Source organism: Myxine glutinosa, chromosome 7, assembly GCF_964187855.1.
Source record: "Myxine glutinosa chromosome 7, kmMyxGlut1.1, whole genome shotgun sequence".
Lineage (NCBI taxonomy): Eukaryota > Metazoa > Chordata > Myxini > Myxiniformes > Myxinidae > Myxine > Myxine glutinosa.
Window position 1 is genome coordinate 66,917,258 of NC_136267.1, and position 72,089 is coordinate 66,989,346.

The window sequence follows — 72,089 nt, forward strand, 5'->3', positions numbered from 1 at the left end:
AAGTCCAAACCGTTCAAGCACTTTGAAGAGGTACCGATGATCGACGTGGTCAAAGGCCTTCTCCTGATCAAGGAGAAGAAGTCCCAAATCTGTGGGGTTTTCTTTGCACAGTTCAATCATGTCTCTTACGAGGGAGATGTTGTCATAGATGGAGCGTTTGGGTACACAATAGCATTGGTCTTCTTTCAACAATGAGGAGAGATGAGGAGTAAGTCGCGATGCCAGGGCTTTCGAGAATAACTTATAGTCTGTGCATAGCAAAGAGATTGGGCGCCAGTTTTGAATATAGAGGAAGTCTCCTTTCTTTGGAATGAGGGTGAGAATAGCCCGTCGGCAACTCTGAGGGAGCTCTCCAAGCTGGCAGCTTGCGTTCAAGGTGTTGAGGAGTTCGGGACCCAGTAGATGCCAGAATTTCTTATAAAATTCAGTTGTAAGTCTGGCCAATCCAGGCGCTTTCCCAACAGCAAGGCTGTGCAGAGCGGCGCCAAGTTCGTCCAAGGTAATGGGCCCCTCCAGGTGGGAACGTCCACCCTCACACAACACTGGCAGGCCTATGGAGATAGAGGCGACACTGACAGGATTTATTTGCTCCATCGAGTATATTTTAGAGAAATATTCCTTTGTGAAAAGTTTGATAACTGATTGGTTGAAGGTGATGGATGAGTCTGCCAAACGCAGTTGAGAGAGATGTTTTTTCGGAAGGCGTTTCTCTAAAGAAAAAAAATACTTAGTTGGTATATCTGTCTCGTTAGGGTGCTCCACCCTCATCCAAACTAAGGCACCACGTGCATTCCTCTTAGTTATTTCTTTCAATAAAGACTGTTTTTCGGTTAAGGCTCTTTGCACATTATTATTTTGTCCTGTGACCCTCTGAAGATGTAAAATCTCTGATTGCAATAATTTCCTCGCTTCATAATCAGCACTTTTTGAGAAGCTCTGGTATTGTTGGCAGAAACCTTTGATTTGGGTTTTTACTAAATCCCACCACACCAGTGGGTTAACAGGACAGCTTAACTTCCGTTCCAAGAGATCTGTCCAGAAAGATTCAAAAGCCTGAATAAAATTGAAGTCTTCTATTAAACTATTGTTGAATTTCCAGTGAGAACTCCCTGGACACGGTTTAGAGAGTTGAACGAATGCTCAAGCTAGGGAGTGATTGAAAAACTGGAAGGCACGATGTCAGATTTGCAAACTCCATGTAACTGGTGAGAATTTACATAAATGCGATCAAGCCTCGCAAGTGAGATGTGGTTGATTGTCTGGTTGATTTGTTTGTGAAATAAACGTTAGCTCTTTCACGAGCCTCGATTCAGTATACAAAAAAAATAAAAAAATAAAAATAATTTGCGCCACAATTAGCGGCATGTCCAAACCCGCTGGCACCGTGGGCTCGGCTCTCGCCGCCACGTGCGAGTCGCCGCCATTTTCTTCGCCAGCTACCGCACCCTCTTCGGCTTCCTCCACTACCAACTGTCCCTCCTGGTCCTGAGTCATCAATTCTTCCCCTTCTACCCCCACCGGCATTCGACCGCCTTGGCCAGCCATGGTACGAATACAATTTGGCTTTTAACAACTAAATTTCGTTCGCTCGTAATTTCGAGTGCGTGACGTGCACTCCAGGTCCAATCCCACTCCTGACTGCCAAATTGTTGCAGTTTTGCGAAGCCCGTTCCCTTACCAAGGGGAGATTAAGCCCCTTGTTCTCCTTGGGTCTTCGAACCGCGAGACTGAGTCGCCACTTCCTGTCAGATGTGGGAAAGGGTCTCGGGACAATTTTCGCACGTACCTAAGTACCCACGCCGCCGCGGAAGCGGGGATCGAGTCTCGCACGAACCACGCGTAATTGAGTACACCCGAGCGGATGGCGTACCATGTGGTCCGTGCTGTTACATTGCTATTGGAACCCGATCAGAGCGATATAATTCGTACCACGCTAAGTCAATGATGGAAGGGACGAAACTGTCGAATCAAAGGAAGAACAGGTTTAATTATTATTTACACAATGTACACTGGTAGAAGAAGAAGAAGAAGAGACACAGGGCAGTCTTAAGCAGTCTTAACTTATTTTCCCAGACAATGGGCCCACTCACACACACAGGGAGATGAAGGAAGAAATGTTCATGCGCCGAACGCGCTGGCTTTAGTCATCCAGGAACAGCTCACCTGGCGTGGCCCTCTGGCGGTCACAGCAAGTATCCCGGCGAAGGCAGGCAGGCAGGCGGGAGATTCCTCGCGGCGCGTGTATTGGCAAAGGCAGGCAGGCGGGAAAATACGCACGTCCGTGGCCCGGCACGGCTGTCTTTCACAGCGCGATTAATACAACTGCGCACTTTCACTCTCGTAACTGACACAGCGCAACTCGTCTGCACCCCTCGTGGATCTGACTCCAGCTCAACTGAGAACTCAACTTAGGCGGGGATCTGCCTCCAGCTCAACTCACATCTGAGCGCTCCGAACTCATAACTCGCTGGCTTGCCATGCGCACATCTCATAACTGAGGTGGGGGCTCTGGGCACAGGGTTATATTGCCCCCGCCCTAGCCCGCATCGAATGTTCCAAACCCCGCCTTTTGCCGCAGTGGTAAGTCACTCCCCTCGAGCCCTGATTGGCGGCTCGTGCTTACCGGTCACTCCCACTCCTCCTGCCCCGCCTTCCTTCGGCCTTGATCGACTTGTTCAGGCCGGCCTTGTGGTATTTCGCGCCAAAACCCAAAGCATCGAGGCATCGTAAAGGACCTAACTCTCCTTGTCCTACTCAATGCAAAACTAAACACAGGAAAGTTCTACGCTTACATTTACTATGAAATAACTGAGCTTTAAACGAGGCTACATGTTGTAGTGTAACTAAACTATGAGGGGAAATTAACCTTTATTATAAGAACACAAAACCGCAACAATATTTTTTGTAAATATTTGAAATGCATGGTTGTTTAAGGGCATGTTAAGGAGAATAGGCAGGTAGATTCGGCTCATTTCCCACAGCCCTCCTGATATATTTCATAGGCTAATTAAGTGTGAGATAGTAAGTGCTAAGACTGGAATGGTAGTGCCTGCAGTGAACCTAGCAGGGGCTACGGTTCCAGGGGGGGCGGAGGTTGTGTTATGGATTTTGGGTAGGGCATATATAGATTCAGGTAGATTTGCATAGGTAGGTGCTTTGACTGTCATGATAGGGAATCTCACCTGTAATTTCTGTTTCGGCGGTTTGTTCGGATTAAGGGTATCTTTGTGGTTATACGAGTGTTCGGGAATGTTAAAGGACTCAGGAGGCTCCGATATGACCAAACAGCTTTTACAAAAGCAAAGCTTTATTAGCTAATAATTCACTTGTTTCAAATAATAACAATGACTACAATAACTCAACGAATTTGGCTAATTCAAGTCGTTGGTTCTTCTTCTTTGGTCGGTCTTCTGCGCTGTCCTCGTTCCGTACTCGTTCGTTCCGTTGGGCAGAGATTCTGATGACAAGTGTGTTGACTCAAAGTATGTTCTCGTTTATATGGGCACCGCCGCGCTAATCCTCTCTCTGCTAAATGCTCCGAGGTCATCCACGCTCGCCCCCCTGCTGGGGAGTTCCTTCACCCTCTTTGCATCCCGATGTCCAAAACAATAGTACGGGCTTGGGAATATGTGTTAGCCTGGGGTCGTGATAAGGTGAACAAAAGAACTCCCAGGTTCCATGTTCTGAGATACATTCCTGACTTTCTTACGAACCACCTGGACTACCTGCTCCGTTACTAGTCCCAACCAATGAGTTACACTTCCACACGAGGATGGCTTTGTGATAAGTAGTTGTAGGGATTATGCTAATTCCCCGGTGTGTCGTTCCCTCTGTGATCATCCATTTGTCCCATATGGCAACGCCCATAGACGTAGATTAGAAATCCATTCCCATTAGCGCACACATTCATTAATCCCCCTCCACCACAATAACAATGGAACTGACAGGAAGAACAGTCAGGAAGCAGCTGCGCATTGCGCACCATGGCGATGGAACATTGCTCAGGCAGGCAATAGCCATGCCCAGAAGGACTCGTGATTGACTGGGGGGGGGGGGGGGCAAGCAAGAAGCAGGCCGCCGATTGGCGGAGTAGGAAGAGACGAGCTGATTGGCGAACAAACGAATGCCATGAGAGAGAAGTTACGCGGCCATTGGTGGAGGGTTGAGCCTGTAATGTTGGCCGAGAGGGATTGGAAGAGAGAGAGAGAGAGATGACGTCAGGAACGATTGACAAAAAGTGACGTAGACTGACATTTTCTCTCTCTCATCCCTGCTCGTGGAGATAGACGTTGGTGCCTGGACCTCGCTCGTTCTTGCCCTCACAATTCCTCTGTCCCGACCTCTTGCCCTCATACCTTCATTCACCTCGACTCTCTCCTTTGCGACCCGAATGTTGAGTGCATCGCAGCTTCATGCCGAATCCGGGAAGAGATTGCCCGGGTTGTGGAGGCAGGTTGCACGCCCGCTCACTCGCTTGGCGCGAGATGTTTTATCGAGGCCTGGTGAACGGTGGTGCATCGAGGTCTTTATTCCCGCCAACCAGAGCCGCGGTCAGATGACTGCGCTCGGAGCCTGATCATCCCGGACGATCCCTGACACTGCCAGACAGAGCTAAGCCGCACCACAGAACACAACGGTTTATTTGATTAATTCTTCCCCTGTGCTTGTATTTGAAGTGAGGTGTGTGGGATCCCAAATTAGGATCATATATTATTTACCGTCGCGTTCTTATTCTCGGGGTCCGGCAATAAAGCCGTATTTATTTTTGTACATAAATTCCGTTTCGTGTGATTTATAAATTTGCAGGGTGAAGCCTGTGTGCGGCAGCCGTCCAGGTGAGTCAGTATTCTTCATTCCGTCTCGCGTATCATTCGCCATCAATTGGATAACGCCTCAAAGTAAGCTCGATTAGCCATCCGTGGATGCTCTGTCTTAATACAGCCATCCACAGTACAATATATTCAGGCAACATTCACTTCCTGTAAGCCTAATCCACACCACATGGAATTGTTGAAGTCTGCATGGACTTCTGAGTTTATTGAAATGTCCCTCTCCAATTGAGTAAGTGAGTTATCACTTGCATCCTGTTCGAACCTGTTCTTACTCTTCTCATTGCAGGAAAGCAAGGGAACTGGGTGTTGCTTTATAATACAAATTGTGATGCACAGCAGTATTATAATATTTTGAATATGGAATGCTAATAAAGTGAAAAAACATATACTTAGTGATAACTCCTTGAGTAATCTGCATTATGAATTATAGATACTAGCAATGGTACCCGCCCTAAGGGCGGGGCTTCAATTGTGAAGCCCAAATGAAAAGGTAAAATATCAGAAATTGAAGGCTTTTTTTATTTTAAACGATTCATATAAACATCCGTTAAATCATATCACATGCAAATCATCAAAATCGAAACAGTATCTTACTATAATTCACCAAATGCCCCACATTCCACACATCCACACAATCACGTGTATGGATGTTACGTGTGTGTGCCGTGCACGTGCCGTGTGTGTGGATGCTACATACGGGTGGGAGGCCAGAAGCAAACAGGCAATGCAGATACCGCGAATGCTAAAGCATGAAACCAATAAATTCCACATTCCTGTAGCACCTTCAGTCGCACATCAGACATGGATGGACAGCAAGTTCGTGAAGGGCTTCCATGAAAAACGTACCCATTCGCAAACAAACGGGTATGTTCACGTATAGAAACATCGATCGTGGGACCGTGGCAAATCTGCATATGGCGATCCGCGAAGTTCACGTTCAGAAAGTATAAACCATCACGGCATGTCGTCATTCACTTGAACTCAATATCTATTTTTTAATTCCAAACAACATAACTCCAATTAATCACAAAATAAACTTTTAACAACATTGTTAATGTTTCCTTCATTGTAAAAACTCCCAAATCAACAGTTAAAAGGATTTGGAGCCGATAGGTGTTACGGCCTTGGCAAGATCGATGGAGACAGCGATCTGTTAGCGTATTGACCGCCCAAATAGCTATGTGGAATTCTCTCATGTAGAGATTAAATGTCTTTGAACTTTTCCCGAGGTCATTATTTACTTTTAATGATGTTTATATAGGAATGATGTTTAATGATGTTTATATTGGTTTTGGGTCGTCCTTTCCGCATATCTCGTCGGATTGTAAGTTGGATACACGGCCGTGACGTGATGGCGGCTAGGGGGATGGAATTCTCTCAAGCAGGGATTCAACGCCCACAATGGTACCCGCCGCCCTGCGGGCGGGGCTTCAATTGTGAGGCCCAAATGAAAAGGTAAAATATCAGAAATTGAAGGCTTTTTTTATTTTAAACGATTCATATAAACATCCGTTAAATCATATCACATGCAAATTATCAAAATCTAAACAGTATCTTACTATAATTCACCAAATGCCCCCCCATTCCACACATCCACACAATCACGTGTATGGATGTTACGTGTGTGTGCCATGCACGTGCCGTGTGTGTAGATGTTACGTAAGGGTGGGAGGCCAGAAGCAAACAGGCAATGCAGATACCGCGAATGCTAAAGCATGAAACCAATAAATTCCACATTCCTGTAGCACCTTCAGTCGCACGTCAGACATGGATGGACAGCAAGTTCGTGAAGGGCTTCCATGAAAAACGTACCCATTCCCAAACAAACGGGTACGTTCACGTATAGAAACATCGATCGTGGGACCGTGGCGAATCTGCATATGGCGATCCGCGAAGTTCACGTTCAGAAACTATAAACCATCACGGCATGTTGTCATTCACTTGAACTCAATATCTATTTTTTAATTCCAAAAAACATAACTCCAATTAATCACAAAATAAACTTTTAACAACATTGTTAATGTTTCCTTCATTGTAAAAACTACCAAATCAACAGTTAAAAGGATTTGGAGCCGATAGGTGTTACGGCCTTGGCAAGATCGATGGAGACATCGATCTGTTAGCGTATACACCGCCCAAATAGCTATGTGGATTTCTCTCATGTAGAGATTAAATGTCTTTGAACTTTTCCCGAGGTCATTATTTACTTTTAATGATGTTTACATACGGATGATGTTTAATGATGTTTATATTGGTTTTGGGTGGTCCTTTCCGCATATCTTGTGGGATTGTAAGTTGGATAGACGGCCGTGACGTGATGGCGGCTAGGGGGATGGAATTCTCTCAAGCAGGGATTCAACGCCCACAACGGTACCCGCTGCCCTGTGGGCGGGGCTTCAATTGTGAGGCCCCAATGGAAAGGTAACATATCAGAAATTGGAGGCTGTTTTTATTTTAAACGATTCATATAAACATCCGTTAAATCATATCACATGCAAATCATCAAAATCTAAACAGTATCTTCCTATAATTCACCAAATGTCCCACAGTGATCGATACACTATGATCGTGATGATCGTGATCGTGAATCGTGATCGATAATCGTGTTCACAATCGCTATGTCGTATATACTCCTGATACGTGTTTCCTTCACTTGAAATGGGTTAGAATTCTCCCAAGCAGGGATTCAACCCGTGTCCTTATAAAAGGTCTTTGTCTGAGGTCACCGAGTCCGATCAAGTCTGTGCAGCGATCGGTGCAGCCATTTGAGCGGCACCCGGGAAAACAACATCGTCACAATGGAAACATCGTCACAATGAACATTATGCAAACGCAAATGTTATGCGGGAGTCCAAACCTGAGAATTCTGGAGACTAAAGCTGAAATTGGGAAAACTAAATAGCCTATTTTACTCCTGGAGATCCCAGGATTATCCACCCAAAATATCTTTGCGATCGGTTCAGCAGTTTTTACGGTACCTTCGAACAGACAGACAGACAGACAGACGGATGGGCGGACATTTGGTGAATTATAGTAAGATTGTGTGAGGCTGTAGTTTGAAATACTAAGGAATTTTCAAAATGTATATTGCAAATAAAGGTCAGAATACATTAGTGATAAATCTTTGAGTAATCTGCGCTATAAATTATAGAAATTATGTGCTGTGCTTCGATATACTTAAAGGAATAAAGCTTACATTGATAATCTGTGCAAAGATGAAATACAGTATTTCTTTAAAACCATGAAAACGGTTTTTCCAGACAGAGTGGAATGTCAGGACTCTTTTTTTCCTAAAATGCCTATCTTTATAGCTTATGTTTAAATGTAAACCAGATGCTTTTCCGTGCCTGCTTGTCTCGAATCCCTGACCCCTTGTTCGAACTCTCATCATTCAGTCGAATGCCCCAAAGCACAGAATAATTGATTTTGCCCCCCCCCCCACCCCCAAACACGATATAAGACGAGATGCAAACTGAATTGGGGAAAAGACCTACTGGATATGTTGTATGGAGTCCTGTTTGAGTATGCCGGCATAGTTCAGTTAAACTGTGTTGTAATCCTTATTATATTCAAGTGAGTCTTCTCCATTGAATTAAATCTTTGACATTGTTGTTGAGGTGTGGACATTCTATTTAGTGTACACCCAACCAAGGCAGAATGAAGTACTTGAACGAGTGAATTGCGTCATTTAGTGATTAAGGGGTCAGTTTAGGGAGATTGGCTATAATTTAAAAATTTTTCCACATAGAACCATGGTTGACCCCTTAAAATGCAGCATTTTCCACTGGAAAGTTTTAAAAATAGGATTGGGGTGGGGGAGGGGGAGAAGGTTGGTCTTTGTGAAATACTTCTAAAATGGCCCCAAACTTGAAAAAATGACCCAAGTGAAAGTAAAACAAGTTATTGTGGTAACGAAAACCTATCACGGACGGACGGATGGACATGGACAGACAACCGGATGGACAACCTGAAAACATAATGCCTCCGGCGACTTCGTCGTCAGAGGCATAAAAACCACTTATTTTGGGATCAGAAATGTAAAAAGGTTAGGAGCAGACCCCCAAAGGTGATCTTATCACAATTATCTTTACATTTGTACTTGAAGACATGTCTAGGCATCATTTCAGTGAAATGTAGATACTGTGGGTCCATTTTTCACATTACTGGAGCAGAAAACGTGATTTTTCATAGTTTCGCTTGATGTGTGCCAAAAATGACACCATATTTGGCAATAGCACGGTAACGTCATGGAGTCAAACACCAGCCGTTTTGTTTATAGTGGCCCAAGGTATGCTTTATCATAACAACACACACCAGATAAATCAGTCTTTGTTGTAAATAAACTCCCGAAGCTGGGGTTTTAATAACCTACAGTCACGTGAAAAAGTAAGTACATCCCATGTAAAGTTTTGTCTTTTTCAACATATTTCAACATACAGCTATTTGATCTTCATTTCAACAATATTGATAGATAAAGGTGATATAATATAACAAATATCATGAAACATTTACATTTTGTAGTCCATTGTATAATTTAAATAAACATAAATGCAAATTTCGCATGTGGAAAAAGTAAGTACACCCCGATATTTAGCACTACTTCAAATACCTAAAATTAGAATCAGGTGCACCAGCTCAGGTGCAAATGATTAGAACATTGTCAGAGAGGATCTTGGAGAAACCTGTCTTATTTAAACCTCAGACATTTAGTTTGGTTTGCTCTTTGTTGTTGAAGTGTGTGGCGTCACCATGCATAGATCAAAAGAGCTCTCTGAGGCCTTCAGAAAGAAGGTTATAGATGCCTACGAGTCTGGGAAGGGATTTAAAAAGATCTCCAAACAATTTGAAATCAATCATTCGACTGTCCAGAAGATCATCTACAAGTGGAGAAGATTCCAAACAACTGCAAACTTGTTCAGGCCAGGCCGTCCCAGCAAGTTCAGCCCGAGAGCAGACCGCAAGATGCTGAAAGAAGTCTCAAAGAACCCCAGAATGTCATCACGGGACCTACAGGTAGCTCTTGCTACTGTTGATGTCAAAGTGCACGAGTCTACCATTAGAAAGAGGCTGCACAAATTTGATCTGCATGGGAGGTGTGCCAGGAGGAAACCTTTGCTGTCCAGAAAGAACATCAGGGCAAGACTAAAGTTTGCCAATGAACACCTCGGCAAAGACCAGCACTTCTGAAACAATGTGCTCTGGACAGATGAGTCAAAGGTAGAGCTATTTGGCCACAGTACCAGAAGACATGTTTGGCAAAAACCAAAGACAGCATTTGACCACAAGAACCTGATATGAACTGTAAAGCATGGTGGTGGAAATATTATGGTTTGGGGCAGCTTTGCTGCATCAGGGCCTGGGCAGCTCACCATCATAGAATCCACTATGAAATCTTCATTGTACCAGAGGGTGCTTGAGGATAATGTGAGGCCATCTGTTGGAAAGTTGAAGCTCAACCGAGGGTGGACCTTGCAACATGACAATGACCCTAAACATACCAGTAAATCCACCAAGGAATGGCTGAAAAGAAAGAAATGGAGGGTTCTCGCATGGCCAAGTCAAAGCCCGGATCTAAATGCCATCGAGATGTTGTGGGGGGATTTGAAACGAGCTGTGCATGCAAGAAACCCCTCAAACATCGCACAGCTGAAAGAATTCTGCATGGAGGAGTGGGCAAATATTTCTCCCAGTCGATGTCAGAGACTGGTAAACAGTTATAAGAAATGCCGACTTGAGGTTGTTTCTGCCAAAGGGGGCAATACTACCTATTAGAGCCAAGGGTGTACTTACTTTTTCCACATGCGAAATTTGCATTTATGTTTATTTAAATTATTCAATGGATTACAAAATGTAAATGTTTCATGGCATTTGTTATATTATATCACCTTTATCTTTCAATATTGTTGAAATGAAGATCAAATAGCTGTATGTTGAAATATGTTGAAAAAGTCAAAACTTTACATGGGGTGTACTTACTTTTTCACGTGTCTGTACATTCACCTTTGGTGGTGGAAGTAATAAAGGGCTCTGAAATCATAGCCTCACTTAAATACTTACGGTCTCAATACTTTCCCTAAAACTAATTTATAATGTAGTAGTTAGTACACTTAAAAAGATTTGCAGCCACAATATGCCTGTTTACCACTTCTGTATTTATTTTGCAAACAATTTCAGGAACAACGGCATTTCAACTTGAAATTAAGTTGCATGAAATCCGAACCACAACTTACACAAAATGTATTCCCTGTTTCCTCACCGGAATATTTTTGAAACCACAATATCAAAATGTTTTCTATCCTCCTCAGTTTATCACTGCACATTATTACACAGCAACACTCGTCTTTCCTCACCTTGTATTCCATCACAGTAACACGCTGAAGGCTGCGAATGTTTAATTGTCATTCCACTGTTAGAGATTCATGAGCAGTGAATAATCATATAATTTTTTCCTGACATGCCTTCAAGGTCTTATGCCTACCTGGGGCCAAAGGCTTGAGGGTGTTCGGTGAATGCTGGAACACAGGATTCCTTTACCGAGTGAACCGAAGACAATGTGACTGTTACGTTTTCATAATCTTCAATGTTATCTGAGGCTGTTTAGCGCTTGGTTCTTCTATTATGGATTCTTGATGCCTTTTGTTAAAGTACGAATAATTTTACTCGTAGGAAATGTGGTGTATTTGAAGAGCTGTGTAAAATATTATGTGCACGGGAGGATGAGGTGTAGAGATTGGATTTGAAAAGGGGAACGGAAGTTGGAAAGTATGGAAGAGGAGAATGGAAAGAAAGTGGAGAAAGATGATGTGTAAGAGGTGAGGACGGAGGTGGAATGTATAATAATAATAATAATAATAATAATATGAAGGATGATAATAATAATAATAATATGATGATGATGATGATGATCATGATTATAATGATGATGATGGTGATGAAACGAAATGAGTGAGAGCACAGCAGGGAGACAGAGTGCACCCCACCATAGAATAATTTGAGATGTTTGTTTGTTTGTTTGACTTCTATGCACATATGAATTGCTGGAGGTAATGAGTTGAAAACTGATGGTTGTAATCAGGGTGTGCCAAGGAAGGTTTTAAGGGGTAAAAAGAATAAATAAAATGAATAGTCTCAGAGGGGGACAAATATGCAAATTCTCGATGTAAATGTGAATCATATAAGACGCTCCTGGTGCGAGGGGATATAAGACGTCACAATAAAATTCACAAATTCTCGGCATCAAAACCAGACATTGTACAAGTGGGGGAATTATCACACTATGATGTCATACTGTTTTCATACTGTCATACTTCATCTTTCTATTCTCTGTGTAATAATCTGGATAAGTATGCTGCCTCGTGTTCTGACCTTCATTCCTTCATCTTTCTATTCTCTGTGTAATAGACTGGATAAGTCTGCTGCCTCATATTCTGACCTCCATTCCTTCATCTTTCTATTCTCTGTGTGATAGACTGGATAAGTCTGCTGCCTCGTGTTCTGACCTCCATTCCTTCATCTTTCTATTCTCTCTGTAATAAACTGGATAAGTCTGCTGCCTCGTATTCCGACCTTCTTTCCTTCATCTTTCTGTTCTCTGTGTAATAGACTGGATAAGTCTGCTGCCTCGTATTCCGACCTCCATTCCTTCATCTTTCTATTCTCTCTGTAATAAACTGGATAAGTCTGCTGCCTCGTATTCCGACCTTCATTCCTTCATCTTTCTATTCTCTGTGTAATAAACTGGATAAGTTTGCTGCCTCGTATTCTGACCTCCAATCCTTCATCTTTCTGTTCTCTGTGTAATAGACTGGATAAGTCTGCTGCCTCGTGTTCTGACCTCCATTCCTTCATCTTTCTATTCTCTCTGTAATAAACTGGATAAGTCTGCTGCCTCGTATTCCGACCTTCATTCCTTCATCTTTCTATTATCTGTATAATAACCTTGATAAGTATGCTGCCTCGTATTTCCGACCTTCATTCCTTCATCTTTCTATTATCTGTGTAATACACTGGATGAGTCTGCTGCCTCATATTTCCGACCTTCATTCCTTCATCTTTATATGCTCTGTGGAATAAACTGGATGAGTCTGCTGCCTCGTGTTCTGACCTCCATTCCTTCATCTTTCTATTATCTGTGTAATAGCCTGGATGAGTCTGTCACCTCGTGTTCTGACCTCCATTCCTTCATCTTTCTATTCTCTCTGTAATAAACTGGATAAGTCTGCTGCCTCGTGTTCTGACCTTCATTTCTTCATCTTTCTATTCTCTGTGTGATAAACTGGTTAAGTCTGCTGCCTCGTGTTCTGACCTTCATTCCTTCATCTTTCTATTATCTGTGTAATACACTGGATGAGTCTGCTGCCTCGTATTCTGACCTTTATTCCTTCATCTTTCTATTCTCTATGTAATAAACTACATAATTTTGCTGCCTGACATTCCGACTTTCATTCCTTCATCTTTCTATTCTCTGTGTAATAAGAAGGATAAGTCTGCTGCCTCGTGTTCTGACCTTCATTCCTTCATCTTTCTATTCTCTGTGTAAGAGACTGGATGAGTCTGCTGCCTGACATTCTGACCTTCATTCCTTCATCTTTCTATTCTCTGTGTAATATAAAGGACAAGTCTGTTGCCACGTATTCTGACCTCCATTCCTTCATCTTTCTTTCCATTCTCTGTGTAATAAACAAGACAAGTCTGCTGCCTCATGTTCTGACCTTCATTCCTTCATCTATCTATTCCCTGTGTAATAAACTGTAGATGTCTGCTGTCTCATGTTCTGACCTTCATTTCTTCATCTTTCTATTCTCTGTGTAATAGACTGGATAAGTCTGCTGCCTCGTATTCCGACCTCCATTCCTTCATCTTTCTATTCTCTCTGTAATAAACTGGATAAGTCTGCTGCCTCGTAATCCGACCTTCATTCCTTCATCTTTCTATTATCTGTGTAATACACTGGATGAGTCTGCTGCCTCGTGTTCTGACCTTCATTCCTTCATCTTTCTATTCTCTCTGTAATAAACTGGATAAGTCTGCTGCCTCGTAATCCGACCTTCATTCCTTCATCTATCTATTCCCTGTGTAATAAACAAGACAAGTCTGCTGCCTCATGTTCTGACCTTCATTCCTTCATCTATCTATTCCCTGTGTAATAAACTGTAGATGTCTGCTGTCTCATGTTCTGACCTTCATTTCTTCATCTTTCTATTCTCTGTGTAATAGACTGGATAAGTCTGCTGCCTCGTATTCCGACCTTCATTCCTTCATCTTTATATGCTCTGTGGAATAAACTGGATGAGTCTGTCACCTCGTGTTCTGACCTCCATTCCTTCATCTTTCTATTCTCTCTGTAATAAACTGGATAAGTCTGCTGCCTCGTGTTCTGACCTTCATTTCTTCATCTTTCTATTCTCTGTGTGATAAACTGGTTAAGTCTGCTGCCTCGTGTTCTGACCTTCATTCCTTCATCTTTCTATTATCTGTGTAATACACTGGATGAGTCTTCTGCCTCGTATTCTGACCTTTATTCCTTCATCTTTCTATTCTCTATGTAATAAACTGCATAATTTTGCTGCCTGACATTCCGACTTTCATTCCTTCATCTTTCTATTCTCTGTGTAATAAGAAGGATAAGTCTTCTGCCTCGTGTTCTGACCTTCATTCCTTCATCTTTCTATTCTCTGTGTAAGAGACTGGATGAGTCTGCTGCCTGACATTCTGACCTTCATTCCTTCATCTTTCTATTCTCTGTGTAATATAAAGGACAAGTCTGTTGCCTCGTATTCTGACCTCCATTCCTTCATCTTTCTTTCCATTCTCTGTGTAATAAACCAGACAAGTCTGCTGCCTCATGTTCTGACCTTCATTCCTTCATCTATCTATTCCCTGTGTAATAAACTGTAGATGTCTGCTGTCTCATGTTCTGACCTTCATTTCTTCATCTTTCTATTCTCTATGTGATAAACTGGTTAAGTCTGCTGCCTCGTGTTCTGACCTTCATTCCTTCATCTTTCTATTCTCTGTGTAATACACTGGATGCGTCTGCTGCCTCATATTCTGACCTTTATTCCTTCATCTTTCTATTATTTGTGTAATAGCCTGGATAAGTCTGCTGCCTCGTGTTCTGACCTCCATTCCTTCATCTTTCTATTCTCTGTGTAATAAACTGGATAAGTATGCTGCCTCGTATTCTGACCTTCATTCCTTCATCTTTCTATTATCTATGTAATAGACTGGATAAGTCTGCTGCCTCGTATTCTGACCTTCATTCCTTCATCTTTCTATTATCTGTGTAATCAACTGGATAAGTCTACTGCCTCGTATTCTGACCTTCATCTTTCTATTCCTTCTGTAATAGACTGGATGGGTCTGCTGCTTTGTGCTCTGACCTCCATTTCTTCATCTTTCTATTCTCTGTGTAATAAATTGGACAAGTCTTCCATCTCATATTCTGACTTTCATTCCTTCATCTCTCTGTTCTCTGTGTGATAGACTGGATAAGTCTGCTGCCTTGTGTTCTGACCTCCATTCCTTCATCTTTCTATTCCCTGTGTTATAAACCAGATAAGTCTGCTGCCTCGTGTTCTGACCTCCATTCCTTCATCTTTCTATTCCCTGTGTTATAAACCGGATAAGTCTGCTGCCTCGTGTTCTGACCTCCATTCCTTCATCTTTCAATTCTTTGTGTAATAAACTGGATAAGTCTGCTGCCCCATGTTCTGATCTTCATTCCTTCATCTTTCTGTTCTCTGTGTGATCGACTGGATAAGTCTGCTGCCTCATGTTCTGATCTTCATTCCTTCATCTTTCTGTTCTCTGTGTGATAGACTGGATAGGTCTGCTGCCTTGTGTTCTGACCTTCATTCCTTCATCTTTCTATGCTCTGTGCAATAAACTGGATAAGTCTGCTGCCTCGTGTTCTGACCTCCATTCCTTCATCTTTCAATTCTTTGTGTAATAAACTGGATAAGTCTGCTGCCCCATGTTCTGATCTTCATTCCTTCATCTTTCTGTTCTCTGTGTGATCGACTGGATAGGTCTGCTGAGTCGTGTTCTGACCTCCATTCCTTCATCTTTCTATTCCCTGTGTTATAAACCGGATAAGTCTGCTGCCTCATGTTCTGTCCTCCATTCCTTCATCTTTCTATTATTTGTGTAATAGACTGGATAAGTCTACTGCCTCGTGTTCTGACCTTCATTCCTTCATCTTTCTATTCCTTCTGCAATAGACTGGATGGGTCTGCTCCTTTGTGCTCTGACCTCCATTTCTTCATCTTTCTATTCTCTGTGTAATAAATTGGACAAGTCTTCCATCTCATATTCTGACTTTCATTCCTTCATCTTTCTGTTCTCTGTGTGATAGACTGGATAATTCTGCTGCCTTGTGTTCTGACCTTCATTCCTTCATCTTTCTATTCTCTGTGCAATAAACTGGATAAGTCTGCTGCCTCATATTCTGACATTCATTCCTTCATCTTTCTGTTCCCTGTGTGATAGACTGGATAATTCTGCTGCCTTGTGTTCTGACATTCATTCCTTCATTTATCTATTCTCTGTGTAATAGACTGGATAAGTCTGCTGCCTCGTGTTCTGACCTCCATTCCTTCATCTTTCTATTCTTTGTGTAATAAACTGGATAAGTCTGCTGCCTCATGTTCTGATCTTCATGTCTTCATCTTTCTATTGTTTGTGTGATAGACTGGATAAGTCTGCTGCCTCGTGTTCTGTCCTCCATTCCTTCATCTTTATATGCTCTGTGTGATAAACTGGATAAGTCTGCTGCCTCGTGTTCTGTCCTTCATTCCTTCATCTTTCTATTATCTGTGTAACAGACTGGATAAGTCTGCTGCCTCGTGTTCTGACCTCCATTCCTTCATCTTTCTATTCTCTGTGTGATAAACTGCATACGTCTGCTGCCTCGTGTTCTGACCTCCATTCCTTCATCTTTCTATTCTCGGTGAGATAAACTGGACAAGTCTGCTGCCTCGTGTTCTGTCCTCCATACCTTCATCTTTCTATTCCCTGTGTGATAAACTGGATAAGTCTGCTGCCCCGTGTTCTGACCTCCATTCCTTCATCTTTCTATTCCCTGTGTTATAAACCGGATAAGTCTGCTGCCTCGTGTTCTGACCTCCATTCCTTCATCTTTCTATTCGCTGTGTTATAAACCAGATAAGTCTGCTGCCTCGTGTTCTGACCTTCATTCCTTCATCTTTCTGTTCTCTGTGAAATAAACTGGATAAGTCTGCAGCCTCGTGTTCTGACCTCCATTCCTTCATCTTTCTATTCTCTGTGTAATAAACCGGATAAGTCTGCTGCCTCGTGTTCTGACCTCCATTCCTTCATCTTTCTATTCGCTGTGTTATAAACCAGATAAGTCTGCTGCCTCGTGTTCTGACCTTCATTCCTTCATCTTTCTATTCTCTGTGTGATAAACTGGATAAGTCTGCTGCCTCGTGTTCTGTCCTTCATTCCTTCATCTTTACATTCTCTGTGTGATAAACTGGATAAGTCTGCTGCCTCGTGTTCTGACCTCCATTCCTTCATCTTTCTATTCTCTGTGTGATAAACTGGATAAGTCTGCTGCCTTGTGTTCTGACCTCCATTCCTTCATCTTTCTATTCCCTGTGTAATAAACTGGAGGAGTCTGCTGCCTCATGTTCTGACCTTCATTCCTTCATCTTTCTATTCTCTGTGTGATAAACTGGATAGGTCTGCTGCCTGGTGTTTTGTCCTTCATTCCTTCATCTTTCTATTCCCTGTCTTATAAACCGGATAAGTCTGCTGCCTCGTGTTCTGACCTTCATTCCTTCATCTTTCTATGCCCTGTCTTATAAACCGGATAAGTCTGCTGCCTCGTGTTCTGACCTTCATTCCTTCATCTTTCTATTCCCTGTCTTATAAACCGGATAAGTCTGCTGCCTCGTGTTCTGACCTCCATTCCTTCATCTTTCTATTTTCTGTGTGATAAACTGGATAAGTCTGCTGCCTCGTGTTCTGACCTCCATTCCTTCATCTTTATATGCTCTGTGTGATAAACTGGATAAGTCTGCTGCCTCGTGTTCTGACCTCCATTCCTTCATCTTTCTATTCTCTGTGTGATAAACTGGATAAGTCTGCTGCCTCGTGTTCTGACCTCCATTCCTTCATCTTTCTATTCTCTGTGTGATAAACTGGATAAGTCTGCTGCCTCGTGTTCTGTCCTCCATTCCTTCATCTTTCTATTCTCTGTCTGATAAACTGGATAAGTCTGCTGCCTCGTGTTCTGACCTCCATTCCTTCATCTTTCTATTCTCTGTGTGATAAACTGGATAAGTCTGCTGCCTCGTGTTCTGACCTCCATTCCTTCATCTTTCTATTCTCTGTGTGATAAACTGGATAAGTCTGCTGCCTCATATTCTGACCTCCATTACTTCACCTTTATATGCTCTCTGTAATAAACTGGATAAGTCTGCTGCCTCGTGTTCTGACCTCCATTCCTTCATCTTTCTATTCTCTGTGTGATAAACTGGATAAGTCTGCTGCCTCGTGTTCTGACCTCCATTCCTTCATCTTTCTATTCTCTGTGTGATAAACTGGATAAGTCTGCTGCCTCGTGTTCTGTCCTCCATTCCTTCATCTTTCTATTCTCTGTGTGATAAACTGGATAAGTCTGCTGCCTCGTGTTCTGACCTCCATTCCTTCATCTTTCTATTCTCTGTGTGATAAACTGGATAAGTCTGCTGCCTCGTGTTCTGACCTCCATTCCTTCATCTTTCTATTCTCTGTGTGATAAACTGGATAAGTCTGCTGCCTCATATTCTGACCTCCATTACTTCACCTTTATATGCTCTCTGTAATAAACTGGATAAGTCTGCTGCCTCGTGTTCTGACCTCCATTACTTCACCTTTATATGCTCTCTGTAATAAACTGGTTAGTCTGCTGCCTCGTGTTCTGACCTCCATTCCTCAATCTTTATATTCTCTTTGTGATAAACTGGATAAGTCTACTGCCTCATACGCAGATCTCCATTCCTTCATCTTTCTCTTCTCTTTGTAATTCACAGGGGGAGTGGGTAGTGGGTGAAGGGAGTCGATAGGGGATGAGGGGGATTGGGTGAGGGGTGAAGTGAGTGGATAGGGGGAGTGGGTAGGGGATGAAGGGGAGAGGGTAACGAGTGAAGGGGGAGTGGGTAGGGTGTGAGGAGGAGTGGGTAAGGTGTAAGGTGTGAGGAGAGTGGGTCGGCATGAAGGAGGAGTGGGTAGGTGGTGAGGGGAGTCGGTAAGGGATGAGGCGGAGTGGGTAGGGGATGAGGAGGAGTGGGTAAGGGATGAGGGGGAGTGGGTAGGGTGTGAGGGGGAGTGGTTAGGGTGTGAGGGGGAGTGTGTAGGGTGTGAGGGGAAGTGGGTATGGTGTGAGGGGCAGTGGGTAGGGTGTGAGGGGGAGTGGGTAGGGTGTGAGGAGGAGTGGGTAGGGGGTGAAGGGGGAGTGGGTAGGGCGTGAAGGGGGAGTGGGTAGGGGGTGAAGGGGAAGTGGTTAGGGGGTGAAGGGGGAGTGGGTAGGGGGTGAAGGGGGAATGGGTAGGGGGTGAAGGGGGAGTGGGTGGGGGAGTGGGTAGAGGGAGTGGTTAGGGGGGGGGAGTGGGTAGGGGGTGAAGGGGGAATGGGTAGGGGGTGAAGGGGGAGTGGGTGGGGGAGTGGGTAGAGGGAGTGGTTAGGGGGGGAGTGGGTAGGGGGGGAGTGGGTAGGGGGGAGTGGGTAGGGAGGAGTGGGTAGGGGGGTGGGTATGGGGGGAGTGGGTAAGGGATGAGGGGGAGTGGGTAAGGGATGAGGGGGAGTGGGTAAGGGATGAGGGGGAGTGGGTAAGGGATGAGGGGGAGTGGGTCGAGAGTGAGGGGAGTGGGTGGGTGGTGGGATCCTCACATTTCCATTTTTTTGTGCAAGTTATTCATAAAGGCTGTTCAAAATGTTCTTTACTACAGTTATAAGTACACTACTGAACACGAATTAGAGGTAATTGCAGTATTCAAAGGTGAAAGAAAAAACACCTCATGATTCAGGAGGAAGCACAACATGGGTTAATGATATGCCATTGTTGTCATCTTTTTAAATGACCGATTGCATTGCGCAGAGTGGATTTCAGGCGGAAATATTGAAATAATTATAGTCCCAAAGGGTCAGCGATGCAACATGGGCTGACAGCTGTCCGAGACCTACGCACACTCGCCCTCCAAGCTGTCTAGCCTGGGTTCGAATCCCGTCCCAGCTATAAACTCTCATCCTGTTGTTGCACAGGCTGGGAGATTCATCAATGTGTGTGTGTGTGTGAGTCTCTCTCTCTCGGATGGACGTTAATGATCATATGTTGGCCTTCACGAAGATTGGGTGACCTATCGCCAGCACCTTAAACAAATTACAAATTCTTGCCCTTACCAGCAGAGGGCGCTGCATCAGGGGCACAGCTGCATCCTCAGCCAATGACGCTACCCCACAGCTTTGTGCTTGCTGCAGACCAACGAAGAAGAAGTGATGCAACAACAAAGGGAAACATTTGGTCGTGTTTCAGATCTGGCTCCTGTGGTGACAGATGTGCAGAAGTGCTCCTGTACAAATGTGCATTCTGTTAAACTGTCACGTGTTGTACATGGGGATAATTTGTCAATAGATAAGGGAATGTGTGGGCCTGAAGAAGGTCCAAAATGCATTTTGCTTCATGAGGCAGTTTTGGAGTATGGGTGTAAGACAAGGCCAGAGTTTATAACGCCAGAATTTAACTTAAAATGAAGACGTGGTGAGCTCAGAAATAAATTGTGATGACGATGTGGTGTTGAACAATCATTTCTCAGTTCTTTGAGGCCTATATATATCCAAGGCTATCTTTGTGTTCATTCGTTAAGTGTCCCAAGGCCTAATGAACATCTGAAAAAGGTTTTGAGTAGTTGAACATGATGTAATCCAGATAGTACAAATCATAGGCAAGTTGGCGCTCATGCTGCAGAAGTCGTGAAAAGTATTGCCGGCTTATATCAAATGATCCTTTGTCTTTGCTCAAATGCATTGCCTCTGTCCTCACGGCTTCCGTGACATCATGTTCTTTTGGAGGAAACCTCAAGGTGGGTGGGATACCGAGAGCAGCAAGAAAAGCATCTGCTTCAGATGCCAAAGCTTCAAAATGCCCAATGAAGTCGTATGTAATGTAGCATGGGTGACAAAGGCGCGCCGCTGGCTCCCAGTGTACATCGGGGGCTAGTGGCCGGTGCGGATCCAATAGGAATCGAAGAAACTCTCGGAAAGTGACACCAGTACCGGAATGGAGTGCTGAACGGCTGGCATTGTTCCGGTAGCGAGCTAGGATTGCGCGACCATATAGTGGGCCATAATAAGGATTCGGCCGCTGCAACTTGTCACGAAAAGCTGATACGAGACGTTCCAATGGCTCTCTAACAAATAACACCTAAGGAGAGAGGGAGTGAGAGAGAGAGAGAGCGAGAGAGAGAGAGAGCATGTACTGTGCTTTTGCCAAGTTTGAACAAAATCGAACCATGCATGTTCAATAAATGTTTGGGGACACGTTTAAGTAACAAAATGTCTGCCAGTCGGCCATCTTGGATCTGATGTAGAAAAAAAAAAGACATACATCTGTAAGCCATCATTCATTGGTTCTTTGGTTCAGGTCAGTCTCTTCATTGCCACTAATAACATATAAGCCAGTGCTACCTGCCGCATGCTCGGGTAGTGGCGACTAAACTGACTACCCTCATTCGCTTGCCAATGGCGAGGGTGACTGTGACATCCTGCAGGACTTAAAACAATACCTGTCAAAGGGCGGATGAGCTCCCTTCGGGAACCAACGGCCATCCAGTTAGGAGATGGTGTCTCCAAAACAAACACCCATCTGGTTGGACCTGTTTTTTAGGTAGTAGGTTGGAGAAAGCAACCGCTCAGGGTAGTACTACCGTTCTGACTTAGGAGCTTTAAAGTGGTGCCCGGAACCATCGCACACTCTCCGTGTCAGGATTGCTGAACTTACTTTCTGTCTCTCTCATACAATCGCTACCGTCAATCCCTTTCTTGTCAAAGTGACCCTTTTTCAATTCATTTTACCAACATTTGGGGTCTTTCTTCAAATGTTTCCTCCGTTGCACATCATCTAGCAAGTACCTCTCCTAATGCCCTGTCCTAATACCTCTCCAAGTACCTCTCCTAATGTAATCTTACTTCTCTCAGAGACCCTATTGTCACATGATGTTCTTGTTAACTCCTTTAATATTTCAAACTACAACCTTCACTCACAATTCTGCTTCAAAGGAGGAGTGTGTATCTACTCCAATATCAACACACCTGCTGTACACCTTGTGGACCTCGAATTCCCAAACTTTGATGTAATCTGGCTTCAGATTTGTCTCCCGACCATCACTATTTTTCTCTGTTTCACTTCCTGCTCTCCCAATTCCACAAACTTTATGGCTTTCTTTGACTATCTTAATTCCTGCCATGAGGCCATGACATCCCAACACCCTCAAGCAGAATTCCTCTATTTAGGAGACTTCAATGTACACCACAGGGAGTGGTTGAAATCATCCCACACTGATGTTGGGGGAGTTGAAGCTCTTATATTTTCCATTCTAAATGATTTGGAACAAATTATCACCCACCCTACCCATATCCCAGATTGTCATGACCACTCTTCCAATACTTTGGATTTGTTCTTTACCTTCAATCCGTTGTGTTAAAGCTACACATTTTCACCTCCAATTGGTTCTTCTCACCACAATCTTGTGTGCATCACTTTACTTACCACCACTCCGTCTCCTCCGACTAAACACCAGAATTGGAATTTCAATAGCGCTGACTGGACTGGTTTACAAAACCTTTTTTCTGATTTTCCCTGGGAAGACGACTTCCTTTCCTCGGGCGATGCCTCTATAGGCTATGAGCCAGACCCCCCAAATTGACCGGTCGGTACCATACAGATGGAGTAAGGCTCATTGTGATTTTTAGCAAGATATATGTCCCTAGATATGAAAAAAAAAGTGATAGCAGTGTATAACTCTCGGCCATCTCTGTGTTATCACTGCACATAGGATTTTTATGTGAAAAAATAAAAAATGTTTTTTCACATAAAACCGCTTTTTTGCGCGCAAAAAAAATATTTTGCTATTTTCGGAGAAAAACAAATATTTCGCCCTTTTTCGGGAAAAATAAAATAAAATGCCCTTTTTGGTCGAAAATGTCTGGCAATGCTAAAAAAGATTAGGGAATTTTTCGAAATTTTTAACTGCGATCGAAATGTTTAACTGCGATCGAAATTTTTAACTGCGATCATTCTCAAAAACAAAACGTTGCGTCCACTTGCGTGCGTTGCGTCCCCAGCGTGTACAGCAGTGAGGCGGTGTACTACAGTGAGAGAGTGTACACAAAGTGTGAACAAGTCTCCTATCAAGATGAGTGCTGCTCTTCGTGACAAGTGGCTGAAGGAATTCAACGCTGGCGGCGATGGGGCCACCTTCAAGTACGTGTCGAGTGACACGGCTTTCTGTCGAGCTTGTGAAAAGACTTTCCGGGCGAAGCAGAAGTCTGAGCTGGCCCAACATGTCCGAGGAGACCGCCACAAGAACAACTTGGCCTTGAAGAAGAAGAGGACGGTCACGCAAGCCACCATGGAGGACTTTGGTGGCGGAAAGAGGCACAAGTGCGACGTCGCGGCTCAGGAGCTGTGCCAGGCCATGCTGGCCGCTGGCATCCCATGGTCGAAATTGGAAAACCCTGCCCTCCGGTCGTTCCTAGAGAAGCACATCACTCTCCAGATCCCCGATGAAAGCTGGATTCGAAAGCACTACCTCGACAAGTGCTACGACGAGGCCTTGGCGGGGTTCCGTGCCGACCTCGGACAGCAGCCCATGTGGCTGTCCGTCGACGAGACGACCGATTCGGCAGGTCGATATGTGGCCAACATCATCGTGGGACGCTTGTCCAAGGAGGGGTACTTTCGTCCCCACCTCGTCCAGTGCATGTTTCTGGAGAAGACCAACTCTGGGGAGATCGTGCGCGCAGTCAACGACACGCTGCGCTATCTTTGGCCTGATTTCAAGCCGGAGTGCCTCAAGGTCCTCGTCAGCGACGCCGCGGCCTATATGATCAAGGCCGGCCATGCCCTAAAGGAACTCTTCCCGGACTTGCTGCATGTGACTTGCGTTGCCCACGCGCTCCACCGTGTCTGCGAGACAGTCCGAGAAATGTTCAAGGACGTCAACGACCTGATTGCCACGACGAAGAAGGTGTTCGTCAAAGCCCCGTCGCATGTTGTCCTTTGGAAGGAGCAGCAGCCCAATCTTTATCTCCCCCCCCGGAGCCCATTCTGACTCGGTGGGGGACGTGGATCGACGCCGCGGTGTTTTACGCCGAGCACTTCGAGGCCGTCAAGGACATTGTGGACCAGCTGAACGATGACGACGCGATGGCAATCCGGAGTGCCAAGGACCTGTTCGGAAAGGCGGACATCAAGCTCAGTTTGGTCTTCTTAAATGCCCACATGTTGTTCATCCCGAAGATCCTTAAGCAGCTGGAGGAGGCCGGCATGGAGCTGGCCAAGGCCTTCCAGCTCCTTGATCAGGCCAAGGAGGAGCTCGAAAAGATCCGAGGCTGCCGTAAGGAGATCCTGCTCACCAAGTTCAAGGCGGTGCTGCAGCGCAATCCCGACATTGGTGTGCTGAGGACAGTGGCTTTGATCCTGGATGGAGATCAGCACGATCTGAGGTTGGTGTGCCGGCTGGAGTCAAGCTTGCCGACATCCCCCTCTTGAGGTACTGCCCCATCGTCAGCGTCGACGTGGAAAGGTCCTTCTCCGTCTACAGAAACGTCCTCACCGACCGCCGCCACCGCCTCACCAAGGAGAACATTACCAAGATAATGATTTCAAACACCTACTTTAACCGTTCCTAAAAGGGTCTTGTCAATTTCTTCTAGTCCTCTACTTATCAAACAATGCGGTTGCAATAAAGGTACCTGAACGTCATTTTGTACCTGTTTACTAGCCCAGAGTGCTTAATGTTGTGCAGGAAAAAGCTTACCATTTTTTGTTCTTTTTTTGACTGATTTCTGAAAAACTTGGTAATAATAAAAAATGAATAAAACGGGGGAAAAAAATATTTCGGGATTTTTTCACATAAAAAAAAAAAAATTCCGCTTTTCAAAACATAAAAGGCCTATTTTCTTAACATAAAAATCCGTAGTCTAGTTATCACCCGAAATATTATTATACGCCCGCTTCGCTTCGCCAAAAAATGTGATATTTGCTAATATTGGAATAAATATGTTTTTAAGGACCACAGAGTGCCAATAATTTGCATACTGGATGCCAACTAATATAGTAATAGAAATATAGAACATTTGTGGGGGTTATTTATCAGATTTTTGATATAATGACAAAAGATATGTTAAATTTAGTGAAAAAGTGGTCGAAATCGCTTCGAGTTCAGAATTCACATTGTACATTTTTGTCAATATTTCAAAAATGAAAACTCCCAGAGTAACATTTGACCCCTCAAAATCTTCGCAAGGAACCACTGCATTGGAATATATCATTACTTTGTAATATGGTGGTTGTTTGGGGCACATATTTTGGTAAAGTTCAAAATATGTTCAACCATACCCCCTAATTTTGATATTATAGGAGCTAAAGGGTTAAACATTACTGTATTTGCATCTGTATTACCCAACTAAATTGTTATTTCCTTTTGTCATTCCAGGTAATGTGGTGGTGGTGGTGTTAGTGCTTGCCCAGTATTGCTAGTACAATCGCAATGGAAGAACAAACCAGAGATGAGGCCGAAGTGCCAACTGGAAGACATTGTATCATTCACAAGGAATCACTGAGTATTGATCCAAATGAACAACTTACCAGTCCACAAAGTTTTGAATCATGGAAAACCCTAATAAATGCTGCTCAAGTAAGAGATCACTCCCCTATACTTGACATCGCTAAATCGGTGACAGACAAGGAGATTCCAGTGATCTTCTACCATAGGAAATGTAGAAGCATTTTCACGATGAAGAGAGATCTGGAAGCCCTTAAACGTAAAACAGATTCAAGCTCAACAGAGGAAGCTGTTGCTGGGTGTTCCAATGCTAAGCGACCGGCAAGACGATCCTCATCAGAATCACGCATCTATGACTACACATGCATTTTCTGCGAAAATGTCAAGAGATACAAGGGAACGTCAACTCGGGAAAAACTAGTCCAATCTGTGGAGTTGAGATCGGACCAGAAGCTTCGAGCAAATAACTCCCACAAATGTTCTATTTTCTATTACTATATTAGTTGGCATCCAGTATGCAAATTATTGGCACTCTGTGGTCCTTAAAAACATATATTTATTCCAATTTTAGCAAATATCACATTTTTTGGCGAAGCGAAGCAGGCGTATAATAATATTTCGGGTGATAACACAGAGATGGCCGAGAGTTATACACTGCTATCACCTTTTTTTCATATCTAGGGACATATATCTTGCTAAAAATCACAATGAGCCTTACTCCATCTGTATGGTACCGACCAACCCCCTTGGCTCATAGCCTACTATCTCTGCGGCACGTTTAGCCGAAGTTATCGGTGCAGGCATGGAGGCTTATATCCCCTTCTCTTTCAAATCTATCTCTTCAACCAACTCTTGGTTCAACCAGATGGTATTCATAGAATACTTACCCTGCGCAGTCAACGTGGTGCGAGCTAACTCTTCTGTTTTTGAATATTTTTTGTCTTTGATCCAATATGGCTGCCAGACCACGTGAGCGATGACATCATGAATTTATATTCTCCAATATAATTGTTGCATAGATCACGCTAAATACATTTCAAACTGATCAGACTAAGCGTTGTCCCTGTCGAATTATGACGTCATAGTTATGGCACCAATGACGTCATCGTTAACAACACCTATTCCCTATATGGAGTTCTTTACAATGAGACACGTTTCATTTTTTTTCCATAGAGCAGTTTTGGAAATATATAGGTGCAACGTTTTTCGGTTTTTCCAAGATGGCGCCTGTAACACATGACCTATGAGGTCATGATTATCACTAAAATATTCCACAGGAGGAGGCGCTCCTATGGTGAAAATTTAGTCTCCAACAGACAAACAGTTGCAGAGAAAAAAAATAATTATGATCGGGTAAGTGTTGTACTTGTCGAATTATGACGTCATAACGAAGGCACCGATGACATCATTATTAACATATTTTATTCCCCAAGGGGAGTACTTGACAATGAACCATGTTTCAATTTTCTCCATGGAGTGGTTTTGGAGATATAGAGGGGCAACGTTTTTCGATTTTTCCAAGATGGCGCCTGCACCATGTGACCTATGACGTCATAGTTATCATTAATAAAATTCCACAGGAGGAGCCGCTCATATTCTGAAAATGTGTCCATCAGTCGAGCAGTTGCAGAGGAATTTCTTTTTTCATACTGCTCAGATCAAGCGTTATACTTGTCGAATTATGACGTCATAATTAAAGCACCGATGACATCACCATCAACATGTCTTATTCCCCATGGGGAGTCCTTCACAATGAGCCATCTTTGAATTTTTTACATTGAGCGGTTTTTGAGATATATAGGTGTAATGTTTTTATAAGATGGCGTCCGTACCATGTGACCTATGACGTCATAATTATGAATAAAAAAATTCGACAGCCGGAGGCGCTTCTATGGTAAAATTTAGTGTCAATCGGAGCAACCGTTGCCGAGAAAATGAATTTTAGAAATGCAGACACGTACACCATACGTACGTACCCGAATGCCTAACCCTGCTTTTCGCTTCGGTTGATAAGTGATCAGAAGATACTAATTATGTAAATGTAGTTCAAGTTTGTAGCAAAGGTTGATGATAATAATGATGATCATTAATAACAATATGGTCTCTTTATCATTTGAATGAAAACTGTCCGTATCAAAATTCAATGGAGCACCTTAGTGTAGGTACGAAGGCGCCGTTCAATTTCATGCCGTGGGTACGAGTCCAGACGGCGCAAGCCGTTGGCATAATGTGCAGCAGTATGGAGCACAGCCGTGGTACTGGGTGCACGGCCTGACAGCACCATGAGCAGGCGCTTCCAGTTGGTGCAGCCAGCTTTAGGGATCTCACAATAGAGCAAGTGATGACGTTCTTCCACAAACAAACGAGACACGTGCGCAGGTGAGGCCAGCGTGACCGGAGGCGCAGCTCCCCGCCTGTACCGTGCGCACACCTGTGAAAATATGCGTCATGTTAATTGTGCAAACGTTCCATTTGAGACATGTCGTCCAATATGTCAGATAATTAAATAATGGTTTGTAAAATAGTGGAACGCTCACCTGATTAATCATAATGACATCATTTCCACAGCTGGCATACCTGTTGTTTAAATGTGCATTTGCATCATAACACAAGTTATTATCGATGGGTACACATAAGGTAGCCAAGGTGCAGGCTTACCCTCTTAAGCACCTGTTTGCTCGGATTAGGTGATGCAAGTGGATTTTTGTCTCTGCACGACCTGTGTCAATATGGTAGCAACATGCACTTTATTCCGTGAGCGAAACAACAATGAATGGATGACAGAAGCCGAGAACGGTAACCAGACAAGGTAAAACTGCTGTCACTGTGCGACATTTGGTCAGGCCTTCAATTCAGGTAAGCACAGAAACAGTAAAGAATCTGCACAAACATCAAAGTCTGTTTAACAATGAATGTCGTGTTAAGCAGGAAAGAAGGTTTGACCGAGGAGAAAAATACTTGCTTCAAGAGAGTATTCATGCAGGTAATTGTCTGCAAGGTATGAGCTTTCAGCAGAGTCTGGTGACTTGGCAGAACACATGAACAAAGCAACAAGCAGGTGAGGGCATCAAGCTGCAAGGATAATGACAAATTGCACTGCCACACACAAACCAAATATAAATGGGTCATGAAGTTGCTTTTAACAGCTGCAACTAGAAGGGCACTCGGTAGAGCGCACACCTCCGCCAGGATGAACAGTTTACGTTTTGCATCCACTGATAGGCCGGATCTGGATTCGGACTTGAAGCAAAATCTAATAGGGCTGTTCTTGTCACCTAACCAACTCGTCCACCTAGCTTTATCATAAGTCGTCCACACCTTTTAGAAATATGATGCTATATATTCAATATATCGTTTTAGTCCCATCACTGAATGGTGAACAATCACGTAAAAATTCTCTGATCTGGATCCAGATTCAAATATTCATCAAAATTAAATCAATTCTTCCTTGTCAAAAACGCAACCTGCCCATCAAAATTACTTCAAATCCATCGACAACTTTTTGAGATATCGTGCTATACGTTGTTTTTTCCCCTTTCTCTCAATGGTGAAGAATCACTTCAGAATCAGATCCAGATCCAGATCGTCACCAAAATCTAATGATTTCGACATTGTCAAAAAACCCAACATTGCCACTAAATTTCGTCCTAATCCGTCCACAACGTGTTTTGTGACATCCTGTTCACAGACAGACAAACAGATGAAAAATTACTCATTGAGCGACACTTGGCAAAAGAGAACAAAGCAAAATGGCACTCAGTAGGGCATCCTTTTGACCTCACAAATAATTAGTGGTTCAATTTAGTGACCGGATATGCAAATTGTCTTAAATTTTTTAGTTAATCGGATGAAAATTGACAATTTTAGAAATTTGGCCTATGTTGACCTTTTGGCCTATGTTGACCTTTTAGCCTAGGCTGAGCTCAAAAATATTTGGTGATTGAATTCAGTTTGCCGATATGGAAATCCTTTTCAAATTTCAAGTCAATCGCATGAAAATTGAGGATTTTAGAAATCGAAAAAAGTGGTTGACCTTTGGCTTATGTTGATCTTTTGGCCTACGCTGATCTCAAAAATTGTTGGTGGTTGAATTCAGTTAGCCGATATGTATATCTTATTCAAATTTCAAGTCAATTGGATGGAAATTGAGGATTTTAGAAATTTGAAAAAAAGTGGTTGACCTTTGGCCTATGTTGACTTTTTGACCTAAAAAATAGAGGATTTTTTGGGACCACAAACTCTACCATTTGGTGAAGTTTCATGAAGATTGGTTTGAAATTGTGACCTGTAGGCAAGTATAAGTGAGCGGACAGACAAAAAACTAACAAACACAAACACACAAACACACAAACGGGAGTGATCACCATACTTGGAAAAAAAAGAAAAAGGTTTTTGCCAAGTAACAATATAAGGCGTCAGGCAGTATCCTGACAGGTATGGCGACAATTTTCACTGTGACCTTGACATTTGACGTACAGTATATAGTCAAAAACATTGATAGCCTCACTTTTGTACTTCGGAATCCTATGGTAACGTTGGATGAAGATAGCTGAAAGCGTTCATGAGTTATCGCACGCACAGACAAACACACAAATGAAAAATCACTCATAAGGCGACACTTGGAAAAAGATAACAAAGCAAAATGGCATTCGGTAGAGCATCCTTTTGACCTCACAAATAGGTCGTGGTTGAAATATGTGACCTGATATGCAAATCGCCTACAAATTTCAAGTCAATTAGATGAAAACTAGTAAGTTGACCTTTTGCCCCATGTTGATCTTAAAAAAGAGTTGGTGGTTGAATTCAGTTCGCTGATCTGAAAATCCTATTCAAATTTCAAGTCAATCGGATGAAAATTGAGGAAATTTGAAAAAAAGTGGTTGACCTTCGGTCTATGTTGACTTTTTGGATGATGTTGACCTCACAGATAGATGGTGGTGGAATTCAGTTAACTGATATCAAAATCATATTCAAATTTCAAGTCAATCGGATGAAAATGGAGGATTTTAGGAATTTGAAAAAACGTTGTTGACCTTTGGCTTTTGTTGACCTTTTGGCTGATGCTCACCTCACAAATAGTTGTTGGTGGAATTCAGTTAGCTGATATGAACATCCTATTCAAATTTCAAGTCAATCGGATGAAAATTGAGGATTTTAGGAATTTGAAAAAAGTGGTTGAATTTTGGCCTATGGTGACCTTTGGCCTATGTTGACCTTTTGGCCTATGTTGATCTCAAAAATAGTTGGTGGTTGAATTCAGTTCGCTGATATGAAAATCCTATTCAAATTTCAAGTCAATCGGATGAAAATTGAGGATTTTAGAAATTTGAAAAGGTTGTTGACCCTTGGTCTATGTTGACCTTTTGACCTCAAAAATATATAGGATTTTGTCAGACCACAAACAATTCCATTTGGTGAAGTTTTGTGAAGATTGGTTTAAAATTCTGACCTGTAGGCAAGTATAAGTGAGCAGACAGACAAACACACACACACACACACACACACACACACACACACACACACACAAACACACACACACACAAACATTTGAGTTTGATTTACTTTCTGTAATACCTTCAATCTTTTATTAATCTCACTGGTTTCCATATTTTTATATATTTTTCCTCTCTCTCTCTTTCCTCCCTCTCCTCCTTCTCTCTTTCCTCCCTCTTCTCCTTCTCTCTTTCCTCCCTATTCTCCTTCTCTCTTTTCTCCTTTTCCTCCCTCTCTCTTCTTTCTCTCTCTTCTTCAACTCCTTCCTCATCCCTTGCTACCCTTGAACCATCTCCCCATGGAATTTTTGCAATCTCTGATTGCTCTTTTTCTTGTTGATGTTGTAGTATTTCCAAATTATTTAAACCATTTATTTATGAGAAAGATACAATCCATTACCCCGTTTAGTTAGTTTAACACCCGCCTGTGCGATAGAGGAAAGCATATCTCCAACCAACAATCTAGCTTTATCAGGTAGACTTTCAAGTTTTTCAGCAAAATCTACAATTACACCACTTCCACTAATTTGTTTCTCCAACTCCTTGTTATGTCTTTCCAATTCATTTTGAGCTTTTAGTTGTGCCTTCCTTTCGTTAGCAGTTTTTATCGCTGCTGAAATACCACCAGTCAATGCTCCCGCCGCACCTAAACCAGCAAATAAAGGAATTAGAAACGGGAGAAATCCTCCACTCTTTAACATAGGTTTTGTCATTTTAATTTTAAGTGAGCCAGTATCATTTAGTGTTTTCCCCTGCTCTCTTGTGAGTAAAACATCAATTCTTACCGCTCCTTTTCTTTGAATTGTATTAACATTAATAATACAAGACTTTTGATTTTGAATATAAGATTCCCCATTGTTGCCCTTATTCCATCCCCATTCACTTGGGCTTTGAAGCTGAGGAGCTACAATCATCATTTGGCCCCAGCAGTAACCAGCCTGGTATGCAGTCCTCCTTGTGTGTTGGATTAATGCTGCCTTTGTTGGAGGAAGACCGTGGAGTGCTCTACCCTTCTCAGAAAAGAGCTGTTTGTGGGCCTCATTGACACATTTCTCACTACTAGTACGGTCATAAAAGCAGGATCATAAAGCGCTTTAGTTGTCAATGTCAATGGATGACTCCATTGAGTCATCTACAGACTCTAGTGTAGCACTCAATGTGCAAAATGCTGATGTCACCTCAATGTAGCACCTCCATGTGTCCCATTCAATCTTATGCCTTCAGACTGTCCGTAAAGTACTCATCCCACACAATGTCTACCTGTCTTGCTTGCTGCAGGTGAGTTCTGATGTGAGATAGGAACACTGCAGTTGCATAATCATCAAATCTTTTGGCTAGACCAGGTTGCAACATATTGACAACTGCAGCTCCATCAAGAACAATAACATCTGCAGCTGATGCAGACGCACTGGTTTGTGAAGGAACGAGTTCTTCCAGGCAGCCTACCAGGTGTGATTTCACACCAGTTCTCAACTTGCCCATCTGTGACAGCGAAGGTGGGCAAGCCTGATTCTCACGTTGAAAGAACTCGTTGAGGTCCTCATCTCATATCTGTGAGGCAATATATAGCCTGGAGAACAAATAACAGTCGTTCTTCAGTGATGTTAGCTGCTGGTGTCCCTTTGACTTCTGTTTGGCTGGAAGCTGACTGAAGAGGGGCAGGTTGTTCCTCTTGATTGGCTCATAAATATGTTTTGTTTGGTTGCCTAGGTGCTCTGTGACATATGTGTTGTACTGATCTTGTCCAAGCTTCTCAATGTGACGTACAGTGTCTATGACAGCAGGATCAACAAGGTCTCTACTGTCCAGTATGAGAAGATCACTGCTATCCTCACAGAAGGGATTCCCCAGTCTTTCTATAATATCCCTCAGTGATTTGACATCTTTAGCAAATGCCTTCTGTGTGTGTGGTGCCTGATCATGATGCCTGTGATCTGACATCTTTCTCCTCTCTGTTGAGCTTGCAAATTCCTCAATAACTCGTGCCATTTCAGGGCCACAAACCATCCATCGCCTCAGTGCTGCTGGATTCTCAGTCAGGCCAACAGCTCCACCATCACCCTTCACTGCAGCATTGTTTTGTTCATGGGCCTGATCTATTGCTATTGCAGAGATTGCTCGACCTGTCTTCTTCACCATAAAGTTTCCTTTGAGAAACTCTGCAAAGATCTCTGGATGTTTCATTTCCAATGTTACCATGTCACGCAAATGGACAGGAACCAACCTGGCATAATTAGTGTGGTCTACAGCAAAGAACCAGGGTGTGATCTTGGTCAAAGCATCCACGTCATCCATCCACGCAAGAAGTCTGCCTCGCGAATTGGTCTCAGATAGATCATTATCTCGAGCTCCAATTCAGTATGGTGAGCTAAAACTGGCTTTGAGGACTGACTTCAGATCGCTTGGAACACAAGTCTTCTAGAGGCAATATGCTTTCTCCTTCTTACAGGCTTTGCCCATACTGTACATATCCGTTCTGCAGGAGTAGGTACGTAGCACAGGCTGTCACCTGATGAGCACGCCGTGTTCGAGTAACATGAGAGGCTTTGAGAAATGAATCTGCAGTGCCAGATGTGGCCACACCTGCTGCTACCAGCACACTGGTCCATCCACTATTGTCTAGAAGATCTCCAAATATCTTAAGAGCTGCCATTTCAATGTGCAGTCCACCGAACATTACAATTAATTTGTCCTCCATAGCTTGTGGGCCAACTCCACTGGATTTGCTTTCCAAGTCTAAACAGAGGCTCATCCATGGTAATGATGGGCACTTGTCCAGGAATGGGTGGCGCCACTGCCTTCTGTACAACATCCATTGAATGACAAATCATGGCAACATAATTTGCTTGGTCATAGAACAGAGGAAGAAGAGCAGTAAGTGATGCGCTGCTCTCTGGCTCTGAACCAACTGCCTGCTGACCCGCGTGATAAGCAGCCCAGGAGACAGTTTCTTCCTCACTGAATGAGTCAGTAGCGACTGTCTGCTTCACATGCTCCAGCCAACTGAAAACACAAGAGAAATACAATAGTGTAACTTATTTTGAAAGATTTTTTTTTTTTTATAGTGTAACTTATTTTCAAATAATTTTCAAAGACCAGGCGTCTGGTCAAATCTGTTTCTGGCGTTTGTTCCCCTTCCATCCCCACCCTTACCTAAAATGGCTGCACAGCAGACTCCATACATGAAAAAGCTGAATGCCGCAACTCTGTGTTTGCCTCAAACTCTTGTGTCCCAAACCTGTTCCTCTGTACCCACCGTACCCAGATGCTCCTGGACTCTGTGTCTTTTTCTCCTGACAAGGTGGAGAAGTTTCAGTCAATGCTCGACTCTGATTCTGCAACTGGACCAGATGGCATCAGCCCACGGGTCCTAAAATCCTGCTCTGCCGCTCCATCTCACCCTCTCTCTGTTCTCTTCACCCTCTCTTTTGCTCAAGGTCATCTGCCATCAGCTTGGAAATCAGCCAACATTACCACTTTACACAAAAAGGTGCAAAAACAGATCCTTGCAACGACAGACCAATCAACCTTCTCCCAATTATCAGCAAAGTCATGGAATCCATCATTGCTGAGGATATCAAATCTTTCCTCTTCTCCAATGGCTTGATCTCTGATCATCAATTTGGTTTCAGACCAGGTCACTCTACTCTGGACATACTGCTTCTGCTGTCTCAACAATAGATGGAGGTCCTCAATGCCAAAGAGGGAATTAGAGCTGTCTCCCTTGAGATATCGCGTGCCTTCGATACGGTCTGGCACCCAGGTCTGCTCACCAAACTCTCCTCCTATGGTATCCATGGAAATCTCCTCGCATTGCTTGCTGACTTCCTCTCTGGTCGTAGTCAACGTGTGACCCTGAATGGGTATCTCTCATCTCCCCTTCCTGTTCAGGCTGGAGTTCCCCCAAGGCAGTGTTCTGGGCCCTGTGCTTTTTCTGGTCTTCATCAATGATCTCTCCGACTCTCTGGAAAATCCTCTCTATCTCTTTGCTGATGACTCCACTCTCTGCCGCGCCATTACTCATCCCTCAGATCGGCAGTCTGCAGCCTCCTCACTCTCCGCAGACCTGGTCAAAATCACAGTCTGGTCAAGCAAGTGGAACATGTCTTTCAATCCTGACAAATCTCTCACTCTTACTATGTCTCTCCGAAAAGACCGACTGGAAAACCCTCCCATCTACTTTTTGAACAATCCTCTCCAAGAAATTCTGTCTCTCAAGCTTTTGGGTCTCACTATCTGCCATGATCTTTCCTGGGAAAACTACATTTCCAAGCTGGCCTCCAAAGCCAGATGCCGACTGGGCATCCTCCGTCATGCGAAGTCCTTCCTTGGCACACCTGAGCTGCTCACAACATACAAGGCTTTCATCCGCAGCTCAATGGAATACTGCTCTCCCCTCTGGGCTGGTGCTCCTGCCTCACACCTAGCTTGTCTTCATGCTGTTGAAACCAAAGCTTTCAGAATCATTGGAATCTCCCGCGATGAATACCTTGGATAGCAGGGTGACAAAGTCATACCTCGGATAGCAGGGTGACACAGTCATACCTCGGATAGCAGGGTGACATAGTCATACCTCGGATAGCCGGGTTACACAGTCATACCTCGGATAGCAGGGTGACATAGTCATACCTCGGGTAGCAGGGTGACACAGTCATACCTCGGATAGCAGGGTGACACAGTCATACCTCGGATAGCAGGGTCACACAGTCATACCTCGGATAGCAGGGTCACACAGTCATACCTCGGATAGCAGGGTGACATAGTCATACCTCGGATAGCAGGGTGACACAGTCATACCTCGGCTAGCATGGTGACATAGTCATACCTCGGCTAGCAGGGTGACATAGTCATACCTCGGATAGCAGGGTGACATAGTCATACCTCGGATAGCAGGCTTACACAGTCATACCTCGGATAGCAGGGTGACACAGTCATACCTCGGATAGCAGGGTGACACAGTCATACCTCGGATAGCAGGGTGACACAGTCATACCGTACATTGACTTCCGCTTCCGGTCCGGTCTGGAGAGGACGCTGGCGTTACTTGTTCGCCGCTTCTCCGACTGGGCCATTGTACATAGTTTGCTTTTCTGGTGGTCGTGGCGGATTTTTGACCGTTGGGTCTGCCCTCTGCTCGGTCCCGGCTCTGCTCCTGGCTTCGCCTGCCCGGCTCCTCCACTGTTTCCTCAGGCCCGCTCCCGTTGTTTGCGGCGGTGGCTGTTTGCCGCTGTGGTCTTGATTAGCGGCTGCAGTCGTTTGCCGCTGCGTTTGCCGCTTTGCCTCCTCGACCTTGGTCTCGTACTCGTCCCTTCGCTCCTGCCTGGCATGGCTCTGAGGTACTCCGCCGCAGGGCTTCTTCTGCTCGGTACCCGCTCCACCCCATCATGCATCTCTGCCATTAAATCAAATGGACTCCTCCGACGACCCAGGTACATTCACCGTGGCTCCGGTCGTAAGTTTGTTTATTTGCAATCAGGTCACTCCATCCCCGTCCTCTGGTCGGCTCAGCGCACTCTCACTCTTCGTCCCAGTGCACCTGGTCACAGCAACGCACACGATCGCACCTCCTGCCTACGAACCCTGGCTAAATCACCTGAATTCATCCCTGCTGTTCAAAACAACATCAAGCTCACCCTGTTCAACACCCGGTCCCTCAACAACAAATGCCTCATCCTGAACGAATACATCCTGGATAACAAACTGGACTTTCTCTGTCTCACCGAAACCTGGCAACAACCTCTGGACTACTACACACTTAACCTCACCACACCCAATGGATATTCCTACGTCAATAAACCACGCTCGGAGGGCCGAGGTGGTGGAATTGCCGTTATCCACCGTCAAGACATCAAGACCAACCTCATCTCCATCTCATCTGCTCCATCATTTGAACACCTGGCTTTAAAACTCTCTGGTCGCACGCAGTCAGTCATGGCTGTCGTCTACCGCCCTCCCAAACCACACCCATCATTCCTGTCTGACTTCTCCTACTTTCTGACCCAGCTATGATCCCTCTCCCCCTCAATCCTCCTCCTTGGTGATTTCAATATCCACATGGACTCCACTGACTCCACAATAACCACTGACTTCACTGATTTACTCACCTGCTTTAACCTCACTCAACATGTCGACTTTCCTACCCATATCCGTGGTCACATTTTGGACCTTGTCTGCTCCACTGGATTAAATTTGCACCATCTCTATGGCTCCGACCTCACCCTCTCTGACCACTTAGCCATCACTCTGACCATCAACATCCCCGCCCCAACACCAAGGCATTATCGCACAATCAACTTCCGTAAGCTAAACGCTCTTTCACCTACCTCATTCTCATCCACCCTCTCTGAAAAAATGTCCACTTCTCCCTTCATTGACCTCCACACCCCTTCCGACCTCACTGACTACTACAACCACACTCTCTCCTCCTGCCTTGACCAGCTTGCGCCTGTAAAAACCAAAACAGTTTCTTTCACCCATTCTGCTCCCTGGTTTACCCCTGAACTCCACCTGATGAAAACTCGTGCTCGCCAACTTGAAAGACTCCGCAATAAAACGGGTCTCACAGTTCACTCCCAAGCCTACAAGGACCACCTACAACACTACAAAGATGCCCTCTCCCGCGCCCGCTCTGCCTACTACTCTCAAATTATCCACTCTTGCTCCGGAAACCCAAAAGCACTCTTCTCGACAATAAACAAACTCCTCCGCCCCCTGAACACCACCACCCAGTCATTCACAGTAGACAACTGCATCTCCTTCCTCTCTTTCTTCCAACGCAAAATTGACAACATCTACAACAGCTTGACCACCGCCGCACCCGCTCCCCCTCCAACCACCTGCCCCCCCTTGTCCTGCCATCCCCTGTCTCGGTTCTCCCCAATCTCCCCTACTGACCTCTCTGAACTCCTCATAGGAATGAAAACTGCCACCTGCACTCTTGACCCCATCCCCTCCAGCTTTGTCAAAGCCTCCCTCCCTGCTCTCTCTCCACTTATCATTGCAACAATAAACTCCTCCCTGTCTACAGGCATCGTCCCACCTTCCCTCAAAATTGCTGCTGTTACCCCCATTCTAAAAAAACCTGGTCTAAACCCTGACACCCTAAACAACTTCAGACCCATCTCCAACCTACCCTTTCTGTCAAAAGTTTTGGAACGCGCTGTAGCCACTCAACTCAAACATCATCTCTCTGCCAATAACCTGTATGAAACATTCCAATCCGGATTCCGGTCCAACCACAGTACTGAAACTGCTCTCCTCAAAATCACCAATGACCTTCTCCTCTCCTCTGACGCTGGCAACCTCAACATTCTCGTCCTCCTCGACCTCAGCGCTGCCTTTGACACCATCGATCACACTATCCTCCTCACCCGACTTGAATCCACCTTTAACGTTACCGGCACTGCCCTCTCTTGGATTAAATCATACCTCTCTGACAGATGCCAGTTCATCTCCATCAATAACTGCAAATCCCCCACTGCTCCGCTCCCCCAAGGTGTCCCCCAAGGTTCAGTTCTTGGCCCCCTCCTCTTCATCCTTTACCTGTCCCCGCTCGGTCACTTAATCCGCCGTCATGGTCTCCAATTCCACTGCTTCGCCGATGACATCCAGCTTTTCATCTCCACCAAGTCCGTCTCCACCGACACCCACTCTATCCTGACAAACTGCATCACTGAAATAAAATCCTGGCTTCAAATCAACTTCCTCAAGCTTAACTGTGATAAATCTGAAATAATCATCATTGGCCCAAAAACGCTCACAAAATCCACCCATAACTTTGCCCTCAACATCGACGGTATCCCAGTATCCACCTCCCCTCACATCCGGAATCTTGGCGTCATCTTTGACCAAACCCTTTCCTTCGACAAATACACTAAACAGATCACAAAGTCAGCCTTCTTTCACCTGAAAAACATTGCCCGTCTCCGCTCATCCCTCTCCTCCACGGCTGCAGAAACCCTCATCCACGCCTTCATCACCTCCCGTCTGGACTACTGCAATAGCCTCCTCTATGGTTCACCCTCAAAAATCACCAATAAACTCCAATACATTCAGAACTCCGCTGCCCGTCTACTCACCCATTCCCGGACCCGTGACCACATCACCCCCGTCCTTTACAAGCTTCACTGGCTCCCCATCCCCCAGAGAATCCAGTACAAAATCCTCCTCTTGACATACAAAGCCCTCCATAACCTGGCCCCATCCTACCTGGCTGACCTCCTCTCCAGACACACTCCCACCCGCAACCTCCGCTCTGCTGGTACCAACCTCCTGACCCCCTCCATCCGGACCAAATTCAGATCCTGGGGGGACAGGGCCTTCTCCATCGCTGCTCCCACCCTCTGGAACTCACTACCTCACACCATCAGAGACTCCTCCTCACTCACCACATTCAAAACATCACTAAAGACCCACCTGTTCAACACTGCATTCAACATTCATCCCACAGCATTTAACCCCTGACTATCTCTTCTCCTTCTCCCTCCTTTTGCTTTAAATATTTCCCTATTGATTCTTGTCTTTTTGCAATTGTTGTTTTCATGTATTGTTATGCATTATGTTTGTCACTCTGTCAAAGCGCCTTTGGGCTTCTGGAAAAGCGCTATACAAAATAAATGAATTATTATTATTATTATTATTATACCTCGGATGGCAGGGTGACACAGTCATACCTCGGATAGCAGGGTTTTTCTGGCATGTTGTGCAGCTCGTATCTCAGATGGGAGTGCTGAAGCATTCCACCTGGGACCCCAGGTATCCATCTTCCACTGGGTCCTCGGTGTAGGCCGCCCTTGAGGAATGCTCTCATTATGGGACATTTGAGATTCCCTCAGGTACATCCCAGGTGGCAATAAGGCGAGTTTACCGAAGGACAGACGACTGATGGCTGCCGACAGAGGTCTGGGCATCATGGCCTTGCTTGATAACACTGAAGCCTGGGGCATGGAGGAATATTTGAGCTCATTGTAATGGGCATCATGATGGCACCATGGTTACAGAATATGTAATGTAACCATGACAACACAACTTGTTCATTGGAATGCTGCATTTTCCTCCCACAATGATAAAGTACAATAAACAATCGCAGATGGTGCATTTGTTAAATTTCAAGTGACAAAGTCAAACAAAGATAGACATTGAGCTAACAAAGGTGTCAAGTCGCGGACTGCTCTACCTGGATGATAAGAGGTAGGGTAAAAGGTGTGCTCAACGCTACATCACACCTGCTGTAGACACCGCAAAGGCAGGTGCATAACAAGTTCAAGTACACTACATACTTAACTTTGTGTTGTCCAGTCTGGGTTTGATCCTCAGCCCAGCTATAACATGTTACCATGGTGCTTTGCAGGTATGGCGTAACATAGATGATGCCACCTGTCCTATCAGTTAACACCTGTTTTTTGTTAAAGATTCTGCAAGTTAGTTTGAAAAGACTCGAATCATGTCGAGAGGGTCCCTTTGTGGCTGCAAGTCCAGGGTCACTTTAAATCGCATGCTTTAATGCATTCTTTCACCAGGTGTACCATGCAGCTTACATCAGGGCCAGATTGCAATTCTACCAGAATATCAGCCTTGAAATTGTGTAACATCTTTTACACTGGAAAACACTCCTTTAGCAGCAGCAACGCATTCACCTGTCCATGAAGATAACACATTAACCTGTTCATGAAGATAACGCATTCACCTGTTCATGAAGATAACACATTAACCTGTTCACGAAAATAACACATTAACCTGTTCATGAAGATAGCGCATTAACCTGTTCATGAAGATAACACATTAACCTGTTCATGAAGATAATGCATTAACCTGTATCATGAAGATAACGCATTAGCCTGTATCATGAAAATAACGCATTATCCTGTATCATGAAGATAATGCATTAACCTGTATCATGAAGATAACGCAGTAAACTGTATCATGAAGATAACGCATTAACCTGTATCATGAAGATAACGCATTAACCTGTTCATGAAGATAACACATTAACCTGTATCATGAAGATAACGCATTAACCTGTTCATGAAGATAACGCATGCACCTGTATCATGAAGATAACGCATTAACCTGCATCATGAAGATAACGCATGCACCTGTATCATGAAGATAACGCATTAACCTGTATCATGAAGATAACGCATTAACCTGTTCATGAAGATAATGCATTAACCTGTATCATGAAGATAACGCATTAACCTGTTCATGAAGATAACACATTAACCTGTATCATGAAGATAACGCATTAACCTGTTCATGAAGATAACGCATGCACCTGTATCATGAAGATAACGCATTAACCTGCATCATGAAGATAACGCATGCACCTGTATCATGAAGATAACGCATTAACCTGTATCATGAAGATAACGCATTAACCTGTTCATGAAGATAACGCATTAACCTGTATCATGAAGATAACGCATTAACCTGTATCATGAAGATAACGCATGCACCTGCATCATGAAGATAACGCATTAACCTATATCATGAAGATAACGCATTAACCTGTATCATGAAGATAACGCATTAACCTGTTCATGAAGATAACGCATTAACCTGTATCATGAAGATAACGCATTAACCTGCATCATGAAGATAACGCATTAACCTGTTCATGAAGATAACGCATGCACCTGTATCATGAAGATAACGCATTAACCTGCATCATGAAGATAACGCATTAACCTGTATCATGAATATAACGCATTAACCTGTTCATGAAGATAACACATTAACCTGTATCATTAAGATAACGCATTAACCTGTTCATGAAGATAACGCATGCACCTGTATCATGAAGATAACGCATTAACCAGCATCATGAAGATAACGCATGCACCTGTATCATGAAGATGACGCATTAACCTGTATCATGAAGATAACGCATTAACCTGTTCATGAAGATAACGCATTAACCTGTATCATGAAGATAACGCATTAACCTGTATCATGAAGATAACGCATGCACCTGCATCATGAAGATAACGCATTAACCTATATCATGAAGATAACGCATGAACCTGTTCATGAAGATAACGCATGCATCTGTATCATGAAGATAACGCATCAACCTGTTCATGAAGATAACGCATGCACCTGTATCAAGAAGATAATGCATTAACCTGTTCATGAAGATAACGCATTAACCTGTATCATGAAGATAACACATTAACCTGTATCATGAAGATAACGCATTCACCTGTTCATGAATAGAACACATTAACCTGTATCATGAAGATAACGCATTAACCTGTATCATGAAGATAACGCATTAACCTGTTCATGAATAGAACACATTAACCTGTATCATGAAGATAACGCATTAACCTGCATCATGAAGATAACGCATGCACCTGTATCATGAAGGTAACGCATTAACCTGTATCATGAAGATAACGCAAGCACCTGCATCATGAAGATAATGCATTAACCTGTATCATGAAGATAACGCATTAACCTGTATCATGAAGATAACGCATTAGCCTGTTCATGAAGATAATGCATGCATCTGTATCATGAAGATAATGCATTAACCTGTTCATGAAGATAACGCATTAACCTGTATCATGAAGATAACACATTAACCTGTATCATGAAGATAACGCATTAACCTGTATCATGAAGATAACGCATTAACCTGTATCATGAAGATAACGCATTAACCTGTATCATGAAGATAACGCATTAACCTGTATCATGAAGATAACGCATTAACCTGTATCATGAATATAACGCATTAACCTGTATCATGAAGATAACGCATTAACCTGCATCATGAAGACAACGCATTAACGCATTATCATAATAAGATAACGCATTATAATGATAATGCGAAGATAAACTTCATGAAGATAACGCATTAACCTATATCATGAAGATAACGCATGAACCTGTTCATGAAGATAACGCATGCATCTGTATCATGAAGATAACACATTAACCTGTATCATGAAGATAACGCATTAACCTGTATCATGAAGATAACACATTAAACTGTATCATGAAGATAACACATTAACCTGTATCATGAAGATAACGCATTAACCTGTATCATGAAGATAACAAATTAACCTGTATCATGAATATAACGCATTAACCTGTATCATGAAGATAACGCATTAACCTGTATCATGAAGATAACGCATTAACCTGTATCATGAAGATAATGCATTAACCTGTATCATGAAGATAACGCATTAACCTGTATCATGAAGATAATATTAACCTGTTCATGAAGATAACGCATGCACCTGTATCATGAAGATAATGCATTAGCCTGTTCATGAAGATAACGCATTAACCTGTATCATGAAGATAACGCATTAACCTGTATCATGAAGATAACGCATTAACCTGTATCATGAAGATAACACATTAACCTGTATCATGAAGATAATGCATTAACCTGTATCATGAAGATAACGCATTAACCTGTATCATGAAGATAACGCATTCACCTGTATCATGAATATAACGCATTAACCTGTATCATGAAGATAACGCATTAACCTGTATCATGAAGATAATGCATTAACGCATTATCATAATAGGATAACGCATTATAATGATAATGCGAAGATAAACTTCATGATAATGCGAAGATAACGCATTATCATGAAGATAACGCATTAACCTGTATCATGAAGATAACACATTAACCTGTATCATGAAGATAATGCATTAACCTGTTCATGAAGATAACCATTTGTACATTTTAACCCATGGCTCAAAGCAAATTGTACCGAACGAGGGAGTACTGTCCGAGTCTCCTCAAATGATGTGACCCTCTGATTAGTCTCGTCCTGAAGGGATTTGTGAGACTATTGGAATGTGTCTGTCTACGTTCACGTCTGTACATTTTCCTTTTCAATCACCTTCCTTTGAAACCACTTCTCCGATCAATATGAAACTTTAAACATAAGAGGGACTCTCCGTGGAGAATATTTTATTTATAATTCCGACGTCATCGGTTACATGATATGACAGCCATACTAGATTAAAGGAAAAAAAATTAGATATCTTTCCAAGACGGCTAAACAAAAAAATTGAAACTTGGCATATTCCATCAACTCCGCATGGGGTCAGGTGTAGACGACGACACCCTAGTAGTATTACACTCACAATTGGTCGAATCAAAATCTGAAAAATGTATCTTAAAATGCCTTACTCTGCTTATTACTCCATCAGGAACAACCCATTCATTCTTCTTCGTCTTCCTCAAAATCTCCTCCTATTCTCCTTGACAAGGTTTATTTTCCAAACCTCCTAACTCCTAAACACATCGTCACGCAAACTCTTGGGTTTCACTCTCAGCCATGATCTCTCGCAGGCCACATTCCAAAGTTGGTCTCCAAAGCCAGACAGAAGGCATCCTCCGTTGTGCAAAGTCCATTCTTGGCACACCTGAACTCCTATCGACCTACAAGGCTTTCAATCCACATTTGATGGAGTACTGCCCTCCTCCCCTCTGGGCTGGCTCCCCTGCCTCACATATTGCTCAGCATGATGCCATGGAAATCAAGGCCTTCAACATCATTGGAATCTCTCACGATGAAGCTGAGTATATGGGCTATCACTTCACCATTGCCGACAGGACAGTGGTCTCTCTGTCTTTTCTGCCTCATTTCTGATCTTGCACCCGCTGCCCTCTCTGTGCTCTGTCCCCCCATGTATCGGCAGGATGCATGCGATGCACCAACAACCCCCTCCAAGTGAAACTGCCTAAATCCAGGTCCACAGCTCACCTCTACCTATTTATTCCTCCACTTTTGATCTTTTCTTCACCCGTTAAACCAACCAACCTCTCCGAGAACTTTACTAACATATCCATTTGTTCATCCCTTGATTTGCCCCCAACCACTCATCATTACCTGCATCCCCTGGTTGTCTGTCTCCGCCGACTTTTCTCCTTTCCCCTTTGTTATGTTGTGTCCTGATATGTTTTGTGTACGGGCTCCTTCACGAGCATAGTTTGTACAAAAAAATCTGAAAAATCTGAAGCTTCATATATCTGATTCATCAACCGATGTGAGGGAAGAATTAAATTGATGACGTCATCAGTCACGTGGTTTGGCGGCCATATTGGATTGAAAATAAAAAGGTCAAAAAAATATTCTTCTCAAGAACCACTTAGCAGATCGATGCGAAATGTCATGTTGGTATGAATCTGAAATTCTCAGCTGAAATTGACTGAAATTGACTGAAAATCTGAAAATTGACTGAAATTGACTGAAAATTTCAAATCTGAAATTGACTAGCCATGGGAAATATAGTTGGAATTTTTTTTAAAATATTAATCTTCATTGATGCAATTTTGCCTTAATGTGCACAAAAGTGGTTGTTAAACATAATAATCGATAAAGCTATGGATAATGGCAATGTATGGGCAATAATAGTAGTTTGCTTAGTGAACAATGGTATTTTTGTTCAGAAAGAGTGTGCGACACCAAACTATGCGCTTACTGAGTGCTGCTCTAGTTATTCGATGCTTTGCATTCACCAAGTCTTATGGGAACACGGCCATACCAACACTATGCCTGGCTCATGAAAAATGTGGACAAGGTAAAAGGAAAAAGGTCCATGCTTGTGAAAACACCAATGGCTGATAAACCTCCACAACGCAAGCAGGACAGCCAGCTTAACAGTCCTTTTAAGGCATACTCCTCTACGCAACACACTCAATTTTCAGGAATCGGAATCAATTCTGCCAGGAATCAAAATCAGAAGCAGACAGACCAATGGCAAGCGTATGTTCCTGTTACTTTCCAAAAAAAAAGTTACAAAAATGATCATAAAATATTAACAGTAATATTCACGGTTCTATTAATAAGCACAGTAGCAAAATCATGATCTTGCCTTTGGCGTCTCTGAGACACTCATTACCAAGGACATTGCTCGTGCAAGCTCTTTGTACATTTGTCATGTTTATTTTCTCTGCACGGTGAGAATAACGCACAGTAAAACGATGACGGAGCAGCCATGATAATTTGAAAAGGCCAATGGCCTAACAGCCCAATTCTGTCACAAGCATGAGCAGACTAATTACAAAGAAGGTCAGTTAATAATATTGATATGCATAATCATAAAATCATTTGCATTTATATTGTGCCTTTTGTGCCAAGGCCATTGAAAAGGGTTCTGGAGCATGCAGTGAAATTATAAATGTATAAATGTGAAAACATCATCAAAATAACCAATTGCATTGAGAAGCACAAGTGAGTTTGAGAGCAGGTTGATGCAGGGCATTGGATGCATGGGTGGGTGGCGGATTAAGATTCTCAAAGCTAAGAAAAGAATGTTAAAAAAACAGACATGGCACAGAATCTACAGTATAAAACCAAGATAATCAAGGATTAGAAAGAGTCAGTGTTAACCTCGTCATCACCCTGTAGTTGCGCAACTCTGAGACACTTTGTCTGCCTATGTCTCTGCTGGTTATTATTGATTATTTTATTATTTTTTATTTGTAATTGTATTTTTTTTTATTGACTCCACATTTTGTGGTTTAGAGCAAACTGCACTGGATAGTCCTTCATTAGATGTGGTGATGCCTGACATATTGGAAGATTACAAGTATGGTTGTATTGGTGCATTAACCTCAGGGTAAAGTACACGGTATAAAGAGACGGAATGAACAGGACGTTGATTTAGGTATTTTAACCACCGAGGGAAGCATGCCGATGCAATGTGCATGGACCCTCATCGGGGCAAACCCCCTCCTGCTCTGACCAAGAGTTATCGCCCAAAACATCAGCTTCTCTTTGGTTCCCATGGCTGTTAGCATAACCTCAATGGACGTCCTGTTCATTTCATCCATTGCACCACCTGCCGCTGACGTAGATAAACACTAGCCTTCAACAGAAAGAAGCTGTTCATCTTACGATCAACATCTTGGAAAGAAATGGCAATCGGTAGGTTGGGGGAGGGGGCGGCGGGGAGGGTAATGGCCTTTGGGTGAGACTCACCAAGTGTGTAAGATAGAGCTTGGTAGATTTTAACACTTATTCAAATCTCAAGACAAGGCCAAGTGTCACAAAATATTTTGGATTTTGGATGAAGATGATGGGAATAGAGCCTGTGATTGATGTTGTGAAGAGGAACTGGTTGAGATGGTTTGGTCATGTGTTGAGGAAGGATGAAAGTGACTGGTTGAGAAGAGTGATGGAAATGAATGTAGAAGGAAGTAGAGGACGGGGAAGACCGAGAAAGACTTGGCTAAAGGTGGTGGAAGAAGAAATGTGGGCAAGGGGGTTAACAAGGGGAGATGCAGAAAATAGGGCAAAATGGAGAATATTGTCATGGGGACCGCAAGGCTAACCCCCGCTCTAGCAGGGAAAATGGCCCTAAAATGCATGTTGTTGTCTGTGTTGTACCGCATATTGTTTTTACTTGCTTTTATTTATTAGTATCACCTTTTTATGTTCACCATCAATTCTCTCCCTGCACTCGTCCTGCACTGCCCTCTCTCCACCTCCCCCCCAGGATTACCTCTGGCTACGCCTTCCCCTTCGCTCCCACCTTTTGTTCATATCTGTGTTGTACCATCCACCAAACAGTGATGACTCCATCTACATCTCGCTGTCTGATAACATGGACTAACTTCTATCTACTCATCCCAACTCCCTCTTCCTCATATGTGGTGATTTCAATTGTCACCATGCCAGTTGGCTGGGTGTGGGTACCTCTCTCACCAGCCATGGCTCCCCAGCAAAGGACTTCTGCGACTAACTGGGACTGACACAATCTGTCAATTTCCCAACCCGGATCTCAGTCAACGGAGCATCTTCTCTTCCAGACTTGGTTATGACTAACTTCCCTGCAAATGTCTACTGCTCTTCTTCTGCTCCAATCGGCTCATCTGATCATGTGCTTGTTAAAGTGGACATCTCTCTGACCATTCTCAGAGAGCCTCCTCAGCGTCGAAGAGTCTGGAATTTCACTCAGGCCAGCTGGCACGGTCTTCAAGCAGCCATCAATCATCTGGACTGATCTCCCATCTCTACCGCCTCTGACATCAACTCATCCTGGGAATTCTTCCAAAGTAAATTGCTCTCTCTCATACACAGATTTATCCCATCTCATCTTCAGTTGTCATTACCTTCCTCCCGTCCATGGTACACAGAATCTTATAGTGAGGCAGCTGCCCAGAAACAACTTGCCTTCGCCTCCAACGCAAATCCAACGGAAGGAAATCTCATTTCCTTTCACAAAGCCCGAAACAAGTGTTTGTCCACCCTCAGGAGAGCCAGGAAACAATATCTCTCCACTCTCAAGACCGAACTCTAAATCCTGTCTCCCTCTTCCAAATCCTGGTGGCGTCTGGTCACATCTGTTTCTGGTGTTTGTTCCCCTTCCATCCCCTCCCTTACCTCAAACAGCTACACAGCTGACTCCGCACGTGAAAAAGCTGAATGCCTCAACTCTGTGTTTGCCTCAAAATATTGTGTCCCAAACCCATCCCTCTCTGTACCCAGTCGTACCCAGCTGCTCCTGGACTCTGTGTCCTTTCCTTCTGACAAGGTGGAGAAGTTTCTGTCAACCCTCGACTCTGATTCTGCAACTGGACCTGACGGCATCAGCCCACGGGTCCTAAAATCCTGCTCTGCCGCTCTTTCACTCCCTCTCTCTGTTCTCTTCACCCTCTCTTTTGCTCAAGGTCATCTGCCATCAGCTTGAAAATCAGCTAACATTACCGCTTTACACAAAAAACGTGCAAAAACAGATCATTGCAACTACAAACCAATCAGCCTTCTCCCAATTATCAGCAATGCCATGGAATCCATCATTGCTTCGGATATCAAATCTTTCCTCTTCTCCAATGGCTTCATCTCTGATCATCAATTTGGTTTCAGACAAAGGCACTCTACTCTGGACACGCTGCTTCTGCGGTCTCAACAATGGATGGAGGTCCTCAATGTCAAACAGGAAATTAGAGCTGTCTCCCTTGACATATCACGTGCCTTCGATACGGTCTGGCACCCCGCTCTGCTCACCAAACTCTCCTCCTATGGTATCCATGGAAATCTCCACGCATGGCTTGCGGACTTCCTCTCTAGTCGTAGTCAACGTGTGGCCCTGAATGGGTTTCTCTAATCTTCCCTTCCTGTTCAGGCTGGAGTTCCCCCAAACAGTGTTCTGGGCCCTGTGCTTTTTCTGGTCTTCATCAATGGTCTCTCTGACTCTCTTAAAAATCCTCTCTATCTCTTTGCTGATGACTCCACTCTCTGCCGCTCCATACCTCATTCCTCAGATCAGCAGTCTGCAGCCTCCTCACTCTCTGCAGACCTGGACAAAATCACAGACTGGTCAAACAAGTGGAACATGTCTTTCAATCCTGACAAATCTCTCACTCTTACGACGTCTCTCCAAAAAGACCGACTGGACAACACTCCCATCCACTTTCTGAACAATCCTCTCCAAAAAGTTCTGTCACTCATGCTTTTGGGTCTTACTATCTGCCATGATCTTTCCTGGGAAAAACACATTTCAAATCTGGCCTCCAAAGCCAGTCGCCGACTGGGCAAGCTCCGTCGTGCGAAGTCCTTCCTTGGCATACCTGAGCTCCTCACCACATACAAGGCTTTCATCCACAGCTTAATGGAATACTGTTCTCCCCTCTGGGCCGGTGCTCCTGCCTCACACCTAGCTCGGCTTAACGCTGTTGAAACCAAAGCTTTCAGAATCATTGGAATCTCCCGCGATGAAGCTAACTCCGAGGGCTTTTCACTTACTCACCGCAGGCAGGTTGGTGGTCTTTCTCTTCTACCGACTCCTCTCCAGACTTGCTCCCCCAGCTCTCTCTGGGTTCTGTCCCCCAAATATTCCTACAGGTCGCACAAGATCAGCCTGCAACCCTCTTATGGTTAAACTGCCAAAATCAAGACTCTCTGCTCACCTTCACTACTTCATTCCTCTTTTCTCCCGCCTCTGGAACAAACTCCCTCACTCTCTTCAATCCCACTCCTCCCTCCAAGTCTTTAAAACAGCTGTTCACCACCATCTATTATCTTCCCCCATCCAAAACCTTGATCTTTTCTACCCCCGCTAATTTCACCCCAGAGCCACTTTTTTGAAATACCAACTTCTTTCCTGGAAGTCCTTGCAGTGTCCTTGTGTTTTATACTTCTCCCACTCCCCCCCCCCCCCTTCCCACGCCTCCTCCCCCCAAGCCCTCGCCCTCCCACAGATCTCCCGATGTCCCTGCTCTTCTGTGTGCTTCCCCTTCTCTCCCCATCTTGTCTATCGCTCCCCTTATTATATACTTTGTGTGTCTGTTTGATTTTTGTGTGTGATAAATGTTAGCTCTTTCATGAGCCTCGATCCTGTATACAAAAAAAAAAAAAAAAATTCAAGGATGACGTACTAACAGCTAATTTGGTTTCCTCTGCATGAAATGCAGCGGAATACCTATTGTTTTCCCTCGAGTTTTACTTCTTATTATTCTTCCACCCTATTTTTCACCTCCGAAAACTTTAAAATCAATGTTCTCAGCAACCGTTGGTCCGATTGACACTAAATTTTCACCAAGTGATTGGCTCGACTTGTAGAATTTTTTACTGCTAATTATGACGTCATAGGTCACATGGTATGGACGTCATCATCTTGGAAAATACCTTCAACTTTGCCCCTATATCTCGGTTCAATGCAAAAAATGGAGTCATGGCTCTTTCTAAAGAACTATGCAATGGGACAAAAAATGTGTTTATTTAAAATATTAAAAGTGCTAACGTTACGAAGTTAGAATTTGACAAATAGATCCTTTGCTCCCATGAATACCATTTTATTTTTTTTACATAGCCTCAGTTTTAAAAAATTTAGGCTCAAAAAAATTTCGACATCATACTTCACACGGTTTGGCCGCCATATTGTTTTTCGTGAAAAAACATTAAAACCCCATTTTTCTCCAACAGCTGAACAGATTGCGCCCAAACTTTGCATGCAGAATCGCATGCCCATGCCGAAAAAAAAGTTCCCACATGACGACGTTGTACGTCACATCGTTTAGGAGTTATGACGTTTTTAAGCATAAATTTTAAATCCTATCTCCTGCCTAATTTTTTAAGATATCGAGTGGAAACTTTGCACAAATGTTCCCCATGTGGGGAAGTTAAAAGGTTACTTGGGAAGTTTCGATAAGTCACATGGGTTGGCAGCAATTGTTGATTGAACGAAAATCTTTAAAAGCTTTTATCTCTTTAACCACTGTATTGATCAACTTTGAAATTTTAATGTAATGTATCTCTCATCAAGGGGAATAAGTTTTTAAAATTCCAACATGATTGGTTGTACGGTCTGGAAGCTAGAAGTCCGTACTGATGAAAGAAGAAGAAACGCAACACTTTTTTTTCTCAGGCCATGTAACTGATTGGTTTCCTGCGTCGCAGCTTCGCATACCCTTGGTGATTTCGAGAGATAAGAAAAAGGTAAGTTGAAAGTTTGTGGGATTTGTAGTTTTAAAGTTATTGCCGAATAAAGAAATCACACCTTTGCTGAGAGCCGTGTATGAATTTTCACTTGGTGTGATTTGTGCAGATGGCCTGTACGAGCTCATTTCAACTCGGAATTAAATTCGGCTTTCAGATTTGGTAGTCGCGAAGGTAGTTGGATACTCGACCACCGCAAACCTGGTGCAACTCGGATATAATTTGACTGAGTTACCTCGGGTCGCGAGGGGAAATTATATAATACTGTACACTTATCGCGATTCATGCAGGCTCAAATATGAATTAAATTCTGATTTCAGATTTGGCAGTCGTTCGGATATACTCACACTCGACCAAAACAAATTTGGCAAAATTCCGACTATTTTTGCCGAAAATATGACACGATTGTATTTCATATAGAGAACCCCCAAGTCTGTCGGCATTAGTTAATCGACGTTAAGCTGGCCGTCCCATCTGTTGGCATTAGTTGATCAACGTTAAAGTGGCCGTCCCATTTGTTCGGCATTAGTTTCATGAGGATGAAATTTATTGAGCATCATCTAGGGATAAATTGATGGAGAAAAAAACCAATGATATGAAAGTGGTTGTGTATGAAAGCGTGGAAGCGGAGGGAACCGGTCATCACTGCCAGAAGTTATAAAGTGGCAGTTCTAGTTTGTGTTTTGTTTTAATTGTGTGGCAATAAATAGAGCTTAGCAATGTGAGCTTACCTTTTTGTTGAGTTCAGCAGTTCCATGCAAGTGCAATTCTGAAAGGAAATGAAATATTTTTCAGAATAAGGGAAACGGTGTGGTTATAATAATAATAATAATAATAATAATAATAATAATACATTTATTTTATATGGTGCTTTTCAAGAAGCCCAAAGGCGCTTTGACAGAGTACAAAAAAACAAGTGCAAAAAGACAAAAATCAATAGGTAAATAATCAAAGCAAAAGGAAGGAGAAGGAGAAGAGATAGTCAGGGGTTAAATGCTGTGGGTTAAATATTGAATGCAGTGTTGAACAGGTGGGTCTTGAGTGATGTTTTGAATGTGGTGAGTGAGGGGGAGTCTCTGATGGTGTGAGGTAGTGAGTTCCAGAGGGTGGGAGCAGCGATGGAGAAGGCCCTGTCCCCCCAGGATCTGAATTTGGTCTGCATGGGGGGGGGGGGGGGGGGATCAGGAGGTTGGTACTAGCAGGTTGCGAGTGGGAGTGTGTCTGGAGAGGAGGTCAGTCAGGTAGGATGGGGCCAGGTTATGGAGGGCTTTGTAGGTCAAGAGGAGGATTTTGTACTGGATTCTCTGGGGGATGGGGAGCCAGTGAAGCTTGTAAAGGACGGGGGTGATGTGGTCACGGGACCGGGAATGGGTGAGTAGACGGGCAGCGGAGTTCTGAATGTATTGGAGTTTATTGGTGATTATTGAGGGTGAACCAAAGAGGAGGCTGTTGCAGTAGTCCAGACGGGAGGTGATGAAGGCGTGGATGAGGGTTTCTGCAACCGTGGAGGAGAGGGATGGACGGAGACGGGCGATGTTTTTCAGGTGAAAGAAGGCTGTCTTTGTGATCTGTTTAGTGTATTTGTCGAAGGAGAGGGTTTGGTCAAAGATGATGCCAAGATGATGCCAACAAACAAACTTTATAGAGACTTAAACTCGTATAGCTATGAATCGAATATTGCTACAGTATCAGTTGTGCATCTTGTAAAATACATATACAGTCTTCATAATAGCCATACTTGCATCAACATTTTGACTCAGTCATGACAGAAAAAAAAATGGGGGCAATACCCTTGGGTACTCACCTGGTAGAATAAAGCAGTACACTACATCGACTAAGGTATTTAAAACAGTATCAGGGGTTTTAAACCAATTTCAATAATTGCGAGGAGACAAGGCAGCCTGTAGAATCATACCAACACAAAAATGAAACTTCAAACAAACAAAACATAGGGGCAATAAACCTGGTGCTCACCTGGTAGAATAAACAGTATACTGCACTGACTGAAGGTATTTTAAACCAATTCCAACGGTTACTACAAGACAGGGCAGCATCTCGAATCATACTAACATAATCATAAGACTTTAAACAAACAAACCAAAAAAAATACCTATTTTGGGGGGCAACCCCACCCCCCCCCCCTCACATCTCGTGTACCTCCTCAGACCCCAATTTTTCGAATGCCTTGAACATACATTGGTACATCACGGATGATGAAGGTTGTGGTGAAGTTTCATCAAAATTGTGTGTGTAGGTTCTGATAAAAAGGAAATACCTATTTTGGGGGGCAACCCCACCCCCCCCCACCCCATATATCCCCAAAGGGGCAGTTATTTTTAATGCCGTGAACAAACGTTGGTACAGTCATGGCCAAAAATATTGGCACCCTTGTACTTTTTTCAAATAATGCACCATTTCTTCCAGAAAATTGTTGAAATAAAAAAATATTTTGGTTTCCACAAATGTATATCTTTGGTTTGCAGTGGAACAAAACAAAAAACCTGAAAAATTACTTAATCTTAGCTTATTCCACCAAGAAATCCTAAAATGGCCCGGACAATATTATTGGTACCTTTTAGAAGTTGTTAAAAATAATTAGATTTCAAGCAGGTGATTCTCCTTTACTTTGGAATTTATCTCACCTGTCGTGAGTTGCAGGTGCCTGCAATATAAAAATCACTCATTCAACCAGTTTGATTGGAGAGGAGTCATTCTGCTGTTTTGTGTCACTTTGTGTACCACAATGAGTATGGAGAAAAGAACAAAAACTGGAGAATTGTCTGAGGAGGTCAGACATAAGATTGTAGCCAGGCATGGACAATCTCAAGGCTACAAGTTCCATCTCCAGGGACCTTGATGCTCTTGTGTCCATCGTACGCAATGTTATCAGGAAGTTTAAGGCCCATGCCACTGTAGCCAACCTCCCTGGACGTGGCCGCAAGAGAAAACTTGATCGAAGATTGCAGTGAAAGATTGTTCAAATGGTGGAGAAAGCACCTCAATCAACTGCCAAACAGATTCAAGCTGACCTTCAGACACAAGGTACGACAGTTTCAACTCGCACCATCAGTCAACAACTCAATGAAAGGGGGTTCTATGGCAGGAGACCCAGGAGGACCTCAATTCTGAGAGACACAAAAGAAAGCCTGACTGGAGTTTGCCAAAACACACCTGAACAGGCCAAAATCCTTCTGGGAGAATGTCCTGTGAATGGATGAGACCAAATTAGAGTTTTTTTTGGGTAAAGCACATCATCTCTATGTTTACAGAAAATAAAATGAAGCCTTCAAAGAAAAGAACACCTTCCCTACAGTCAAACATGGAGGAGGTTCAGTGATGTTTTGGGGTTGCTGTGCTGCCTCTGGCAGTGGGTACCTTGAATGTGTGCATGGCATCATGAAATCAGGAGATTACCAAGGCATTTTGGAGCGCAATGTTCAAACCAGTGTCAGAAAGCTGGGTCTCTGTCGAAAGTCATGGGTCTTGTAGCAGGACAATGACCCCAAACACACTTCAAAAAGCACCCAGGAATGGTTTTAGACAAAACACTGGACTGTTCTGAAGTGGCCAGTAATGAGTCCAGATGTAAATCCCATTGAATACCTGTGGTGAGATCTGAAAACAGCAGTTGGGAGGAGGCACCCTTCAAATGTGGGAGAACTGGAGCAGTTTGCACAAGAAGAGTGGGCCAAACTGCCAGTAGAGAGCTGGAGGAAGCGCTTGACTGCAGTTATTTTGTCCAAAGTCTGTGAAAGAATGAAATGAATGATCGTTTTAAGGCAATTTTCCCCGCTAGAGGAAAGGTTAGCCTTGCGGGCCCCATGACAATCATGGTTCCCTGTTTGAGGCAATGTTTTTATGGCCGGATGCCCTTCCTGACGCCAACCCTTAGTCGCTTCTTATGATGCGCAGGGATACGGATGGTGTACCTATTCTAAATCGGGGTACACACCGGGAAACTGAACAACTCAGATGGACTGACGGATGGAGAATCTGTGCTACCAAATATTAAGTCGAGAGTGTTAATTAATTTGTCAATGCAATTTCTTTTTATTTTCTGATTTAAAAGGATATATTAAGTTCTGAATCAAAAACAAAGGTTCTGTAATATTAACAGTGAAATAAAGAATTGTGGAGACAAAATAGTTTTGTCAATTTCAACTTATTTTTTAGAGATTATTGTGTTATTCGAAAAAAGTGCAAGGGTACCAATATTTTTTGCCACGACCGTACATCATGGGTGTGATGAAGGTTGTGGTCAAGTTTCATCGAAATCGTGTGTGTAGTTTCAGAGAAGAAAGCAAATATCTATTTTGGGGGGGTCAAACCTGGACCAACGTTGACCCCCCATAAACACCTAAAGGGGCAGATTTTTTAAAATGCCATGAACAAACTTTGGTACATCATGGTTGATGAAGGTTATGGTAAAGTTTCATCGAAATAGTGTGTGTAGTTTCAGAGGAAAAAGCAAATGCCTATTTTGGGGGGTCAAACCTGGACCCACGTTGACCCCCCATAAACACCTAAAGGGGCAGATTTTTTTAAATGCCGTGAACAAACTTTGGTACATCACGGGTGATGAAGGTTGTGGTAAAGTTTCATCGAAATAGTGTGTGTAGTTTCAGAGAAAAAAGCAAATCCTATTTTGGGGGGGTTAAACCTGGATCCACTTTGACCCCCGGTAGACCCCTTAAACCCAGACTTTTTTTAATGCCATGGACAAACTTTAGTCAAAATACACCAAATATCATTTGTTCCACATTTGGTCGCAATCCATTCACGGTTTCGGAGAAGAAGTTTCAAGTGTTTAAGGACTGATGGACGGACCATCTCATAAGCTCCCAGGAACGACGTTGCAGGTGACCTAAACATGATGCAAGCTACCGGCTGACATATTCATCTCTGCACCGTCTAATCTGGTCTTCATTCACGATTAACTATAAAATGTCAGGCTGGTGCTTTGCAGGCAAGGTCTTGATTGGTCGCATCATTCAGTACGCCATCGGTTGGAGGGAAGGTCGGACTAGTTGTCCTGCCTGCCAGCAATTGTTTTGATCACATTCCAAGATCGGTAATTGTGTGCAACAATATTGTAGATCAAGGATCATGAAAGAGAAAGGAAGGAGACATGGAGCTGCATGCCAGAAGCTCCCTTTGTTACCATCCACTGGCACATTATTCTGGAAACTTGAAAACTAACTCGGTTTGCATATGCATGGTTTGTGTAATTGTGCCGACGAGCAATCTAGCTGATTCTAGCTTACCTAGCTTAGCTGTCTTGCTAAGCGTCTATTTATTCATTCTGTCTATCGTCCCAAGGTCTCTCCTTTTATTTTTCCTTGTCATAATAATTATTCTCATTTCTTAAGACCACATGTCTGCTTTGTACTACATCGTACAATGCTGGTGCAACCCTTTTGGCTCATTGAACATCTCTGTGGGTTCAAATTAAGTTAATTGTAATTTTGATAACAGGTGTTTGTGTGTTTAGTTTCGCAGAGCATCAAAATCACCGCTCGGGGTGCCCCATACTCATTTCGACCTCAAGACAGAAGCCGGCCATTCGTGAAAACCTCGCATGGGCACAATCACTCCCAGAGGGACATGGTGTTTTTTAGATTTATGGCGTACGATTGGAGAAGTGCCTGTGGGATTGTGTCGTTTATGGATCATGTACAATGAGTGGTAGCAAGTGTAAACCTTTATCGTTTACAGACAGTGTACAGTGGCAAGTAAGTGGTACAGTGCATATTTTAAAATTTTGCCTATTTGCATTTACAGTGAGACCTCTGTATCAGGTACCCTGGCTATATCAAACATTCATAATATGTTTTTATCAATGCATAATTCCCTGCATTCAATATCCACTGTATTCATAATCTACATAATTCCCTGTATTCAACAACATTGTCAGCTCTTACACGGGCCTCGACTGAGTGAAGAAAAACAAGAGCAATGCTACTGTCACCAATATGCCCCCACATGTCATGGATAGATGCCCTCATTCACTGTCCTAAAAATAAACAACTTTGATTTAAATCCCTTCAGCTGTTTTCAAGTATCACATTTTCACCAGCCATGACAGGTTTCACATCGATCGGTGAAGCGGTTTCAAAGAAGGGATAAAAAAAATCGGCTTTCAATGCCACACCACGTGACATATGACATTTTAAAATGTACACTCTGCATATGTATAGGTAGGGGATCATGTTTGTGAAGTTTCGTGTTTATTGGATAAGGTTCGTTTTTCTATCCAAGATGGCTGCCAAACCACGTGACCTACAACGTCATCATTTTCAAACTATATGCAACAATGGTGTACAATGACAATGACCAATGTCAACAATGTACAACAACATTGTACAACAACAGTAAAATGACAATGTCAACAATGACATTTGTAAAGCTTTGCATCGATAGAGTAAGTGGTTTCAGAGATATAATTATTGAATATTTTCCTTCAATCCAATATGGCTGCCACAACATGTGACCAATGATGTTTTCGTGATCATCGTTTAATCGCCATGCCTAGTCAATGACACATGTAAAGTTTAGTTTCAATTGGTTTGGTGGTTTGGGGGAAGATGTTTTTTTTAAGGTTTCAGGTTAAATCCAATGTGGCTGCCAAACCATGTGACCTATGATGTCATAAATTTAATATTTCAATACAAATGGGTCATACATAATGTGCATGAAATTTCAGATTTTTAGGACAAGGAATTCAATTAAAACATTTTTGGCTGGTACACCACTTTACCGATGATGTCATCATTATCATGCTTTTGTTCCCCATTGGGAGTACTTGATAATGTGCCAAGTTTTATTTTTTTCATTGAGCGGTTTCCAAGAAATATTTTTAAAAGTATTTGCGTTTAATCCAAGATGGCTGCCATACCATGTGAGTAGTGTAATAATGTTGCTTCTGGGACACCTCCGTTTAACATGGGAAATCCCTATCTAATGTCATTTACCCCCTTGTCTTTTTCAAAAATCATAAACACCTCTATTTCTCCCACCCTCATCTTTATGAACCTTTTGTCTGTAGTACCTATCCTTAATGTTGTTCATTAGACCACTCAAACACTACAAATATTTGTTTTCTCTTATAGACCTATCATCCTTCTTCTACATATCATCTGGCAGATTAATCTTTGACCCATTCACTTCCATATTAATTCTTTCCCTCCCTCATTGCCCCTAAACACCTATATTTCTCTCACCCTGTTCTTTACGAACCTTCTAACCTTTTGACATGTTATCCTTATTCATTAGACCACTTAAACACCTGTGATCCTTCTGACCTCATGGACCTTTTAACCTTTTACTCTTAATATCATCTGGTGAATATAACCCACTCAAACAACGACCCTACAAATATTTGTTTATGCGTGGGAAATAATTTAATTCTCCTACAACTCTCTTCACCATCTAATATATTAACAAAAAATATGTTTGAGTTTGGTTCTTTATTAAGATATTTTAACTGAGCTAAGATAAAATGGTAAACCTCCCTCAATGTTCTTGTTTGAGCGCCTCCAGTGCCACATACCATTTTTTGGTAAGCCCCGCCCACTTTTTGGTAAACCACGCCCATTTTTACTAAGCCCCGCCCACTTTTTGTTAAGCCACGCCCACTTTTTACTAAGCCCCGCCCACTTTTGCTAAGCTCCTCCCACTTTTGCTAAGTCCCACCCACTTTATAAACTCTTCAGCATTGTATCATTTCCAGGTAATACATAACATCATTTTCAGGGAATTTCCATCACATCATTTCCAGTTAAGACACGCCCAGGGAATTTCCACAGGAAATGACACACACCCAGCCCTTCTTATAAAAGGCACCGACCACACAGGCTTTTTCAAACACGCTTTCTGCTTCACTTGAGAATGGACTCCTATGCCGAAATGGAATGGGATAACTTTGCTATTCCTTGGAGTCCTACTACCTGTGTAGCGCTCAACCTTCAGATTGATGAACTGGACTCGAACCTCTTGTCGATGGAGGAAATTGTATCTGAGCTACGAAATGAAAATTCTACTTTTAACACAACTTGGGATAAAGTTATTTTTTTGTTTGAAGATCTTTTGAACAACCAAGACCCACAGAACGAGTTCTACCTTGATGACCCAGCCAAAGAGTTATACCTTGGAGATCCACAAAATCCTGAAAAAGAGTTCTACCATGATGATACTTATTGTGAGTTATCAAAACAAAACCCACTGAACGAGTTCTACCTTGATGACCCAGCCAAAGAGTTATACCTTGGAGACTCACTAAATTTGGGAAAAACTAATTATGAGGTCTGCCTAGATGGTTCTAACTGTGGAGCCTACCTTGGAGACTCACTAAATTTGGGAAAAACAAATTATGAGGTTTGCCTAGATGGTTCTAACTGTGGAGCCTACCTTGGAGACTCACTAAATTTGGGAAAAACAAATTATGAGGTTTGCCTAGATGGTTCTAACTGTGGAGCCTACCTTGGAGACTCACTAAATTTGGGAAAAACTAATTATGAGGTCTGCCTAGATGGTTCTAACTGTGGAGCCTACCTTGGAGACTCACTAAATTTGGGAAAAACAAATTATGAGGTTTGCCTAGATGGTTCTAACTGTGGAGCCTACCTTGGAGACTCACTAAATTTGGGAAAAACAAATTATGAGGTTTGCCTAGATGGTTCTAACTGTGGAGCCTACCTTGGAGACTCACTAAATTTGGGAAAAACAAATTATGAGGTTTGCCTAGATGGTTCTAACTGTGGAGCCTACCTTGGAGACTCACTAAATTTGGGAAAAACAAATTATGAGGTTTGCCTAGATGGTTCTAACTGTGGAGCCTACCTTGGAGACTCACTAAATTTGGGAAAAACTAATTATGAGGTTTGCCTAGATGGTTCTAACTGTGGAGCCTACCTTGGAGACTCACTAAATTTGGGAAAAACTAATTATGAGGTCTGCCTAGATGGTTCTAACTGTGGAGCCTACCTTGGAGACTCACTAAATTTGGGAAAAACTAATTATGAGGTCTGCCTAGATGGTTCTAACTGTGGAGCCTACCTTGGAGACTCACTAAATTTCATAAAATTAGGAAAAGAGTTTTACCTTGGAGACTTTGAAAACTGGTTTCGTTTTGGAGACTCGGAATGGGGGTTTTGTTTTGATGACTCGGAATGTGATACCTATCTTGGAGGCTCAACAGGAATGTGGTTATACCTTGGGAACTTGGAAAGTTGGTTTTATTTTGGAGACTCTACCTGTGGGGTTCCTCTTGGAGACTCTTTGGATTCTAAAGCAATGAACAATGTTCTTTATTTAATGACGCTTGATTTAAGCAATATCAAGAAAGTTCGAGGAAGAAAATGCTGGAAAATTCTTTCTTCCCATTTCTACTTCTTCAAACTTAAAAGCCTTGAAAGACAGAATTGGAGGAAGAGGAAAAAAAAAAAAAGAAATACGTATTTAAAAAAGAAGAAAAGAAAGATTATGTTAGGGTTTGGGTGGGATTTTGAATGTGAGGGTTAGGGATGGGGTTGGGTTAGGGTTGGGATTTTGAATGTGAGGGTTAGGGTTGGGGTTGGGTTAGGGATGGGGTTGGGTTAGGGATGGGGTTGGGTAAGGGATGGGTTGGGTTAGGGTTGGGATTTTGAATGTGAGGGTTAGGGTTGGGGTTGGGTTAGGGATGGGATTGGGTTAGGGTTGGGATTTTGAATGTGAGGGTTAGGGATGGGTTGGGTTAGGGATGGGGTTGGGTTAGGGATGGGGTTGGGTTAGGGTTGGGGTTGGGTTAGGGATGGGGTTGGGTTAGGGATGGGGTTGGGTTAGGGATGGGGTTGGGTTAGGGATGGGGTTGGGTTAGGGATGGGGTTGGGTTAGGGATGGGTTGGGTTAGGGATGGGTTTGGGTTAGGGATGGGGTTGGGTTAGGGCTTGGGTTGGGTTAGGGTTTGTATATTATTATGACTCACTCGCACATACACACACACACAAAAGTTAAGCCCCAACTAAAAAGTTGTGGGATTCTGTGTTTGGGGTTCACAGATTTAAAAACGTATCCCCATTATACACACACAAAAGTTAAGCCCCAACTAAAAAGTTGTGGGATTCTGTGTTTGGGGTTCACAGATTTAAAAACGTATCCCCATTATACACACACAAAAGTTAAGCCCCAACTAAAAAGTTGTGGGATTCTGTGTTTGGGGTTCACAGATTTAAAAACGTATCCCCATTATACACACACAAAAGTTAAGCCCCAACTAAAAAGTTGTGGGATTCTGTGTTTGGGGTTCACAGATTTAAAAACGTATCCCCATTACATTTTATTTATTTATTTATTATTTTCAAGGGTATTATCTGCTTACTTGTGTTTTTTGTAATTCTTGTGAGTAAAATGAACCCAAGATTTCTTCTCCATTTAAATCATATAATTTGTAGGTCCAAGGGACTGTATCCATTACATCAATGATTTTAAATAATTCACGAGTCCATTTTTGTGTATAACCTTTCTCAAAATGACTTTTCCATTTGTATATTCTTACAATATCACCAACTTTAAACTTGGGCTTTCTCAAATTAATCTCCTTTTCATATTCTAATTTTGTAAATGTTTCTGATGGTTTTGATTGTGTTGATGAATGAACTGTATTATTGTAATTATCTACAATATCCTGAATTAAATACACCCATTTTTGAGAACCGAGTTGTGTGAATTTTTTATATAATTTCTCTTTTAAAGTACGATTAAAACGCTCAATAACAACTGCCTTTCCTTCATTAAAGGTGCTGTATAATTTAATACCCTTCCCCTTAAGAAATTTCATGAATATTTTGTTATAGAACTCTGTTCCCTCATCAGTCCATAACTTCTTTGGTTTCCTTTTATCCCGATCAAATATTAGCTTAAAGGCTAACATTAAAGTATCACCCCTTTTATTTTTTAAAGGGACAACCCAGGCAAATCTACTCCTCAAATCAATAACGGTTAAAGCATACCTGTATCCCCTGTCATTATTCAATTCAATTAAATCAGCGGACCATATGTGGTCAGTGTATTTAGAATAAACCTTCCTTCTTTTAAACTTTGTGATTATAGGTTTGTGTAATTCTTCAGCCAAAAGCTCCTCAGTCTTGATGGCATCATTAGAGCCTAATAGTTTTTTGAGGAATAACCAAGACCAAGTTTCAATTTAGCATTTATCAAATTTCTCACAATAAACCTATCAACTTTCTCTCTCAACGTTGGATTTTGTATCAAAGACAAATTATACAACATTTCGCTGTCGGCTTTATGTTTTTCAGTCAACGTAGTGGTTTTCCCATAAGCAATATCATGCTTCATACACACTTCGTCAACCCTATTTGTAGGTTTAGACCAAGGTTTAGGATTGTCAGCCTCATCTAATCTTTTATCCAAGTTTGTTCCTGGACCACAGAAAGAATACCCTGGAAGGTGTAATTCCCCTGGAATTCCAGTTGTTGTAAATTTACTTCCTGACAGAAACTTTTGTATGTCTCCTCCTCTTTTAGGAGAGATGAATTGGCACTTTTTAGAGCCACATACTTGACATATTCCTTTTTGATAAACTCTATTATTTTTAGCTTTAACATAAGAGATATTTTTAGATTTAGTTTTCTTTTTACATTTGAGACAATAACTCATATTTATTTATCAGAAAAATTCCGACAGAGTATCAAAACCTTTTTGGTTTTCAACATATACATTTCAATCTTTATTTTTAAAACATAAAGAATCCTAAGGAATGCCTTCACTCTCTCCTCCATTTATTTACAAATAAAAACTAACTAAAGTCAATGACACCAACATCATCAATCACATAATCTTTTCCTTCTTCTTCTTCTTCTTCTTCACCACTTTCTCGTTTAAATCTCTGAAATTGAAGACATTGACGTTCTTATTTTTGAAACCATTATCTTCATAAGAGTTGTTAATTCTTTAATTTCCTCTTCGGTGCGTTGAGATTGATTTATTTGCTTTAATACACTCAATCTTTTATGAATCTCAGTGATTTCCATCTTTTTATATTTTTCCTCCCTCTCTCTTTGCTCCCTCTCCTCCTCCTCCATTTTCTCCCTCTCCCTTTCCTCCTTCTCCTTTTTCTCTCTTTCCTCCTTCTCCCTTTTCTCCCTTTCCTCCTTCTCCTTTTTCTCCCTCTCCTCCTTCTCCTCCTTTTTCTCCCTCTCCTCCTTCTCCTCCCTCTCCCTTTCCTCCTTCTCCTTTTTCTCTCTTTCCTCCTTCTCTTCTTCAACTCCTTCCTCATCCCTTGCTACCCTTGAGTTTGAACCCCAAAGAATATTATACATATACTCATCTGGATTTTGAGATATTCTTGTATCTATAATTATTTTTCTCATAATAGGATACCAATAAGATTTGTTGACGATTTCTAAAAGAGTTTTATATTTCATAACTTTGAGAAGTTCATTTTTATTTAATATTTTAAACAAGTCTCTATTTGTGGGTTTAACAATATCAGTATAAGGCCAGTTTTTTATGACAAAATTCCCATGTATATGCTCCAAATCATAAGGTATGTAATACCGAGCACCCTTTTCTTGTAGGTATCCTTGAATACAAAAATTATAATTCTCTTGTAGTCTTCTTCCTGCCATTTATGTATCAGAAATATATGTGAGATTAATATTATGACAGGTAATACCACCCCATCTTCCCACTACCAAATCGGTTTGTATTCCTCGGCTTTCTATCCTTATCTCATTACCTTCCTTCTTTGTCATGCGAACCATCGCTATACTATCATATATTTTTATTTTCTTAAAATCACGTATTTGTTGTTTACTAATTGTACTTCCACATAAATCCTTATCTTCACCAAGTGGATAATATTCTTCTTTACGAGACTGATTTAAATCATGTAGGTCTTCTATGTTTATTGAAAAAGACCAATTATACCCTAAATCAGGCATATCATACCCCCATTTATTAATTCGCATATTAACTAAATGTCCTTCTTTATAAAATTCAATTGTAAGCAGGTAGTTAAATTCAATGAGGAAAGGTGTATGGTCAGTATAACCAGGTGTTGTGGTTGTAAATTTTACTTCTTTCACAAAACGTGCTGTTTTCTTTAAAAATATATATTGTGATAAATCACTTAATCTAATTAAGTCATTCGCATCTGTAGGGTTTGGATAATTGATTAATTTATAAGTATTCTTCATATTAATATTTTTACTTACACTATATTTTTGTCGTTCAGCCTGTGCCTTTGTATAATAATTTGATAAATCAATATCCTGAGAGGATTTTCCAAAGATAGAACCATCTTTTCCAACATAAGTCATTTATATTAGATTAAAAATGATATCATAAAACTTTTCATTATTGTTGAGTTGAAATAATACATATAAACATAATTGACCACAACATTTAGAATTAATTTCTTGAACTTGAAATGTTTGATAAACACCATTCTGTAAGAATTGTATTACTTCAACAGGTGGTGGCATACCATAACTATCAAAATAATATTTATCCTGACTATTATGAATACAAACCCAATGAGAACCATTCTGTGTGTCTAAATTCATAATAATATTCTTTGTATTCTTATTTATATGTATTAATTCATCTCTCATACAGATTACCACATTATCAATTTTTAGTGTTTTACAATACTTGGCTAGTTCTATATTTGACGTTGTATTCTTTCCAAATTGTTTAAACCATTTATCCATTTATTTATGAGAAAGATACAATCCATTACCCCGTTTAGTTAGTTTAACACCCGCTTGAGCGATAGAGGAAAGCATATCACCAACCAACAATCTAGCTTTATCAGGTAGACTTTCAAGTTTTTGAGCAAAATCTACAATTACACCACTTCCACTAATTTGTTTCTCCAACTCCTTGTTATGTCTTTCCAATTCTTTTTGAGCTTTTAGTTGTGCCTTCCTTTCGTTAGCAGTTTTTACCGCTGCTGAAATACCACCAGTCAATGCTCCCGCCGCACTTAAACCAGCAAATAAAGGAATTAGAAACGGGAGAAATCCTCCTCTTGACTCGTCTATTGAATATTTCTTTAACATAGGTTTCGTCATTTTAATTTTAAGTGATCCAACATCATTTAGTGTTTTTACTTGTGTGTGTGTGAGTAAAACATCAATTCTTACAGCTCCTTTTCTTTGAATTGTATTAACATTAATAATACAAGGCTTTTGATTTTGAATACAAGATGTTAATTTATTAAGATTGATTTGATTAACATATACCCCAACCATTTATTTATGAGAAAAAACCTATGTGATATTAATCATAACACCATTATCTGTATTAATCTGTAATTCTGTTTCCTCCAAAAGCAAACAATAAGCATCAACTTCTTCATTCTCCCCTCTTTCAATGTATAGAGAAGTATCCACTCGATTAGACTTTATAGTTTCCTTTTGAGAACTCAGGTCAATTGCGTAGATTGTATATAAACCTTTAAATGCAACCATATCCAAAATAGGATCATTATTACCATTACTTTCACACACCTTTTGGTAGGACTTGTAGGCTTCCGCATAATCATTTTTTTCCCAATCAATTTCCAATCTATCTCGCGGATAAAATGTGCCATCAAGAGAAACCCGAAGTTGTTTCACCTTAGCATTATCACTCAGCGCATTATTCTTATTAGTACCGTCCTCTCCATCTGGTTTTTTAAAAATGAGCCAGAGGTATCGTGGCTTTCCTTGAAGAACACCCAAATTCCAAGTGTAGGTAGTGTGTTCCAGTTTAACGTGTTGACATCTTCTTTTAAGGTATGATACATTTAGCGGTTTCTTTGAGTTAAGTCTTCTATTTAACATCTCTTCCATTTTAAGATTAGGAGTATATTCACTGATATACCAACACAAATCATTAATAACAAATTTATTGTTGTCTCCAAAAGCATTTTCATCCCCAAAAAGCAACCTATTTACATTATCATTCCTTTGTAGTTGAAATCTAATTTTAAGACCATACAAAACTTTATCATAATCGCAAAATCCAAATATACCTTTAAGAGGTACTGCTACGGTAAAACTATTCACTGCTTTTGTTTCATCATTATACATTGACTTCCTTTGACTATAACCAGGGTCTGCGTTTGTACCCGTTGACATATCAGGAATAAAACCTTCAACAGCTCCCTTACCCATTCTATCACTAAACGAATATAGTGTAAATTTCATCATTTCAGATGTAGCAGAGACATAATCAACCGCTTCAACCTCTTGTGTTCCAATATACAGGCGGACACTGTCAAACATTTTCCAGAAGAAATCATTTACGAGTGTAGCATTAGTATTATTCGCAGCCTTAGTGAATTTAAATTTACACAGCAAGAAACTATCAGCTATATTCAAGTAAGTTTGTTGATTATTTATTTCAAAACTTTTTGTTCCGTTTGAATTCCAGTCTGTTCCTGTTATAGCATTTACCTTAAAATAGTCTTCCTTTTTAGTGGAGTTTGAAATGATAATCGTATCATCCAAATCATAGATACTATCAATCGCTTCCATACTTGTATTTATATAGCATTAAAATTGTTGAAACCCTGACCCAAGTATTTTAATGATTTTTTGTCGTTCTTGTGAAGATAGTTGAGTTTTACCTTTTTTTATTTCTTTGATTGCTTGTAATTTATGAGACTCCTTTTGAGCATCTTTTATACTCTTTATAGCACCCGCAACGGAGCCCACGGCAGAAGCAGTTGAACCAATTAGGTCTTTATGTTTAAGGATGGTTGAACCAATACCCATTAGAGTATCAATTATCCCATCTCCTTTATTTCGAAATTGATGACCTACACCTCGTTGTCTCTTAGGTTTATAGTATCCTCTACCCACATACCTTGTATAGTCTGGTGAAAGGAACATGCCCTCCCCTGTAATTATTTTATATTTTCCCAACTCGTGTTTTCTCACAATAACCATTATTTATTTATTGAAAAACTTCACGTAGGTGAATTCTGATGGATATAATTTCATCATTAAAGGATATCATACGATTATCTTGGTCGGTTATCCTAAAATTTACTCTGTATATGGTTTTTCCTGACACAGGTAAATAGACAAGATTTTTTGGTTCCATATTAAATTTATAACCAATCGGGGTTGAGTATGCACTGAATGAAAATATTGTATTTGTTCTTATTCCATCGTTATAAGCACCATCAATCAAATCACAATGAATTAATACTGAATTTATACCGGAGGATATTTGGATAACATTATCACTGTAAAACGTCCCGTTATTTTCAATCTTTTTTGAAGAGAAACCCAATAGCTCTCTAAACGAATTTTCAATCGTGAAATCAACTTTATAATTATTTTTAAGTTTAATAGTTGATTTTGAAGTGTGTTTTTGAATATCTATTACAATATTTTTTGGTTCATCACCTTTTTCTTTCATAAGGCGAGAGACTTCTGAAGATATTTGAGAAATCTCGTAAGCTCCAGGTGAAACAGTTATAGTTTTGTAGGCAGTGCCTGGATTATAACTAAACTTGTTGTTTTTCTCTGTGATATTAAAAAGGGTATTGTAAGTTTCCATTGACAACAAAGATGCCTCATATGAGGTAAGGGGGTCAAGTTGTAGTGGGTAAGGGAATGAAGCTGTGTAATCGCTCGTTGTGAAATTAAAACTAAGAATTGTGCTTCTCATCTTATTTAATATCTAATAAAATATCTTTGTATTGACATTTATTAATTATTTTCATATTCATCAACTGATCTAAAATGGCTGAGGATTCATTAAAACAATTGTTGTTTCCAGCCTTCTTACTACCTAACAACAATAATAGCCTATTAACTAATTGTGATGGGTCATTTGGAAGAAAACTAACACCTGAACCAAGTTTACTTAAAGCATCAATAATATGTTTCTCCTTCTCATTCTTCTTACTTTTACCAGCAACAGAAACTCCATAATCAAGTGCATTTAACAACTCAATATATACCCTATCTTCCTCTCTTTCCATATCAAGTGGTTCCTCAAAATATTTTGAACCGCTGAATCCGGGGTTTGTTAGAAGAAACATTAATCTTGGAGTTAATTTAACATTTGGTTGAGTAGAACTCAAGAACATCAATTCATCATTAAATATCAATACCTTTTCTTCCACAAGATGAAACACTGCTGGTTCTTCTGTTGGAATGAGACCTGCTCTGGTTTTTGAACCCGCCGAATATTCATTGTTTTGAAGAGCTTCCACAACATAATTAGGGGGTTGATTTACCTGCTCAAGTTTCCGAAATAATCCCTCGTCATCATATTCTAATTCACCAAGTTCTTGTTTTGTTATCTGACTAAAATCTTTGAGCATTTGAAGTTTTTTCGGAGTAAATTCTACCGTGGGAACTGTAGGTGAGTGTTGAGTTTTCAAAAGTGGTTTAAAGAATTTCTCTTGTTTTCTTTCAAAGGCTTCTTCACCAGTTAGTTTCTGTCTCCGTTTCTTCTTTATCTCTTCCTGTTGTTTAACAACTTTTGAAACTAATTGTTGATGTTCCTTAAACTTTCTTTCTCTTTCTTCGGTATTCATTTTCTGTATTTATTTATTGAAAAATATCATTTAGTATCTCATCTTGTTTCACAACAATATATTTATATTTTCCAATCGTGTGTTTCATATAATTTTCAAATTCTTTTTTACTACATAACGTAGAGCAATTATCTCTCCAAAAATTATTTACATCTATTGAATTTAACTTAAATAAAATAAAAGTATTGGCATTGTTTCTTATTGAGCGTCGAGGGAGTTGAAAATATGATTGACTAAGATATATACAATTACAAGAAGAATGTCTCCCTCTTGTATAGTAGCTATCCATTACTGTTTGGTTTCTCTCATTAACACAATCATCAAAGATGACGAGGTTCTTTTTTGATTTATCTAAATCTTGAGGTGAAGGTATATCATCCGTATTATCACTGAGAATACAAGTTATGGGTTTCGATTTTGATTTCTGTGTATCACAAAATAATTGTATTATATCTTCAATATTATAATCATTCAGTTTGTTTTGAAGTTTAAATAAACCGATAATGTCTTCCTTTTTAAGACCTGCATTAAAACCCTGTGAGAGTAGTTGATACTCGGGTTGAAAACTTGACTTTGTAAAAATTATTAAATTATCATAATCTAAAAAATTAGGACCAAGGAGCATCTTTAAAAGTAAACAGGTTTTCCCACATCCGCTTGAACCAACTATTAGACATCTCAATGAATTTGGAATGTTTTTATGGTTATTAAACTTTATCTTATTTTCCCAAACGGGTAAAAAATCATTCATTTATATATTTGGAAAACAAGTCATCTAACTTTTTTTGAGCTATTTTAGAAACTCTATATTTTATCCTGAGTTCGGGTTTAATTTCAAAATAATTCATTATTTTATTTATATAGTATCTTGTATTAACATTTCCATTAAAATTATTTTGAATAATAAATATCATTAAACCCTTATACATTTCCTCAATACAAAGAGTCTCTTTCCTTGTAAGAAATGGTGTATTATCACCATAATGCTTAACATTCATCTCTCTTATTAATCTTGTAAAGTAATTCATTTTTGGTTCTAATTTAAAAGAGTTATATGTTTTTTTATATTTCTTATTATCATTAATTAGAATATAATCACAGAATAAACATTGTTTATATGAACCCTCATTATTAAGCCCTATTCTATCACAAGCTGGACAATTCTCTAATTTATCATATGGAGAGTCTGGAAATTCTAAATATCCTTCAGAACTTATCATATTTATATAGTAAATTTTTACTTAAACTAAACGCAAGTTTATTCATTAATAAATACAATGTTTCAAAGCACAAAAGACAAATTTCAATCAATCTCTACTTCGGTGGAAGATATAGAAAAATATGTCAAAGATGTTAAATTGAACAAAGATAAATATGGAAATTTTTGGGTAAAACCAGTTATGGAAAATAACATGAGCCCCTCTATTTCATTTAAAGGAAGAGCTCTAACTATACCTGGAAAGACATCCATTAAAGTAAATCTAACAAAAGTTTCTCCTCTACTCCTGGCAATTTATTCAAAGCTTGAAAAAGTGATTGACCACGATACTTTGAAAAAGAATGATAAGACCATTAATAATTCTAGAGGAGACATTTGTATTTTCTTTAATAATCCAAAGGGTGTAGATCTAAGTAAAATGAATGATGTTAATATTTCTGGTGAAATGTCATTTCGTTCTATGATAGTTAGAGATTATTTAAAGATAACTTTTGATATTAAAAATGTAGAGATTGAATCCGTTAATGAAAGAAAGTATATTGGTATAGATGGAAAGGTTTTTTCTGCTAATTAAATATGAGTCATTACAGCAGTGAAGATTTTACTATTTCATTGAACTCGGACGATAGTGATGATAGTATTTCATTGAACTCGGACGATGGTGATGATAGTATTTCATTGAACACAGATGATAGTTATGATACTAATAGTTTGTGCTCAAATGATAGTTATGAGAGTAGCTTTATTGATGACTCTGAGTATGATTCTGAGTATTCATGTGATAGTTATGACTTAGATGATTCTGAGTGAAAAAGTGTTTTAGTTTAAGCACAGCGATATATATAAAACGGAGCTGTAAAGCTCAAAAGTGTTTTATTTTAAGCACAGTGATATATATAAAACACCACGTTTTCTCACGCTATAAATATGGTTTATTGTGATACTTGCGAGAAGGAAGTAAAATATTATAAACAACATATTCTCACCGCAAAGCATACATACAACATTTTAAACAAACTTTCCCCTCTTCCACCTGAAACAAAACACTGTTCTACATGTAATAAAAATATCCTCAAGAAAGGCTTCAAAATACATCTTAAAACAAATCTACATTTATCAAATTTTATCACAACTAAAAACTCTGATGGAGCATTCAAAGGACATATTAAAATAAGAGTCTTTAACTTCAAACCTCCTGAACCAGAGTCTATAGTTGATGCTGTAGAAATAGTTAAACCTGCTGTTCAAACGTTGATTGAAAAAACACTAAAGGAAATGAAACCACTTAAATTTTATATGGGAGTAAAATTAGAAATGACAAAGGATGAAGGAGTTATAGATGCACCATACATGAGAACTGAGCCACACTTTATATCTTCATATCAAGATTTTAAAACATCAGGAGTCTATGATGAACTTATTAAACAAGAGCAAGATGTGGATAATTCAATCGTAGGAAGTGGATTCAATATAGGAAAAATTATTTACATAGACATTCATATTCTTAAATCAGATCCTCTAAAAGCTTCTTCTTACATTGATTTACCCAGTGTTATCAAAAATAGAAAAGCAGTTATCAATATCAAAAATAAAGACAATAAATGTTTTCTCTGGTCTATTTTAGCACACTTACATCCTCCACATTTTCATGATGAAAGAGTATCTCATTATAAAAAATATGAGAATACATTAAATACGAAAGATCTAAAGTTTCCGATGACTTTAAATGATATTCCTAAATTTGAAAAGATGAATAATTTATCAGTTAATGTTTATGGTCTAACAGAAACAA

At 41.5% G+C, this 72,089-nt stretch overlaps 1 protein-coding gene across 1 annotated transcript; it reads right to left on the reverse strand.

Annotated features, from left to right (window-relative positions):
* Window positions 1-20,463: 20,463 nt before the first annotated feature.
* On the reverse strand, window positions 20,464-32,595 carry LOC144893068 (carbohydrate sulfotransferase 8-like). The gene is made up of 5 exons (XM_078782692.1): window positions 32,374-32,595; window positions 28,584-28,717; window positions 28,280-28,340; window positions 27,774-28,052; window positions 20,464-21,258 (listed from the first exon to the last, which is right to left on the reverse strand). Exons 1-5 carry the CDS (start codon window positions 32,593-32,595, stop codon window positions 20,713-20,715), a joined length of 1,242 nt encoding a protein of 413 aa, XP_078638818.1. The 3' UTR covers window positions 20,464-20,712.
* Window positions 32,596-72,089: the final 39,494 nt, after the last annotated feature.

What these genes read in the sequence shown, in the direction of transcription:
- LOC144893068 (XM_078782692.1), bottom strand. Translation starts at nt 32,595, where the DNA reads ATGGGCAAGTTGAGAACTGGTGTGAAATCACACCTGGTAGGCTGCCTG. An exon ending in ACCTGCAGCAAGCAAGACAG is followed by an intron (nt 28,718 to 32,373) that starts GTAGACATTGTG and finishes TGTGTGTGGCAG; the next exon opens with TGCAATTTGTCATTATCCTT. An exon ending in TGCATGAATACTCTCTTGAA is followed by an intron (nt 28,341 to 28,583) that starts GCAAGTATTTTT and finishes ATATTGACACAG; the next exon opens with GTCGTGCAGAGACAAAAATC.